This window comes from Eurosta solidaginis, chromosome 1 (genome assembly GCF_040869045.1).
Source record: "Eurosta solidaginis isolate ZX-2024a chromosome 1, ASM4086904v1, whole genome shotgun sequence".
In the NCBI taxonomy this organism is placed as follows: domain Eukaryota; kingdom Metazoa; phylum Arthropoda; class Insecta; order Diptera; family Tephritidae; genus Eurosta; species Eurosta solidaginis.
In genome coordinates, this window is record NC_090319.1 from 65,421,384 (window position 1) to 65,493,472 (window position 72,089).

General features: G+C 36.5%; 1 protein-coding gene across 4 annotated transcripts; it reads right to left on the minus strand.

The window, feature by feature from the left end:
- Window positions 1-21,488: 21,488 nt before the first annotated feature.
- Window positions 21,489-56,876, minus strand: LOC137233963 (serine proteinase stubble-like). Of its 4 annotated transcripts, none has more exons than XM_067757534.1 (6): window positions 56,586-56,876; window positions 55,533-55,711; window positions 26,630-26,722; window positions 25,092-26,550; window positions 24,923-25,033; window positions 21,489-21,662 (listed from the first exon to the last, which is right to left on the minus strand). In XM_067757534.1, the coding sequence occupies exons 2-6, from the start codon at window positions 55,570-55,572 to the stop codon at window positions 21,635-21,637; spliced, it is 1,731 nt and encodes a 576-aa protein (XP_067613635.1). In that variant the 5' UTR covers window positions 55,573-55,711; window positions 56,586-56,876; the 3' UTR covers window positions 21,489-21,634. The 4 variants fall into 4 exon arrangements, with proteins under 4 accessions (XP_067613635.1, XP_067613644.1, XP_067613655.1 ...); XM_067757543.1 differs by having other exon boundaries at window positions 56,786-56,804; XM_067757554.1 differs by lacking the exon at window positions 56,586-56,876 and having other exon boundaries at window positions 25,092-26,554; window positions 55,533-55,574.
- Between the last annotated feature and the right edge of the window lie 15,213 nt (window positions 56,877-72,089).

The following is a 72,089-nucleotide window of genomic DNA, read 5'->3' on the forward strand; positions in this document are numbered from 1 at the left end:
TTCTTCATCCTCACTTTAGTTATCAAGTAATTTGGCCAAGCAAACCTCTCTCTAAGGTATTTTCAAATTATTGTTTTTCCTATCGCGGGATCGAATTGAGCTCAAGGCCTAACAATAATTATTTTGTCATTATTATTGTTGTGATACATTTTTTCTTAATTGAAAAATTATTAAATTAGAATAGAAGAAAGACAAAATTTAGACAACTGCCAAAGCTCGTTGTATAGATCCATTTCGGGAACTGCTAAATTCCTTCATCGGCAACGTTTCGGCGCCGCTGCTATATCCATTCAGCCATCACAGTGGTTTTTTGTTTGTCTTCATTAATCCTACTTCTATTCTGGTTCTTGCCAATTGATATTCACAACACTGCGACATCTGTTGCAGAATGAATGTGAAAATTGTACTTGTTTAATGGCAATGCTGCCATAGTGTCACATTTTATTGACACTTTTTCCCCGTGCTCTGGGATGCATTAACAATTTTTTCTTTCTTCTATTTTAATTTTATAATTTTTCCAATTAAGAAAAGATGTATCATAACAATTATAATGATAAAATAATTATTGTTAGGCCTTGAGCTCGATTCGAACACGCGATCTTACAAATCAGTAGGCCGGTATAACAACAAAAATTATTATTTTTCCTTTGCCGGTTTTCACCGCATTTGTATAAAAATTTCGTACGAGAGCAACGCTGGTAAAATTTTACAGAGTAAAATTTTCTTAATCAATTTAAGACCCTGACCATCTCTAAAACGGCATTCTGCTGGAACCATCCAAGAAGTGATAAACAAAAAAACATTCGCGGCAGAGCTATGGGTATCAAATGAAAAGTGTTAATGAGTATTTTTAAAGGGAGTGGGCCATAGTTCTATTGGTCGACGCCTTTTCGAGATATCGCCATAAAGGTGGACCAGAGGTGACTCTAGAATTTGTTTGTACGATATGGGTATCAAAATAAAGGTATTAATGAGGGTTTTAAAAGGGAGTGGCCCTCAGTTGTATATTTGAAGGCCTTTTCGAGATATGGACCAAAATGTGTCGGGTACCGCTAATTTATTTATGTATGCAATACTACGAACAGTATTCCTGCCAAGATTCCAAGGGCTTTTGATTTCGCTCTGCAAAACTTTTTCATTTTCTTCTACTTAGGTAGGTGTTACACCCATTTTACAAAGTTTTTCCTACAGTTATATTTTGCGTCAACAAACCAATCCAATTACCATGTTTCATCTCTTTTTTCATATCTGGTATAGAATTATGGCATTTGTTTCATTTTTCGTAATTTTCGATATCGAAAAAGTGGGCATGGTCATAGTCGGATTTCGCCCATTTTTAATATCAAGATAAAGTGAGTTCAGATAAGTACGAGAACTAAGTTTAGTAAAGATATATTGATTTTTGCTAAAGTTATCGTGTTATGGGCCGATCGGAAGGACAGACGGTCGACTGTGTATAAAAACAGAGCGTGCCTTCAACTTATTTCGCCCATTTTCACAGCAAACAGTCATCGTCATAGAATCTATGCCCCTACCAAATTTCACAAGGATTGGTTAATTTTTGTTCAACTTATGGGATTAAAAGTATTCTAGACAAATTAAATGAAAAAGGGCGGAGCCACGCCCACTTTGAAATTTTCTTTCATTTTTGCATTTTGTTGCACCATATCAATACTGGAGTTGAATGTTGACATAATTTACTTATATACTGTAAAGACATTAAATTTTTTGTTATAATTTGACTTAAACAATTTTTTTTTAAAAAGTGGGCGTGTTCGTCATTCGATTTTGCTAATTTTTATTTAGCACACATATAGGAATAGAGGTAACGTTCTTGCCAAATTTCATCATGATATCTTCAACGCCTGCCAAATTACGGCTTGCAAAACTTTCAAATTACCTTCCTTCAAAAGTGGGCGGTGCTACGCCAATTGTCCAAAATTTTACTAGTTTTCTATTCTACTTCATAACGTTAACCCACCTACCAAGTTTCATCGCTTTATCCGCCTTTGGTAATGAATTATCGTACTTTTTGGTTTTTTCGAAATTTTCGATATCGAAAAAGTGGGCGTCGTTATAGTCTGATTTCGTTCATTTTAGACAGCGATCTGAGATGAGTGCCCAGGCACCTACATACCAAATTTCATCAAGACACCTAAAAATTTACTCAAGTTATCGTGTTTACGGACGGACGGACGGACATGGCTAAATAAATTTCTTTTTTCGCCCAGATCATTTTGATATAGAGAAGTCGATATCTATCTCGATTAGTTTATGGGATTACCGTTATGCGAACGAGGTTAATATACTCTGTGAGCTCTGCTCAGTTGAGTATAAAAATATCAAGGGTTGGGCTAGCTGTCATTAAATAAGTTTTCGTTTTTTGATTGTACATATGGCTTGGGCTAGCTTAAGTTTAAGCTGCTTTTTAAAAAAACAAGTGTAATAAATTTAGTTAATCCGTATTAAATTAGCATTACATATTATGCAATTTAGTACGGTCTCGTTTTTTGATTGGGCTGAAAAGCTTGGGCTAGCTTAAGAGACCTTCAATATACAAATTGGAAACCATGGGAACAACTCATTTCACAAAATTTTACATGGATAATAAGCGAAAACTTTACCTTCTAGATTTCAAGAATTTGACAATAAAAATACTTCTAAATTTAAGTTAAAGCTACAAAAACTAAATCTTATTATTTAAATCACTCTGCCCGTTATAGCCATGAAATTTTTGAGTGAAATACCGTTGAAAAATGTTAACCCTTTTATGGATAAGCCCCTATATTCATAGAAAATATAACAGGTTTAAAGAGCATTTACAACAGTGACAAGGGATGACGGAAAATCGTTCCAATATACAGCATTTTAACCCTTAGACTAGCGTTGTGGTCTGGCAGACCATTTTCAAAAATTTTAATAAAAATTTTTGGGTTCCCCAACATTTTTCGACAAACTGTCTTATGACTTTATAAAGTACCATGAGGAATTTCTATTCCAGTATAGGACAATATCGTTTGTCTCATTTTTTGTATAAAAAACATCGTTTTGTGTTATATATGGGTTTTCCAGGTTGTGGTCTGTCAGACCACAGCGCAGAAACTGTACCTACCTTATAAATATTGGTTATAAATGACACAACCAGCTGAATTCAAAATCAAATTAGTTATTTCCTTTCAGTCAAATAGTAAGTTTTGCATAAAAAAATTTGAGCGCTCGAAAATGAACTTTACGACTGAATTCTATAATTCAGTCTCATCTCAAGTCTCTAAATTTGCGATTTTCTTTTAGAGAAAATTTTTATGACTCGGGATGATTTCGGTATTCAGTAAACGAAAGTCATGTATGCAGTATGTTGCATTTTGTCAACGTAACGTTGGGTGGTATTGTGGCTGAGCTTGCGAAGACGCCGCTCACAATTTTGTATAGAAAATCCCAAAGTGTGTAGGTTCGAATCTCAGCGGCGCCACATATGATTTCGATTAGATGTTCTTTTTTAAGTATTTTCTGTTTTTAAATTTTTTCTATGCTTATTTTAATTTGAGGAATAAAACAACATATTTAAAGCGTTTTTCGCAAATATTTTTCATACTTTTTCTGAAATTTTCATGTTTGTGATCTGCCCCGGTCAAGCTCATAAATTAGTGATTGCTTTTGTGAGGCTGGACACGCGAGACAGCTTATAGAATGGCAAATTGTCTCAAAAGTGATTTTTACCTCAAATATTCTCTAATAGTGACTAGAGACGGTTTACTGAATTCAGCTGTTAGTGAAAAGGAAAAGGATAAAATGTTAAAAGAATGTCGCCGTAATACCCGATACGGCAATCTTACTGACAGCGCACAAGAGGAATATAACGCCAGAATGGTATCTCTATTTGCTTTGGGTGAAGAAGATAGCGAAGAAGAACCATTTGCAGGAGGTGAAGAACTTGACCCTGATTTTATGCCTATTGGTATGGCTTCGGATGAAGAAAATGCCATAATCGAGGATTGTGTTGAAGAAAGTAATGAAGACGATGAAGAGGAAGATGTAATTTCACCACCGGGAACTGCGATGTCGAGTGCAACGAGTGGTCATTATTTTCTTGTAAAAGATGGGAAGGTTTGGGGCACTACCCCACCCGCCAGAACGGGTTGTAAAACAGCACATAACTGTATAGTAGTTGCTATACCAGGGCCATCAATATCCATCTTTCCCAACCCTATTTCGATTTTCAATCAATTTATAACTCGTGAAATTGTTGATATAGTTGTTCGGGAAACGAATCGAAAGGCTAAAGCAGTTATTGAGAAGTGGAATTCAGCTAATCCGAACAAGACTCAAAATTGGGAACCATTTTCTGAAGTGGAATGTTATGCTTTCAATAGTTTGGTATTGTTTTGCGGCACTTTCATGCTACGTCACAGCTGCTTAAAGCGATTTGGGCACCATATAATCATCAAATTTACAAAGCAACTACATATGTCATTTAATCGTTTTCAAGATATTTTACGGTTCATTCGATTTGACAATGCAAATATGAGGACTATACGACTATAAGCTAGTAAAACTGCTCCAATAGATGATACGTGGATTATGTTACATGCCAACTTAGAGCGTGCTTATGTCCCAAATGCGCAGATAACGGTTGATCAGCAGCTGTTTGCTTATCGTGGAAAAACCAAGTTCACACAGTATATTCCATTGAAGCCTGCAAAGTATGGAATCAAAGTTTAGTGGGCTTGTGACGCAACATTCAATTATCCATTGAAGGGACAAATTTATACTGGTCAACTAAGCGATGTACTTAGGAAAATATGCAAATCAAGGTCAACGGGTTTTGATGGATTTAGTTGAAAAATATTTCCGCACGGGACGAATAATATACGCTGACAACTTTTTTCACATCACTAGAACTAGCTAGCGATCTTATGTCGAAAAACTTGACATTCGTTGGAACTTTTCGTAAAAATAAAAGATTCATTCCACCAGAATTGCTTGCATCTTCTACTCGTATACTGAGCAGCATCATCTTTTGTTTCTACGAAAACGACTTTTCTTTATGATCGTACGTGCCAAAGAAAAACAAGTCTGCCATTCTTATTTCAACCGAACATTACATTTCCGACGTAGCTGGGGAGAATAGCAAGACCCTGCAAATATTAGATTACAAATAAGTAATAAAAATAATTTGCCTATACATGCCCCATCTGCCTCTAACCGGCCTGTTTGCCGTATGTGCTATAAGGAGGATGAAAAAAACAGGAAAACGCGTTTCCATTGCATGAAATGTAAATATCCGGTTTTTTATTCGCACTCAAGTAAAATGTGTTTCAAATGCATTTCTGAAGAAACACCAAGGGACTCCTCGAACTAAGGACATATACGAATCTATTTTCATTCAGACTGGCATATTAATTAAAAACAATTAACATTCATACATTTTTGGAACAATTCTTGACTATACTTTTTAATTAAATAAACACTGTAACACATTCGGGTTGTTCAGTTACTTTTTTTGGGTAGTGGCACGTATACATTACCTTGTGGTCTGTCAGACCACAACAGCGTTAACGACAATTTCAGTCACCAGTAGTCTAAGTGTTAAATTGACATTTTCGTACAAATTTTGAGTTATAAGAGCTTTATAAACCTATTTTCTTTGTTATGACTATGGAGGGAAAAGTACGAAAGGTTTATAAAACTTTTTAAAATGGCGTATCCATTGCAATTCCATATAATAGGAGCTTAACCCATTAACGCCCAACTTTTGTTTTGCTACTTTATCATCTTTTTCTGTTAGTATGGTCCAAAATATAGAGACTAATGCACACAAAATTTTCTTAGTACTTAATGTAATATATTTTATTGCATCTGAAAGGTTTGTTCCCAAATGGGAACATTGGGTACATAAGACTTAAATCATGTTGTGATAGTCTACAAAGCAATGAACATATATACCTCGGTCGCATTCAGTACACATTTTACGAGCATTTTTTCACAGCGCACATCGTTTTTGTTTTCCATTTGGAATAGCGGCTAAAACATGTTTTGTTATGGCTCGGCTCTGCCTGAGTGTACGAACTGGGTGACCAAGCGTTTTCGGATCTGAGAGTCTAGTTTTTATGTGCAAATAGCTTCGCGCTACCATGCGAATGAAGTCAAGATATGGAATTTTGTCATGACTTAAATTATATATAACGAATGCATTACACATACAAATATCCAGACAGTTTGCAAAAAGCCTAAAGTACCATTTTTTTCCTTTAATTTCTACGGGATACTTGTTGATATGCCAGTCTAACTTATCCACACCTCCCATGTATTTGTTATATTGTGATATTACATGCGGCTGAAGAACTTCAACATATTTTTTATGCTTTTTACTGTACCTTTGCACAGACTGCATGGGATTTACACTTTGATGGTTGGTAATAACTTTTACACATCTGTTATCATTCCACGAAAGAACTAATACTTCGTTATTTTTATCAAATCTATAAACAGTAGCGCCACGAGGCTCTTTTTTCATAGCCTCATCTGTTTTTATCGGACACTTAGTTAGACGGTTGGATCTGGAAGTATCAGTAGTATGCACATTTTTTTTTATTAAGAACTGAAACTAGTCTGAAACATGAAAAAAAATTGTCAAAATAAAACTCGTGGTCTTCAGGATACTCTAGAAGTTGAACCATTGAAGTAATAACCTTTTCGCCAACACCAGTCAAGTCTTTCTCAACCGGGTCCCTTTTCCCCTGATAAAGCTCAATGTTGTAACAAAATCCAGCTTCTCCGCAGGCCATGATCCACTGCTTTAAGCCAAACCATATTGGCTTTCCTCTGATAAATTGCTTTAGGAAGTGACCTCCGTAATACCTTACCATCTGCTCATCTATAGACAATTGTTTTGAAAAAACATTAAGCTTTAAAAAAATTTCATTCAGCTTTTCAATCATTGGCTTTATTTTGAAGTCCTTTTCAGGAATACCACCTCGAATGTTTTCATTGTTATTGAAGTGCAAAAATCGTTTGATTTCAAGGTATCTGTTCCTTGGCATGCAGTTTCTTACAATTTCAATGTGAACGTCGTCGTCTGTGCACCAATACATCCTTTCACTGGGTAAACTGTGGTATGATGTAAAAATCAATATGCCAAGAAACTAACGAAAACATTCTGAAGAAAGGCAGAAGTTATGGAAATTACATTGGTGTGCATAGCGCAAACTTTCGTCAACTATGTGTTGAACTAGCGATTTGTCAAAAAAGAATTCAAAAATTTCAAATGCCTCTCTTTGCTGAAAATTCTCTCGAGTTTTAATTATATTATCCTGGCAGCGTTTAGGCGATGGAAAATTGTTACTATAACTTGCATCAGTATGAAGCCATCGCGATGTGCAGGCTGGATTTTCTTCTTCCAGCTTTTGTCTTTTCGAAGTTGTACTTGGCGTGAAGTCGACATCAGTAAAATGAATTTCTACTTCGCCAGGAACATCCTTCCGTTCTGTAACTTCGTCAAGATTGTCTTCATCAATATCTTCACAATCAGTCAGGGTATCAGCATCTGGAGGCAGTTGCACTATATCAATAGCACTTTCGTCATCCAGCTCTGCATCCTCGAGGAGTTCTTTTAAAATTCCTTCAATTTCATGAAGTTTAAGAGCTCTTTGGCTAAACATGCTTTAGATATAAAAATATCAGCCAAAAACTATAACGAAAAATATTTACAAAATTTGTGTACATAGTGCCTAATGCTTCCAATTGGGAACATTGGAAAAACGTTGAAATTGTGCAATTTACGTTAGTTATTTTATTTACTTACATCACAACCTAGCACTGTAAGAAAATACCACTTCAATTTTTAGGTTAAATCAACAAAAGTTTGCAGATAAAATCCTTAAATAAGAAAAACGTGCCACTTCCGAGAATATTTGCTTGCTACTGACCACGTGATCGTGAGAGAGCATCAAGAACAGCTGATTATATGCATAGATATGTGGGAATGTGTAATTCGATATCGATTTTTTGATCAGTGGTTCTTATTCGATAATATCTAAAGATTTGTGCAAGCTCCCAAATGGGAACATTGGGCGCTAATGGGTCACGTCGCTGTTTATACACAAATATTTTTGTTGTTGAAACTTGCTATTTGATGAAGAGTGGGTAACGAGAAAAGCGCGTGCACTGAGTTTCTTGCGCTTGGCGACTTGCTTTGAGCTGTCTATTTTTTATGTTTTCAAATTCTGATTTTTGTAAATTTTTTTTTTGATTGAGGAACTTTTGCCTGATTTTGAATAGAAATTTTTATAAGTTTATTAAATATTTCTTATATTTCACAATAATTTTTCAAATTTTCAATGAATAAAAAAAAGGTTTAGAAAGAATTTATATAAAATGTCAAATTGTTGCTTAGAAAGAGCCGCCGTGTGTAAATCTGATACGCAACTTCAAACGAAGTTGAAGTCGAAGCTAAGCATGGGGCCATATATTCCGTTTGCCCGATATTAGACGAGGATATACTGCTATGGACATATGGCCTGCACACAAGTTGCCCCGAGACCTTGAGTCTTGTTGCGGTGGCTAACGCGATAGTTTTGGCCATTAGATCTGCAGGCGTGATGTGTAGAATGGCAAGCAATGCTACTGTCGGAGTAGTTTTTAGGGCTCCCGTTATGCTAATCTTTGATAATCTACATGCCCCTAAATTTGTTTCGTATTCGTACTTTTTTGTGTGGCTGTCCACCAAACAAGGACCCCATTGTAAAGTATGGGTTTGACAATTGCCGTAACGGAGTTTATGTCAACGTGCATCCTAGCATCCTCTTGCATGCATACGGTGTCGCGTAGGCTTTCTTCGCTCTCTCTTTCACAGACAACTTACTATTTAGGATGACTCCTAGATATTTTGGTGCTATATTTTTCTTCTAGGGTTACACCTCCAAGCTTAGGCTTTGTCCAATTAGGACCTATATTTGCTAGTAAATACGTGAATTTTTCCGCGTTGGTAGTTAACTCGACGCTAGATGCCCAGGCCTGTACATGCCGAAGTGCCTGATCCACCAGAGAGTTTATTGTTGTTAGGCATCTGCCGTTTATTATGACTTTAACGTAATCTGATATGCAGTTTGACTGGTCCTCCGTGGAAACCCCTAAGCAATTGGTTGATAACCAGCGTCCCCACCTTGCAGCGCTTCTATGTTCACTGATTTTATTGCCTCGCATAGACCCCATTGCGACGTGATCACTCCGCAGCTTAACTTCGAGCCGATCCAAGCAAAATAGATGTCAAACTATTGGTCATCCTATATCCTCCGGATGCAGACGTTTTCATTGCCTATTCAATTTTGGCATTTGTCATCAAAGCTGGTACCTCTCCCTCCGTATTAGGAGTGTAGATGTTGTTACATCATCTCCTGATGGGAAGTGTGTTAAGTAGTGCCTCAAGGGACTCTTCACCGACCTTTTTTATCAGTGCCTGGGCCGCATCTCCCTTGGATACGACTTTCCTGTTGTTTTTGTTGTTGTAGCGATAAGCTTACTCCTCGAAGGCTTTGGGGAGTGTTAGCGATGTGAATTGTGTGATTGAATCTGATATTTTAGTCGCCTCTTACGACAAGCATACTTACCGCGGGTATATTCTAACCCCCTAATCCGCTGGGGGATACGACTTTCCTCAGTCTCGCCGTTTCGCTATAGCATTCTATGTTCCCACAGAAAATTTTCCATGAAACCCTCTTCGACCTGTTGATTTCACGTTTAAAGATCCACAACAGATCTCATATTCATCCCAACACTCCTCATTTTCCGCAACATCTGCCAACTAAAGAATCTCTTTTACGTGCCCTCTAAGAAGAATCAACTCCTTACTACACCATGGTGGCTTTACTTTCCCTTTGAATCTTCTCAGAATTGTTGCACTCCTCCAACTCCTCAACAGTGGTAACCTCTTTTGGCTGTTTGGCAGTCCGTTGCCTTAGGGTTTCCCCTTCTCTATGCTGAAACAGAAAGTGTATGGTCTGAGGATGTCCTGTCAAGGACCCTCTATCCATACCCCGATATAATAAAACTCAATGTGTTATCATGTTGCTTGACATATGTACTGCTGTTAGCAACCTGTAGACTACTCTATAGTATATAATAAAAAAGGGACTCATCTCTACCATTAATATCGTCCCCTCCCCATACGCTGTGATGCACATTCGCATTCCCACCTATGACAAGCCGTCCTCTGCACCCTTCTTGATCCACCAGCCTTTTGAACTCTTCTGGTTGGGCTTCCACGTTATGGGCCATGTAGCAGGATGTTTGGATAAGGGACGGTTCTTTTTCCCCCTCTATTGCTACCGTTGCCAGGTCTGCAGTGCTGAAGTTAGATAGAATAAACAAGCATAGGTGTTTTATAACCATGACTTCATCTCTTACCCTGCTGTTCGTCTTTGTATAATAAACGCTGAATCCGTGAGCGCTGAAGCCAGAAACCTTTCCTCCAGATCAGACCCATGGCTCCTGTATCAGCGCCGCATCAAAAAACCCCTCCTAAAGTGTCTGTAAGACTCGCAACGCCATTGAGCTGTTTGTCTCTCTCCAAATTCTCCGCCACTGCACTCAAGCAATACATCTTTTCGATGTTTCCGGGGTTTGTAGGTACGTTTGTCCCTCCTCTGATATAAGCGTATCTGCTACACTCGCAGCTTTATCAGTCTTTTTGCCCAATTCCAACACCTCTGCCTTTCGGTTGACACCAGTCCATTGGGATTGTTGCAGTCTAGCAGTGCCATAGTTAAGGACTGTTTTGCAACTTTGTTCATCCTCTTCTCGGTGAAAACCAGAGCCTCATCATTAGCTCCTTTGAGTTACACCGAATAAGCTGGAATCTGGTCATTACCTCCCTTTGGTTTATTACCATTTACGTTTTTGTTTCTTATTTCCTCTTCCGGTACTACAGCTTTTAGGGTACATGGGTTTCTAGAACTTCTCTCTTCTCTCCGCCTTGCAGAATTTGAGGTCTGGTTGCTGTCATACCGGCTTGCTTCCTGGTTCTGGGACGGGGCGATTTCCCTACGCCTCCTAACTCTTAAAAGCACTCTTGTCAGGTTTAGCTGATCGTTGCCTCTTTACTCTCGGGCACTGTCTCTTTGGCCCATGCCAACCGATCGCTCTCGTTGTTGGTTGGCCTAGCGACGCAATCGCTTTTTACTTCTCATCCTTACTTTAGAAGTTTTTGAGTTCATATCGGTCGTACGACCACCTGTCCAACAAGGCGGGCTCAGCGGTCTAATGTTAAGAGTGGGGATAAAACACGTCCGCTACAACAACGCCCCTTGCTGTGGTAAGTCCATTATTACATCCCGAAGCGATCCGGTATGGGGAAGGGTCCGCTCCGAAAATATCCCCTGGCTGCAATTCATCCAATAGGGACTGTGCCTAGCAGCCTTGATTAGGACGTTGGAAAGATGTCAATTTTACCTTGTTTAATATTATAAAAAGCGATAAGTATTTCAATGAGTTTTAGTAAGTATGTATTTATTTTTTTGTCAACTCAGAATTGGTGAAATTGAAATAAATTTATGAGTTTCATTCAACGAATATAACCAAAACTTTTTATTAAATCGCATTTTCTAGATAATACCATAAGAACATCGCCATTTCGACTACTGAGTGGAATTTCACGCTATCTCAGCCACCATTTCGAAAACGCGCTACCTCTGCCTAAATTTAAAATGTTTTGACGTGAGATGGGGCATTTATACAACAAGTTCTTTAATGAGGCTTTCAGCCGAGATAGGGCGATGTTCCACTCAGCAGTCATATATGTAATACTTCGATATTGCTACAACAATATGTGCGCAATGACTTTTTAATTCACGAAGTATTTTGATTTTGGCAGCTTAAGTTTTACAATAAAAAATTATAATTTAGGTACATCTCCTCATGGAAAAGGAGAAAAGGAAAACATTTTTATTTATTTATTTATTTATTTAATTATTTATACATTTATTTAAGTATTACATACATTTATGTGGGTTTACACAAATAATGTTTTATTCTTCACAATTTTGTCAATTTTGTAACATATTTTATTTCAATTCATTGTTTGTATTACATTTTCACATTTATATATTTATTTTAAAACTAATTATTATTTATTTGAATGTTGTAAAAAGCATATCATATTTTTAATATTTCATATTTTAAATTCTCATATTTTAAATTTACGTTTTCAAGTTCACGAGAAGACGACGACTGTTTATAGAAACTACTACGTTAATTTAATAGTTTTTTCCTGAGCGTGTTGCTTTTTTATCTAAATGCACAGTGTTTCTATGCTCAGTGTTATCCGTTCCTACATTTATGACATCATTTATTAGCCCTTTTGATGGCGGCCCCCTATTTCTTTTTATATATATATGAGGATATTTTCCCTTAGATATATCTGTATATAAAATTGAAGTACGTATATAAGATGCCACAGCACAAAGAGTTCCGTCCACAACGCCCGGTGCTCCACGTTTTATTCCCTTTGCACCTTGTCCACAAATTGTGTTGCAGCGAAATATACGCATTTTCGAATCGAATTCAGCTCGACAATGGTCCTGTTCTGCTATAATTTCGACAGTAGAGCAGATATGATGAGGATTTTTTGAAGACCATCCCTTAACTTCCATTTGCATGCCCGGTTGTAATGGAATTTTGCAAGGTCCTATTGTTCGAACTGTATCTCGGTTAAAGGGAGATTCCACTTGAATTATACCTAATTCCATATCCGTTCCGACGTATCCGACGATTTCATTTATCATAAAAGATTTCCCTTGGCGAACGTGCTCTTGCCCGGCACCAGCTTTAACTGTGATCATTGTCGGTTCTACGTACATGCAATTTACATCTGTAGCCACGCTTTCCAAGGTGATCAATGATCCAGCGCATATATACATGCCGTTATAAAATATTGCCACCACATATAATTCATCCTCTGTAACCACAGGACTGCTAGAACTGCTACCCCCCACGCGAAATTCCGGATTCGTGTGGGTGAAAGGGAAGTTCAGCGCGACCAACAGGACCAAATAATTTCTTAAACTCATTTTAAACTATAACTTTTTGAGATGCTTGTTAAATATTGAGTAAATCAAGATAAGTTTTGTGGGCGCTATTTATACATCAGTGGATTGTGTGAATAACAAATAAGTAGAAACTTCTAGATTCAGTAAATGGGCACAAAGCAAATATTTGGCTGTTTTAAAAAAAAACAAAATTTCATTGTGACTTGTTTATATATTTGCACAGTTTAATTTTGCTATTGAATTAAGAAAGGCCATGTGATATGTTTGTATTTTTAATGAATAAACACAGAAAAGTACAAAGGGTGCACTAATTAGTTGTATCTGTTTCCAAACTGCTACTCTCAGAGAAAAAACGCATTGTAAAACAAGTAAGGAAGTCTAAGTTCTGGTGAAACCGAACGTTACAAACCCAGCTGTACACTTGAAATGCTGCTGTTTTGTGTGCTTAATGGCGTTACAAAGCTGCGCAATAATACATATACATATGGTTCTATTATGAACTAACTTTTCTTCGAGCTATGGCTCACGAAACATAGAAAATTGCTTAGTCATAAAAGGGGCGGTGCCACGCCAATTTTTTAAAATTTGAAGTTTTTCCTATTTATTGTCATAAACCCATTTGGGGAATGAAATACCATTGATATAAAGCTCTTTTTTGCAAAAATATAGCTTATTTTATTCGTCCACGACCCTTTAAAAAATCCTTCATATAAAAGTGGGCGCGGTCCTTAACCGATTTCGTTAATTTTTCTTCAAATCATTCCTTGTAGTAAATGCAACCTCTCTGCCGAATTTTGTTACGATAGGTTTAACGATTTATGATTTATGATTAATAATATTTGTAAAATTGATTTTATCACAAGTGTGCGGTGTCACGCCCATTTTAAAATTTGTTTCCAAATTTTTATCAAGAGCCCCTGTAACAGGCCACACGTCAAATTTCAAAATTCTAGGAGTATTATTTACTAAATAATCAGGTTTTTTGTGTTTTCCAAAATCTATATATATAAAAATGAAATGATGTTCGTTCCTGTCCATGTTTTGGGGCCAATACGAGGCCAATTTTATTCGTTCTTTTTTCATATTATAGGGATCAAATGGGGGAAGGCTTTTAGCAAAAAAAAATTTTTTTTAAATATCTAGGTTCTTGAGATATAGGTCAAAACGTGAACCCGGATAACCCTACGATGTGTTTATATAATATGGATATCAAATGAAAGCTGTTGATGAGTTCTTTAGCAGAGGGCAATTTTCATACATCTGGGTGACTAGGGTCTCAATATATTGGCCAAAACGTGGATCAGAATAACCTTAGGATGTGTTTTTACATTATGGGTATCAATATTGACATATGATAATAATAATTTCACAAATGTGATTTTTTTTAAGCCAGGCGCAGAAACGAATAAAAAATTTAGCGCTGTGAATTATTATTCATATCGATTAATGATTCGTGAAAATGAAGAATCTCACATTCTGAAATCCAGAAGATTGTTCCACCAATTTGTCGTGGATATGTATGCAAAAAGTGAGACCGAGCGCTTAAACTATATCAAATTCAACCAGACTAAGTTACGGTCCGAGGAATACATTCACTTACGGGATGCCGTGAATAACGATGGAATTGTGAATGACATCGGTAGAATGATCATATTACCAGAAACATATACTGGTAGCCCGGAACACATGCATGAATATGCACAGGATGCCATGGCGTATGTTTGTGCTTATGGACGGCCGGATCTGTTTATTACTTTTACATGCAATCCGCAATGGAGTGAAATCAAAGACCATTTGTTTCCTGGCCAATCCCCAATAAATCGACGCGACATAACTGCACGTATTTTCAAACTAAAACTAAAATCACTTATGGACTTTATTGTCAAACATAGAGTGTTTGGAGAGGTGCGTTGTTATATGTATTCCGTTGAATGGCAAAAGCGGGGATTACCGCACGCACACATTTTGATTTGGTTGGTTGATAAAATTACACCGGATCAAATTGATAGTGTGATATCAGCTGAAATACCGGATCAAACGATTGATACAGATTTGTTCGAAGTCGTCACAAAAAATATGATACATGGACCTTGCGGTGCATTGAATGTAAACTAGCCGTGCATGATTGATGGAAAATGTTCGAAGCGATACCCACGAGCATTAATTTCGGATACGTTCACGGGTGACGATGGATATCTGGCATATCGTCGTCGATCCACTGATGACAATGGTAAGTCAACGATAATTAAGATGGGAAATCAAAATTTTGAAGTTGACAAACGTTGGATTGCCCCATATTGTCCATTGTTGTCCAAAACATTCAAAGCACATATTAACGTATAAATAAAGGAAGCGATATGGCTGTATTCGGTGCAGTCCAAAATATCAAATGGGGCGTTATATAAGCAGTAACGAAGCGATATGGCGAATTTTTTCATTCCCAATACACGAAAGACATCCAACAATCCTTCATTTAGCGGTTCACCTTGAAAATGGCCAACGCGTTTATTTTACTCCTGAAAATGCAGCGCTTAGAGAAACAAGCTCACCGTCTACAACTTTGACTGCCTTTTTTCATTTATGTCAATCGGACTATTTTGCAAGGACATTGCTATATGCAGAAGTGCCACAATATTTCGCATTGGATAAATCCAGGAAAGCATTTAAAAGGCGAATACAAGGAAAACCAGTTCAAGGTCATCCTAATGTGTTCTCAATATATTAGGACGCATTTATGCAGTTCATCCAAATAATGCTGAGTGTTTTTACTTGCGATTGTTGTTAATTAATGTTCGTGGCCCAACATCATTCCAAACTTTAAGAACAATTAATGGTGAATTGTGCGCTACATATCGGGAAGCATGTCAACAATTAAATATGTTGGAGGATGATAAGCATTGGGGAGATACCTTTGCCGTTTCAGCTGTAATAGCCAGTCCACGTCAAATACGAACATTATTTTCGATAATAATTGTAATATGCTCCCCAACTAATCCATTGAAACCAAATACGTCGAAATACTGCAAATTATGAGTTGGAATTCACATTGGAAATTTACAATGAAGCATTGATAAGGATTGACGACATTTGTTTGGCTATGTCAAACAAATCGTTAGTACAATTGGGCATGCCAGCAGCAAATCGTCCAATACATGCTCATATGTTCAATCGAGAACTGGGGATCAATTCTCTAACTGTGAAAAACTGAAAAATGTATACTCATTGAAAACTCATTTGCACACACAATTTACACTTTAAATTTTCATGCGATTCTGTAAATTATTGTGCACATTGTTTTGCTGAATGAGCGCTGAATGTAAAAGTTTTATGTCAGTGAGAAAATATTCATCAAACGCCATGAAAACAAAAAAGTCATTCTGCAACAGTGCGTATGAGTTTTGAATGTCACAATAGTGTACACAGGCTGCCAAGGCAACTCACGAAGTTTTTATCAGTGAGTTTTTTTGTTCACAGTTTTGCTTTACGGAATCAGAATTTCAAAGTTTGGATGCTCATGGGGGAACAGGCAAAACCTTTTTGATTTCATTGATATTAGCAACAATTCGATCAGATAATAACGTTGCATTGGCACTCGCTTCTTCCGGCTACATTACTGGAAGGCGGTCGCACAGCACATTCTCCATTAAAGTTGTCTTTGAATATGCAGGTAAATGAAACACCAACATGTAATATTTCAAAAACATCTGGAATGGCAATAGTTCTTAAAGTATGTAAGCTCATCGTATGGGACGAGTATACTATGGCACACAAGAAATTATTGGAAGCACTTGATAGAACTTTGAAAGATCTACGAGAAAGCCAAACAGCGAGGTGCCATGATCCTATTGGCTGGACATTTCAGGCAAACATTACCTGTGATCCCAGAATCCACGGCTGCAGATGAAATCAATGCATGTTTAAAATCATCGTATTTATGGAGACATGTAAACAGGCTTACACTTACTACAAACGTATGTGTTCAACTACAAAACGATCCGTCAGCAGCTGAATTTTAACAGCAATTACTGAAAATCGGAAATGGCCAAATATCTGTCGATCCAAAAGGAATGATTACATTGCCTAACAATTTCTGCACATTTTCACAGTCTAAAGAGGCATTGATGCAGAGTGTATTTCCAAACATATTTCAACATTACATAAACTATGATTGGCTCAGCGAAGGAGCAATTTTAGCTGGGAAAAATAAGGACGTCAATGATATAAATGCAGCTATTCTGTATCAAATACCTGGTCGCATAGTTGCATATATGTCAATGGACACTATTACTGATCAAGATGATGTCATAAATTATCCAACTGAATTCTTAAACTCACTCGATTTGCCAGGCATACCACCTCAAAATTTACGATTAAAAATTGGAGCACCGATTATTATGCTGCGCAACATTAATGTGACACGACTTTGCAACGTTGCCAGACCCGCTGTGAAGAAGCTAATGGGTAACGTTATCGAAGCAACAATTTTGAAAGGGAAGTACAAAGGAGAAGACGTTTTGATAGCCAGAATTCCACTGATTCCGACGGACTTACCATTCGATTTCAAACGCCTTGCCTTCGCTATGACAATCAATAAGGCGCAAGGACAGTCTCTACAAATGTGCGGTATTAATTTAGAATACCCAATTTTTTCTCATGGACAATTGAATGTAGCTTGCTCACGAGTAGGCAAACCATCGTCTTTATTCATTTACGCGAAAGATGGAAAAAGCAAAAACGTTGTCTACCAAAAAGTGTTACAATAAAGTTCGAATGAAATTGTATCAAAGAATTTGCTTTGTTTCGTATTAATTTTATTCTCTTTCAGCAAATCATTGAATTTATTGCCTAGCGAAGCGGGCGAGGGTACACGCTAGTCTATATATATAAAAATGAAATGAGGTTCGTTCCTGTCCATGTTTTGCGACCGATTGGAGGCCAATTTTATTCGTTCTCTTTTCATATTATAGGGATCAAATAGGGGAAGGTTTTTAGCAAAAAAAAAATTTTTTAAATTGTTTAGGGTCTTGAGATATAGGTCAAAACGTGGACCCGGATAACCCTACGATGTGTTTGTATAATATGGGTATCAAATGAAGGTTAATATGGGTTACCTTTCGTACCCCTGGTTGACTAGAGTCTCGAGATATAGGCCAAAAGATAGACCCAGATACCCCTAGAATGTGTTTATACAATATGGATATCAAAGAAAGCTGTTGATGAGTTCTTTAGCATAGGGAAATTTTCATACATCTGGGTGACTAGGGCCTCGAGATATTGCCCAAAACGTGGATGAGAATAACCTTAGGATATATTTTTACATTATGGGTTTCAAATGGAAGATGTTAATGAGTACTTCAATATGGGCACCAAAAGGAAGCTGTGCTGATGAGTGGTAATTTTTCTCTGGGTGACGAGCGTCTCGACATCATTTCACGTGTACAACATTTTTTGAATAAATATACAAATTTTTCGATTTGTGTCGTGCTTCTAAGTTGCAAATTTTTTCGAAAGAGAGTAAACATAAACACCGAGGTTTGTACATTGTTTATGAGAGGGGCTTCGGCACACATACACAAACGTATGTCACATTTCGCTGCTGGCTGAACATTTCTACTGCTTTGTATTTGTTATACAAACTACGCTTGTGTTCCGTTAATTTTTGTGCAGTTCAACTGTGAGCAGTGTTCGGACTTCTACCACTAAAGTGGTAGATCTACCACCTCTTTTCCTGAAATATAAGTTCTACCACTTCTACCACGCAAACGTAAAAATAGGTGGTAGATTTTTATAGAAATTTTCTGAAGAAACCTTATTTTTTCCACAATTATTCGGAAAGAAAATCAATGCAGTGGAACGGTTTTATAAAACTCAAAATAACGTCTGGCTTAGCTCTGATCAACATATTACCTATTTTCCTTCAGGTTTTTAGTACAAAACTGCAATGTAGGTACACCTACCTACATATATGGAAAAAAGTGGCTATTATTCATTATATCAAGATATTTAAAATATAACCAAAATCTAAAATGGGGCGTGGCACCCCCCATACAAATGGAATATATCATACTGCATATCTCTGGATATAGTAATGGAAGGATAATTAAAATTGGTAAGGAGCTATATGACGTTAAGTCCTAACACCTCCATTAAAATGTGAAATTTGGGAAAAAGGGGCGTGGCACCTTCCCTACAAATGGGATTTTTCAGAACTATGGTGCAGTACAAACTTATTATTTTAAGACCTAAAGTTTGACTGCATTGTTCAGTTTGGCTGTTATTCCTTTTGGATGTTGAGTAATCTTCCGCCGTTTAAAAAAATTTGTTAGCTTCAGCCTATCCACATCTACATATCTAAATATATAGGTTCCTTCGATCAAGACGGAGTTTTTTCATATTTCAGAATTAAGAATTTAAAATAAATTTTTTTTTTTGGCTATGTGAACGAGCAATCTTAGGTCCCAAAAATGATCATGTAGACAAAATCAATGATCGGATTCAAAACCAAATTCTTGGTGAAGTGACGAAATATAAATCGATCGACATACCTACAGATGAAGATCAAATTGTGAGTTGTCAAATTGAACTTCTAAACTCTTCAGAACCACCAGGCATTCCAGCCTGCGCATATATCAGCTTTGAAAATTGGCTCACCAATCATGCTTCTTCGGAATTTAGACCCACCAAAATTGTATAATGGAACCAGACTTTGCGTTAAGCAATTAATGCCGAATGTAATCGAAGCAACAATCATCAGCGGTAAAAGCAAAGGTGAAGACGTTCTCATACCACGGATCCCAATGATTCCTACAGATTTTCCATTCAATTTTAAGCTCTTATAGTTTCCTGTATGCCTTGCTTTTGCAATTACAATCAACAAATCAGATGGACAATCGCTTTCTGTTGCAAGATTAAATTTAGAGGGTCCATGCTTTTCTCATGGCCAGCTATATGTCGCTTGCTCCAGAGTTGGAAAATTTGTTTATCTTTGCATCGAACGAAAGAACCAAAAATATTGCGTACCTATATGAATTACAATAAGATGCAATAATAAAAGGATTTAAACGAAAATTCCACCAAATATGCGTACAAAATTCAATTCAATTTATAAAACAATAAACTAAATTATCAACAAACAAAACAGAAAAAATAACGCAACACTCATTCTATCTCGGGCGCTACAACGTACGCCGGGTATAGCTAGTTACTTATCGATTGGGATTCAAGAGGTTGTTGAGCGTAACCCTTTCAAGGGGCTGGCAGCGCAATTTATGACTTCTCCTAAACAATAATCAACCTCACGAATGTGACCCAGGAGGTTCGCCCTGGTCATAGCAAACAGTTCGCGCGACTTAGTACCCATCCGGCAAAGGATCAAAATCTTTAAAACTCCCCAAAACCTTCGTTGAGTCTCCTTTTATCTACATGTAGAAGATTTATTTATTGACATCAAAGTGCTTTTTAACTACCGGCTTTGTAACTGGACCATAATTTTTCGGAACTGGTTCGCCCTTTTACTTCAGAAGTAGCCCAATACTCCAATGAAACTCTAAAATATCCTTTTATACACTGGCTCAGGTTGTATATCGTCGCATTTCCTCAGAGAACTGCCGAAATACCTCTAGGGTGCACTTTCCCATTCAGTCCACAGCACGTGTCCAACAAGTACAATTCTGCTCTCAATTTGGACACCTACCAAACAGCTTTTGACAGTGGTGCTGGTGTGCAACAAGAATGTCAGCACCTACGTTTAGTATCTTATTCTCATCAAATGCAATATGACTTCCGAACTGAGAGAAGCAGTCAAAGAGAATGTGAACTATCAATCTGTGTAACATGTCCATCAACACCGACGCTGTCATTCCTCCAACTCCGCTATGGGGACGTGATTCATCAGCTAACTGCTGCTATTGCTTAACCGCTACTTAACTGTTGCCCCGACTCTACCATACTACCATACTCATTTGCTACTCAACTTTTGCCGTCCCCAAGTTCCACCACTGCTACTACCATTGCCCAGTTAGTATCATACAACCTCTCACCTCTGGCCCCCTTTCCCATACTTTCTGCTTATGCTGCTTACTAGTGCCCTTGACCACCCTAAGTTGTTCAGCTACTTCCGAGTTCGCCTGCCCTGCGATTGCAAGATCAGTCATCTCACCGTAGTAGTAATCAACGACATCGTTCGTTCTCAACTACTCCGATCAGTTCATATTAACAAGCCCAGTGAGTTGCTCTCGCGCTCCCCACTCCCCGGGACTAAACAATTTACGAGCACCCTATAAAAAATCCACTAATACATTTCATTAATTTGAATTAATGATGTCTCATTCATGAATCACTATTGATGGATGACATCAAAAAAATTGTTTCCCACATCAACTAAATGATTTTTGGACTAAGTGCTAAAAATAAAATTAACACAGAGTATTTACTGTTTATACTGTTTTATTGTAACGTAAAAATAAAATTCTCTTTTAACAGCCACATTTTGTTTCAAATAATCTTTTCTAGTTATTTGGTAACATTTTAGTACATTTCTGATAAATATAATGATGATTATAAATTTTAATTATTCAATATAGATGGTTCGGATATCAAAGAGTGGTTTTCTTGCTTTTTTTGCTGCAAAATTTTTTAAATTAATATTAAAATTTGACTGTCTTACCAAAACGGATTCAACACAAACCGTGGCAAGTCCTTAAATTCGCTCTTGAGGTGAACACGATCTATGAAAGCTTTTGATTCTTGCAAGGACGCTGAAAGAATGTTCTGCACTAGCTACAGTGAGAGGTATAGTGCAAAAGATACGTAAAGCAACACAAATGTTGGGGAAAATCGTATACAGATTTTGAACATATGTAGATGACATTTAGCAATTCCAATGGTGACAAACCATTATCAAAATTTGCTTCGTAAATGTGTTTCAAGTGAATTATTTCGCATTCTTAGCTTTGAGAAACGTCCGACTTGTATTTTCCGACAAATTTTGCTGCACTCGCCGGAATAGTAGTTTCATCCATGTCTTCAAATTACCACAAAAAGGAAAACGTCTCGTTTAAATTTCTTATAGCTGCAAATCGTTCAGTAATGCCAGTGATTACCGAATCCACGATCACCAAGAATGTATTGTTTTTAAAATCAGACTCTGTATCATCCTTAATCATCTCATTTCCATTATCTTCAAAATGTTTTTTGGGTTTTCTCTTTCGAATGTCCGGAAACTTTGGCGAGATGTTCAATTGAATAGCAACTGTTTTGCATTCGTTTAAAATTGTTTCAAATCAGCTAATAAGGCATCAAGATGTCTTGGTGCCCCCCATAAATTCAGAAAACAAATATTCAGATTTCAGAAAACATTAATCAGAACCCTTTTTTCAGAAAGACAAAATTCAGAGGTCAAAACTCAGAAGTCAAATCTCAGAAGTCAAATTTCAGAAGTGAAAATTCAGAAGTCAAATTTCAGAAGGCAAACAGAAAAACATTAAATTTTTCTCAAAATTCAGAAACGTTCGTTTATTTGGAAGGAATTATGTATAAAGAAAAAGTATTAAAATCTAAAATTTTAAATTGTGTGCAATAGCAAGCATGTAATTAATTAAATCTTTTCGGGTTTATCTTTTTCAAATGAATTTACAATATTCAAAAAACGAAGTCTTATATTTTATCTTGCGTTTCCGATATGACTCGCCCCAGCTGAAAATTGCTGCAGTTTTGTTTCTGTTATTGCACGTTCGTTTTTTATTTTATTTATAAAATTAAATATATTAGCGCGTGTCCCAAACGCACTTCGAATGACGTTGTACGGACTTCACCCAATTTGGTGATATTATACGTATTCCATAATTCGATTGGATATAACGCCTTCTTCGACGTTGCTGTGTTCCAGGCTGAAAAAAATTTTAGAAGTCAAAATTCAGAAATTAATCAGACAGCAAAAAATTTTATGTTTTTTGCTGTCTGATTACTTTCTGAATTTTGACTTCTGAATATTGATTTCTGAATTTTTGTTTCTGAAAAAAGGGTTCTGACTAATGTTTTCTGAAAAAATGTGTTTCCGAATTTTTGTTTTCTTAATTTATGGGGGGAACCAGATGTCGGACCTCAACATCTATGGTGGCGTCTCTAGCTTGGAGTACGACGTTTCTTTCATTAATGGTAGTCAGTATTTTGAACCAAATTGAGGGCAGCAAGATACATTCGTACTTGTTGATGTACTTGAGAATGCCGGTAATATCTCCGTATGCTTGTGCAGTAAAATAAAGCTTAAGTAATGAGTTTAGTGCTTGTGTTAATCCTGGAACATGGTTTGCGAATGGTCTAATTGCCTCAATTCTAGCCGATCACCTAGTGTCTGAAAGACTGTGAAGAGAGCTTGGTACATTTTTTTTGAGGACGTCCCATTGTTGTGGACTGCTGCTGAAAATAGTAAAACATTTTTGTACAACTCCGAAGAAAGTAATTGCAGCGGTACAACATTCTGCAGCATCAATATCACATAAATTGAGACTGTAGGTTGCACAAAGCGAGTAATCAGCATTCGAGTATGACGTAGTGCTCCGTTGTAAGCTCTTTTCATATTGGCGCCGTTATCTTTTAATGGGATTTCATGTTTGCCTAGAGTATGGCAAATTAGATCAGCGATTTTCTGACCAGTTTTTTGGTTACCATTCACGAAAGCCAAAAACCGTTCTTGAATCGTAAAATTTGTTGCTTTCGAATTGAAATGGAGTTAGCGCAAAATGAACGTATTCTGTTCAACGTGACTAGCATCAGGCGTAGCATTAACGATGATAGCAAAATACTTGGCTTTCTTGCCTTGATCTAATATAGTTTCCCTCACATGCTTTGCACAAATTTCTATAAACTTGTTCTGAATCTCTGGGGAAAGATAGTGAACTTGTAAACGTTTGTGCTGTCGTTGTGAAATCCTAACATTCTCCAAATGATCTCTAAGTATCGGATCATATTGGCTTATGAGATCTTAGATGCACAAAAAATGTCCATCGTTTCGTTCTCCATGATATATATTTTCACCTTTAAACTCTAGACCTCTTTCACCCAAAAATAAAATAGTGGCCAAAATTCTATATAAAATTTCTTTCTACTTTTGAGTTTCAGCGATTAGCTGTTCATTGATAAGTGTATCAATTGTAGCCTCCTTTTGAATTAGATTTTGTAAAGATCGCCATTGAATATAACATTTAATGTGATCTTGAGTATTTTCGTGTGATGGCAGTTTATCGTATAGCTTCTTCCATACCTGGAATTTCGAATATCCGCCAGGACAACAAATTTTAGGTAGATTTAAATAAAATATTGGCGCTTAACAGACGACATGACAGGCAATAAAAAGCATTGCTACTGGCACTCCACACTAACCAGTCACGCTCCTCTTTCTCTCCATTTGGCAAGATTCTGTTTAACAACGCGGTGGGAAATGCCTCGTCATGACAATCACGTGGAAAAATAAAAGGGCACTTTTGATTACCTCGCGGAATTATTTCGTTGACTTCTTCAGATCGCAAAAACTCATTATTAATGGTACCGATATCAAACTCGTTTAAATAATCTGGACTTTGATACAGAGTTGATGGTACATTTTTGTTTGATGTTTTTATTGTCTCCTCCCTGTTCGAAGGCTCAGGCGAAAAATTATTATCAATATTCGTTGCATCGTTCGCATCGTCGGGTGTGAGTCACACCTCTAAAAATAACTACTGTATTCTTACTCAGTTGGAGTTCGTTGTATCCCTTTCCGATCCTGCATTGACTGAATGCTACGTCAGCCCTCGACAAAACCCACTTCCTATCTTTCAGTCGGTGTAACAAAAGTCACAAGTACCTGAATATTTGCCAATTTTAGTTTGTTCTCCACCACTTACCGTTCATGTGCGCGCACTTCCTTCACAGCAAATGTAACTGGTGCAGAAGGTTCAGCATCGGTCGATAAATCGATATCACCCAAACGTACAGTAAATTGTCGCGCTGCAAAACTAAAATATGACACCGACTTCAAAAGTATTCAAATGGGAAAAAATTAAAATAGCTTACGGTTTCTGACGCGAATCTCTCGTACAATGCGCTGCTGTCAAAATATAATTGGAACCAATAAGCGAGCCACCACACCAGAACTCTGTACGTTTGGGACCATGCAAAAATATTGCCGCCATCCATGGCCATTGACCATTCGGTGCTTCAACTCCACCAACAATACGCCCCGAGGAATATTCCTGTTGTCCACACTCTTCTGGATCTACAATATTATTGTTGCCTAGCAGTTCTAACTCATTGCCCAGCGGGTTTGGTGTAGTCGTTGTTGTTGTGGTGGTTGTTGAGGGTTTTAACTGTGGTATTAACACCAAACTAGGTGATGATGCTGGATGTGGTGTAGTTGGACGTTTTGTTGCTATCGCAGTAACTGGCGCTTTTGTGGTCAACTTTAGTGGACGTTGTGTTGTGAGCATAGTTGAAGACTCTGGCAATGGACAACAGACCCCGGGTACAAAAAGGCTTTTGAAACACAATGATTCACGTAAACTGCTTAAGTTCAATAATAAAGCGGGACAGCTACTCAGATCTTCGCAGCGGCCAGGACGCCCGTTGGGTGTTTTGCAATAATTTTCGGCGTCTTTACAGATCACATCTTCAGTAGTCGCTGGCAACTGATCAACACGATCTATTGAGTGTGTGGTTGTCGGGTGGGTAGTCGTGCTTGGTCGCATTGTGGTGGGTAGTTTTTCTAGTTGTTGCGTTTGACTACCCGCACCCGTTGCTGGTTTCTTAACTTTATTCCGATTCTTCTTCTTTTTCTTCTTCTTCTTGTTGGTATCTTTGGTTTCAACGAACATGAGATTCCCTGGCGTTTGTGTTTCTCCCTCGCGCTTAACTAATGTCTTTAAATTGGTCATTTTTTGCTCGTTTACGAGATTACTCTCATGTGACGGTGGCGCAAGTATCTTAGCTGTCGGATTTACGTCACTAAATTTTCTAGATGGCGCTGCCGTCGTTGTACTAGTAGTCGTTATAGCGCTTGTTGTACTCATCCCACTAACAGTACTAGTGGCAATATTCACCTCATTTTCCACACCAGACGCTTGATACGTTTCAGGTTTGGGTTCATGCTGCCCACCGCGCGTTATATCCACCAACAAATGTCCCATTGTATTAAGTGCTCCTAAAGTTTCCGAGATGCGATTGATTGCCGATTGAGAGAGTAGTCGCGGAATATTTTCATCACTACTACTATCTGTGCTACTGCTCTCTTCATCATCGCTATCGTCATAGTACTCATCTTCATCATCATCGTCGTCATCCTCCGAGTCGGCATCTCTACTTTCAGATACCGAATCAGCATCTGATTCTGAATCTAAAGATGATGACTCTCCGCCAGCTTTCAGGCGATTATTTTGTTTTACTTTATTTGTTTCCACACGTCCAACTCGTTTCGAAGTTTTAGCCATCACGTATCCTTTGGAGAATGGTGAGTCCGATTGCGACTGAAAAAAAGACGCTGCCTTAAAAGTAGATGTGAATCCAAACAGTATACTAAACTAAAAGGCTTTAGGCTATTTTACTATCTGTGAACTTACATTGGTCGTTTGTCAAGTGCCTTGGCTCGTCATCATCTGAGTCAACGCTGGCCGCTTGTGTATAATACTGAGAGAGAAATGTGACTGAGAGCACTGCAAATGAGAAAAAAAATTTCATTAGGTCTTGTTCATGTTCATGTTTCGTAAGAGTTACGATAATAATATTAATAGTGCCGGCTGAACTCATGCCAACACCGCGTATACAAGTTGGCGGATAGTGAAAGACTTGTGGTCTGTCAGCTACAAATATCATTACAGGATACAAATAAGCAATAAATAATTAAAAGCGGCGAGAGAGGAGGGCCACGGTGGTACTATCCTCAAAATTGCGTCCCATAAGAATCTGATGACGATGCTCCTTATGGCAAAGTATGCTGACGGTGACGATATTATGCCACCTCAGGGTAACAGCTAGTCGAAATTGCTGTGGTGTTAATATTCCATCATCTCCGCCTTTTTAAAACCATGGAAGCTAAGGCACCTTTAAATTGGCGGTGCAGAGTCGGCTGAGGAAACTCCATATTCAGGCCGAGTTCTGGACTTCCTTAGCGACCTGTAAAATGGCGACAAGGTAGCATTCAAAAAAGCAAAAAAAAATTACTGAGATCGCCATTTCTGATAATAATAGGAAAGCGAGTGTATCCTGCGGTTGCTCCATCACAACCGGTAAGCTTTAATGGTGAAAATCAGGGGCTGTATTCAGTAATTGTTAGTTTTTAAATGTACATTTTTCTTTTCAACCAAATTATGTGAATAAAAAGTGTACATTTTAAAACTCACACATACTAATACAGCCCCAGGACCAATATGGCAAATTTTGTAGACTTGTAGAAGTGCATAGACTCTTTGACAGCCAACAACGGAAAATGCCTCTACGTGCCAGGCACCAACTCAAAGGTGGCTAGGAGGCCGAAAAGAAACGTTACGATGGACCCAAAAACCCTTGCCATAGGATACTTGGTTTATCTGTGCGCGTTGGAAGCCAATGAGTCCAAGAATATGACCCAATAATTTACAGAAGTAGCTTCTCTTTAAGTGCCAAGAATAAAAAAAAGATCACCTAAATGAGGGCTCGAAGAAAACGCTAGGCGCCGATTCGAAGCTAGTTCTGGCTTGATATTGCCTTCAGTTGGAGAGCTGTCGCGACACAAGAGCTATCTAAATGGAGAAAGTGGGACATATCCCATCTCCCTGGGCTGGCTTATTGGTTCTGAAGCCGAACAGGTTTCCGAAATGAGCAGCTCCTACTACCTTTCTTATCTGAATACCTGAGGGGAGGGGGCAAATTGTGATATCGAACTCTTAAAAAAGGACTTTTTTGCCTGGGTCGAGTCCCATTTAGCATCAAGCAACGGACGGATATAAAACGTTAATGCAGCGGCTTTGGATATAGACATTCAAAGGAGGATTTCAAAAGCCACAACAGGATTTGTGTTTGCTAGAAGGATGGGAAAAATTATCACGTAATTTCAGCATGTACTGACAAGCCAAAATGCTGCATGCGTGAGTCACAGAAACTCAACCATCCTCCAGGGACTGAAGCACGCGCCATACTGTAGTGCCAGTGATCACCTCCGTCGAAGTCAACTTAAATAGTGCTTAGCTGATAAGCAGCTAGACTAAATGATCCTTGAACACAGTGCCATCAGCGAACCTGAAAAGATAAGAAATTAATCGTAATTTTGACGATACTGTTGTTGCTGAGATTTGGATTGTGAACGATGTGTAACTGTGAACAGTTGCTACTTGACTTTAAATTTAGCCAATAAAGAAGTTCCAGGACTATATGGTACTGTTTGGGAATGACTAGCTAGGCGTAACGGACAATGTGAATGACTGTTTTTTTAGTCCTCCTCGATGTAACTCCTTCCCGTTGTCCTCAATGCTTCCGTAACCAGGAACTCCTGTCAGCGCCATGCTTGAGGCTTCATCTTGCATTTACTTACTACCCTGACCGATGCAATGGGAAATTAAGCTGCCGAATCAGGAAGACGGGCTGAAATAGATACCTAAACTGATCAAGGAAGCAAACTCAGCGAGGATGTACAAATTAATGTCGGAGTCATGTCAGAAAGTCTGCTGAGGTTACCACTTCGACCACATTATCTTGAGCTCTAACAGGCAGACTAACGAGGTCTTACTGCAAAACAGTCGGTTGTTTCACATATGTTAAAGTCCAAAGGTAACTGGTTAAGGAATATGTTCGCTTAGTGCGTCTTCTTGAACGACCTAATATACATAACTGTTACCTCGCTGAAAGCTGCTCGCTATACTTTATTCAGCTGTTTAACATTGTACATTGCATTGTTTTTCCAAGCCGTTCGATATGAATTTTGCAGCTAAGCTAACTGTCGAAAGGCGTGGGTCCAAGCGCTGGGCTATAAACCTTAGACTACCAAAGTTGCATTGAAAAAAGAAGGACTGTAGACTCATGACGGGTATTCTGACTGGACACTGCCTTCAGGCGTCAAATGCCTTTAAATTAGGCTTGGTCACTGACAGCAGATGTAAAAAGCTCACGATGCAGCTGTCAGATCTAGAAGAAGCAAGTGGCATAGGTCCTAGAAGTCTTTTATTTTTTGCCAAGAGGACGGAGTTATTTTATTACATAGGTCCTCGTTTTTGATAGAATTTTCAGTTTGGTCATTAAATAAACTTCTGGTAACACTACGGACTCATTCAGTCTATGTGAGGTCCTCATGTACCGACCAGTTCACCCTAACCTAACCTAACACTTAAACTTTTCCTCCACAGAAACAGAAAGAGAACTCCTTCTTGCTGCAATGTTGCGATGGGTAGTTGTTACCGAAGCTTGTAAGTTTATGTTATCTTTTTTTTAGCATTGCTTGCGACTATTTGCAGACATGGTTGTATATAACAGCTCGCTCTCTTCCAGAAAGGTTGACAGAGGCTATTTTTAGTAATGTATGGACCTTTCTACCTATTAGTTCTTGAATGACAGTTGATGTTGATCTGTCCTTCACGTACGAGACAGAATCAGTTTTGAACCATTTGGGGCTGCCCTTCTGTGGATATCCAAACGAAAAATGACACTGAAGATGCACATCGCAGAAACAAGGGATAACGGTTCCAATATAAATGAATTATGTACTTTGTAGAAAAGTTAACAGAACAAAATCATATCCAAAAGGCTTTCAAAGACTTTCATCCTTAAGGAGTTAAGGCCTATGGATCTGTTGTCGCTAGCATTTTCGTGAAACATGTATGAAGATGACTCCAACTCTTCTCCAGATTTGAGTACAATGGGTTAGTGTGATTCCCGCTCTATGAACTTTTCACTTTCTACGGTACTCTACAGTAATCTCAGGTACATAATCTATGGTAAACGGAGTTTTTAATTTGTTGCAGCAAATTTTCATGAAAACGAAAGTGGAAGTGGGAATAATAAACAACATTTAATTTACAACAAACATTTCAGTGTCACATTTACTTCCGAAATCAGAGACGTCACCTTACCATTGCTTTAACTGGCACTAAGATGCTATAAAATACCATTGCTGTAATCATTTCACGCTTGCCGCATGCAGTCTAGCCAACTACATATATACATACCATATTCATCAGCGGTCTCATTGCGGTTGGAAAAACTCGTTCATAAGAGATCTTGCAAGTTAACATAAGGCCCAGTTTTTCAGAACAAGTTCAACCCAGTTTGTCATTTAAACTACGCTTAAACTTATTCTGCAGTTTTTCAGTCTACTTTAACTGAAGTTTAAGCTGAGCTTAAGCGGCCGATCTGGCAGGGATAAACTCTAATTAACCTATAGGTCATTTGCGGTCGTTCGTAATGGCGTGGAATATACATAACAAGTATTTGGGCTTGAGTACCATTAGAGCTCATGATGATAACTAGCTTACTTCTAAAATCTCAAGAGTTGTTACGAAAAAGTGGCTAAACTTCAAAATCATAGTTTACTCAGCAAAAGACGGAATTTTTTATAAAGCGAAAAATGTTATTACTTAAGTTGAAAAAATTATCGTTCTCAAGTTGTGTTTCTTTGACTTGTCTCAAGTGTAAGATTCCAATACTACAGTATTTTCACGAAAATCAAATAAATATTTATAATTTATTTTTGATAAATTACGCTTCATTACTTCTATCAATTAGGTGTTTATTTATCACAATAAATAGATGTTGGCTTTGGTGGTACCACCTTGGAGATTTTTTTGTCAACTTAACCTGAACTCGATATCCAATGTAGGATATATACTGGAGAAACATGTCCAATATTCATTTGAGAACTGTACATTTCTGAAAATCTCTCAAAGCACACTTGTCGGTCTTATATGGAGTTGGTGGCCAAAAATACTTCCAGTAGAGATATAAACATGAAACTTTGGTCACAGCTTTATAAATATGTGAGAGTTAATTTTTCATAAAATTGGTGCAGTTGATACCTTCATACCGACCCACAACCTCCCTATTTCACCGCATGTATACAAAAAGTAAGTAGATGTGGTAAGATGTGACTATCGCAAGTACAATGTTTAATAGGATTAAATAAAGAAATTAAAGTTATTAAAATATCTTGCATACATAACAATAACAAAACAACAAACACACACAAAAGTTTACATTTGCATATCGTCGACTGGATAAAATAATGTCGTATATTAACATAGTTAGTGGCAGAAAGTGGCAGATGATATTAACACTTTGGAATCTCAAAATTTTGACTAATAATAAAATATAAGTCCCAACGTGAGAACGGTGAGGAACCCAACTAAACCTTTAGCTAAAATTTTAAATTTAAATATTTGTGCAAATAAACACTAATAAAGGCACTGGTGAAATTTTAAATAACAAAAAAAAAAAAAAAAAAAAACACAACAAGCTAAAGACCCTCAAATTACTTCAAAATGAAGTAAATACATTTGACTTCAATATTCATTTTTATTTATTTCAATACAATAATGTTTTATGTATTTTTAAATAGCTTGAACTTGCACTTTATTTTTGACTTGCTCACGCTGCAAAAACCAACCAATACCATAGCCTCACTTTTGAAGCTATTCTTAAAGAGTAAAGTTCGAATACAACAAAAACAAATATACCTTTTAAAAGGCTGTTATATGGATTTGGATATCAATATCAGAACTATCTGGTTTAAGAATAATTAAATAATGATGTTGGATATCACCTCCGGAACTAGATATATAATTCGCTGGAGACACATCTTTTAAATGTTTGTTGGGTAAACAAAATCCAGTTATCGTATCTACAAATTATATAGATAATAAAATACCAATGTTGCCGTATAAAAAAGGCTACCCCAAAGGCTGCATTAAACTGTGACTGAAAAACTACTCAGTTGTTTAACTGGAGTTTAAATTTGACTAGAGTTTAAGCAAACCTAGTTTAAGCTTAGCTTAACCAACTAATGATAAACTGGGCCTAATTCACTCTTTGTGAGCATTTAGTTGTAGCAGATGCTTGAATGGTTTCTGGTTTTTTGCTATTTGTTGTAATAATTACATAATATGGGGATTTACCTACCATTGCAGCAATCATCCGGGCAATTAAACATGCTGATACAACTGAGGGAACAGGGACCGTAAGAGTAACAACTTTAATAACAAAACTTACATTTTTTCGCACATAGATTTTCTTCTTTAGAGGACGAAGAGCTAAGTAGTGGAAACACGATTCGTGAGATGTTAATATTTATTTATTTATTTATTTACTTGTATGTCTAATATACAGCAGACACTTAAGAATATAGTAAAACTAATGTAAATTAAGTATTACTTAAAATATAGGTTTTTAGTTTGAACTGTATAACCGATTTGGTACACCTTAAATCTAAATCCAGAAAATTTGAGAAATAGTTGTAATGAGACATAATTCTATTCAAGGGAGCGTTGGCGCCATAGACTGTTCTGTTAAGTCCAACACGAAAAACAACAAAATTCCGTAAATTTCTGCCGGGCACATTACAGATAACTAGCTGAAGTAAGGAAGGACAATCTATGCTGCCAGAGACAAGATCAATAATAAATGTAACCGATAACAGCGTTCTCCTATCGGATAACGATACCAAACTAATTAATCGACAACGAGCAACGTACGACGGAATCAGTTCAGTAAAGTTAAGAGAGCGTAAGGCAAAACGAACAAAGCACTTTTGGACTTTCTCCAGCCGATTTATATGGACTAAATGGTATGATCTCCAAATGACAGCTGCGTATTCCAGTTTGGAACGGACAAAGGCCGAGTACAAAAGCTTATAGGTATATGGGTCTGAAAAATTAGAAGAGCGGCGTTTCACAAAGGCAAGTATTTTAAAAGAATTTGTAATTATATAGTTTAAATGAGTAGTAAAATTAATTTACTATCAAAATACGCGAGTCCACCAACCAATAGCAAGTATCCAAAGGCTTGACCATTTTAGAGTCAGTTACTTTGAAATGCTTGTTAATATTTATATAAAGCCTGTTCATAGCGCAATAATCTAAGAATTTCACTTTGAAGCGCCGATGAATCACGCGAGTCTTTTATTTCAGAATATATTTTAAGATCATCGGCATATAAGAGAAATCTAGACGAGTTGAAACAAAAAGAAACATCATTAATAAACAAGATGAATAATAAAGGACCTAATATGCTACCTTGTGGCACGCCAGATGTAGCAATGAATGGATCCGAGAATACCCCATCTATAGCAACCATGCAACTCCTGTTATGTAAATAAGATTTTATCCATTTGAGGATACTAGAATGAAAACACAGGAATGCAAGTTTCTCAATGAGGATTAAGTGAGAAATTTTGTCAAACGCCTTAGAAAAATCAGTATAAATCGTATCAAGCTGAAGACCATTCCGAAAGCACGAATGGCAATCCTCTGTAAAGACTAAAAGATTCGTAACTGTCGAGCGTGCTGCCACAAATCCATGCTGGTGTGCGTAAATTAGATGTTTCACATGAAAATAAAGTGTCTCTTTTACAATGCATTCAAATAGCTTGGCAACAGACGACAACTTGGATATAGGCCTATAATTTAAAATATCCTTTTTATTGCCACTTTTAAAAATAGGGTTAATAGAAGTGCTTTTCCAATCATCTGTGAAAACCCCTGAAGCTAGGGACAGATTAAAAATAAGCATGAGAGGTTTTACCAGCGAGGTACAATTTTTCAAAAGTTTCAAGGAAAGCCCGTCAACATCAGTCTGAGAAGAGTCTTTGACACTCTTTAAATCTTCGATGACATCCACTGCAGATAATACCAAAGATCCAAAATCTATAGAAGTACACGGTTTATCGTTGAGGCTAACAATTAACGCATCTAGGTCGTTTACAGTCAAGTCCTCATCTGATACAAAGTTCGATAAAAAGAAGTTCGCAAATAGATGGCCAGCCTCACTGATTGATGAAGCTGAGACATTGTTGTAGTACACTGTTTTGGGAATACTCGATACATTTTTTTTAGATTTAACATAAGTCCAGAACTTTTTAGGATTATTCTTAATATTTTTCACACAGTTATTAATATAATTGTCATATAAAAGTTTATTCATAGGTACCCCACAAGGAGACATTCTACCTACGCTATTTTGTGTGATGAGTGTTACCCAGCGCAACTCACAGAGGTTTAGGGTATAAAAACCTTTCGGATGCATTTAGTGCTGTTATGTAAGGAAAACTTCCTCAAACTCTCCTTTGCCATTGGAGAAGCCATATTTACAACATTGTGCAGTTGGGCTAGAAAATGGCAAAGTCGAATTCCTAGAAGGCGTTCAGAACCAAAAGTTACTCAAAGCACAACACACGAGCATTAACATGGAGCTGCACAGCATTCCAAATATCCGTGTTCCTCGGAGGGTAGATACTTGTGGCTTCACTCTGAGGGAAGCACTCATAACTATGTTGCATTTACCACCACTACACTTCTCTACATAAAAAAGTGAAGCTAAGCTTCTCTGTCGTATAGGGGCACACATCTGTAAGCACCAGCTGTTTGATCTGAAGAAACATGAAGAGACAATCAGCTTTATTCGCATTGAGCCGGTAGACTCCAAAGCTCAATCACTCATGGTGAACCATGTTTTCAGAGTCAAATTCCAAATTTTGTTTTGGCCCAACTCCATTCTCAACACTGGACCAGGTTGCATTGAACTCTTTCATATCCAGAAGAAAAGACTGCATGCGCTATGTCCTTACATGTTATAACAAAATTTTCATTTGTCAGAGTGTATAGTTAGAGTGTAGGCAATCCCTAGAAACAATCGGTATAGGGAGAAGTATACATCTATGTTTGGTCCCTGGGAATAATGGAATAGATGGTAATGAAAAAGCGGATGAGCTGGCTAAAAAGGGCCATCCCTCTAGGCATATACAATCCCAATCGCATCGCGCGAGAATAAAAGAAGCCGAGAGGTGCCCATAATCGACCAAGTGCCGGGCTTAACACCGAAGACTAACAAAATTACTCTTATCACTAAAAATAGAGAGTTGTACGCTCATGATAGGCCATCTGATTGAACACTGACTTCTGGCATTACATACTGTCAAATTGCACGTCGGCAGTGGTAGAATTTTAGGAAGTGCGGGTAGTGCACTAGTAGCTGGAGCTTTGACCACGCGAGCGCAGGACACGAATAAAAGACGTGGTCAACCGTTTCGTCCAGCAGCTCGCATTTCCTTCAGCTGCTATTACTGACGAAGCCTCACTTTACATGTAACGCCAGATGGCAGTGTGCAGTTAGTATGCCCATCCCTTTTTGAAGATATGAGCAGCTTTGTGAGCCTAATGTCGAAAAATTTGCACATGCTCTCATAAATTTTGCACCTGCGCGCTTCTATCCACGCTTTTCCTGCTTGATGAATCAATGGATGGATGTCTCCTTTTGATTTCTCCTAACCGGATTACGCCGTCTTCCCTCGATTCAGCGAGTGCTGCACCCTCCTTTCTCAACTCATCGGTATTTTCGTTACCTTCTATCCCTTTTTGACCGGGAACCCAGTATAGATGTATGGTCCGCCTCGAAGTCTCTCCAATGCTTCTCTGCATTCCAAGCCCTTCTTGATGAGGTACTATGTGAGTTTATTGCCTTAATCATCGCTTGACTATCAATGTACATATATATTTCACAGCTACAAATGAAATAGTCTTAGCCATAAGAGGCTATCAAATAAAATCCAAGCCTTACTTGTAACATTAAGGAGTACACATTGACTCTAAATTAACTTTTGAGGGCCACTTCAAGGCGGTGGAAGAGACAATTTTCAAAGTTGGTGGAACCACAATGCGAATAATGCCCAACATCGGCGCCCAGGCGAAACTACATTACGCGATTGCAGCTGAAGCATGTTTTGTCCAGAATCTCTGCTGTCTTCTTCACGCCTACAATTTCTGCCTAAAAGACACTACAGTGTGCTGTAGGATAGTCTGTAGGATCTACTTATTTCTAGATCGACACAGTGAACATCGGAAATGAGCCCTGCCGTTAATATGAAGGCATCGGTATCATGTGTATCCTGTAATTTTCGCTTCCTTGCCCTAACCCTCCAACTCTATGGCAGTCCCAACGTCTCTTTCGAAGCTCAGGCAAGGAGCCATGTAGTCTGCTCGCCCTACAGTAGATGAAGCTATATTGGTATGGCCATATGGCTATGCTGCCTGCAGGCGGGGTATGCAGAATGACATGCCATGCCACTATGCTAATCACTGATAATCTGCAAAACCCCTCTTGTCCTTTGACATAAGTACTTTTTTGTGTGTCTGCTCACCAAACAAGGACCCCATAGTAGATTATGGGAGAAAAGGTACATGCATACAGGGTCCCGGAGGCTTTCCTCACTCTTTCTCCTATATAGTATAGTTCCTAGATGTTTTGTGCTGTACCTTACTGTAGGCTAAACCCTCCCAAATCAGGCCTAACACAATTGAGAGCCTTATATTTCCTAGTAATTAATACAAGATACAGATAATACAGACTCCTAATGTCCAGGCATGTACATCCCGAAGCGCCTGGTGTATCAGTAAACTTTAAAGAGCTAAATGTAAGAAGTTTCTTTAAAGAAAATTGTATTCCAATACGTTCAGTAGTGTCCGAGATAACTTCTTTTCAGTGACTTGCAATTGGGTATTAAATTACAAAACAGCAATTAACAAAATTGTATAGCTGCAAAAGTTGAATACCACAAATACATGCGATATTTATGTTTAAATTGTAAGCAGAGTAAAAAATAAAGGTGTTGCAAGCAACTACGCCTCTTTGCGCATGCGTAAACTTTCAGTACCAAATTTTATGTGTAAGAGATGTATGCGATATGATCTGTTGCTCAAGCAAACCGACTACCATAAAATTTACATGGAAAATGCGGAACTAAAAAGGAGTTTGAGTGTAACAACAACAAGTTGCAAAATATTAACAACAGAAAATTATTGAAAGTATTTTTTCGGTGATTAAGTAATAAAATGCGTAACTAGGCAGCCATGTAATTGCATACCACTTACAGAGTAAACGGTGTAAAAGGTGCTGCTGGCGTTATGTCACGATACGTTTGCTTACGGGCGGATAATGGGGGAATGCCAATTTCATGCATTTATGATTTGGTTAAAATGACGTCACAAGGCCAACACACAAATATGTAGTTTGGGATTGATGTAATAGGGAAATGTATTAACACAGTTTGTTTCTCTTCTTCTTGCTCAACATGTATAGAAAGAATCCACAAAATTTCAAAAGTCCTCTCCAGCGATATGATATACACTTCCACTTTCTTCATCTATAACATGGAATGTCTTAAGAAAATCTCTAACTCTCATTAAGTATTTTTCGAAACATGGATACTTAACACTCGTGAAGTTCGATGTGTAAACGTACATACGTCTAAAAACTGAAATTTTTAAGTTTACTAGCGCTCGCTCAAAGAATGAAGTTAAACCACAATAGAGATAGCCTTAGGTTAGGTTAGGTTGAACTGGCCTGTCCATGAGGACCTCACATAGACTCAATGAGTCCGTAGTGCTCCCAGATGTTTATATAACGACCAAACTGCAAAACCCTATCAAAACCCAGGACCTATGTTATCAAAATTCTGTGTTCTCTTGGCAAAAGCCAGAAGCCTTCTAAGACCTTTGCCACTTGCTTCTTCTAGTTCTAACAGCTGTATCACTCCTAATTGCTGGAGTATAATTTGAAGGCATATGACGCCAGAACGTAGTGTCCAGTTAGAATACCCGTCATGAGTCTACAGTTCTCTCTTTTTAATGATAGAAGCATTTTTGTTAGGCTAAGGCTGTAAGACCTACACATAATCTTCGACACTTTACAGCCCCGCGCTTGAACCCACGCCGCTTGGTCGCGCCTTCTCTTAATCTCGCCAAATCTGATTGGGACGTCTACGGAGCATGCTTCAAGGGATGCGCCCTTTTTAGCTAGTTCATCCACTCTTTCATTGACATATATTCCCTAGCACACAGTATAGATGTATGCTTTTCTCCGTCCCGATTCTTTCCAGGCATTGTTTACACTCTAACACACTTTTAGAGAGGTAGCCTTACCAGAAACAAAAAATGTCGGACCTTTCGAAAAGACCTTATCAGAATTAGCGATACCGACAAGTTATCGTTTAAATATCGACTTATTATCGATGGTGAACTGTTGTCGTCGAGTTACCGGTTTTTATCGGTTTATTATCGCCGAATCATCGGCTTTTTTATTCTTATCGGCTTAATATCGACGTATTACAAATGTGCCGTCGAGTTCATACTGAAGTTTTATCGGTACATATTTCATCAACCGTAATTCATCTACAGCGAATCGATAACATGCCGACAGCAAACTGGTAGATAACAATTCTACAAGAAATTGATTACTCTTCGATATCAAATCCATAACTTTTTGATAACTTTTCGATAACAAACCGACAACTTTCCAATAACAAATTGATGACACGCTATCGAAACTCCAATAAAAAATCAATAACATTCCTATAACAAATCGGAAGATATTGTTCTATTATAGGCTTATGATCGATATAAATTATTATCGTCGAGTTACCAGTTTGTTATCGGCTTTCTATCGCCGAGTCATCGGCTTTTTTTTCAGTATCTGTTTTATAACATGTTTTATTCAACTATAACAAATCGATAACTTGCCAATAAGAAACTGGTAACCATCCGATAAAAATCGATTACTTTCCGATATCAAATCCATACCTATTTGATAACTCTTCGATAATGAGTTTTTCGATAACAAATTGGTTGCACGAGTTAACACCTTTAGACCCTAAGTAGATATATATATATACATATATACATACTAAACACACACACATAATTATTGTTTACGAATTAAAATATCTGTAAGCAATAACAATAACAGTAACAATAACCTTTTTCCCTTTAACAAATAATGAAGAACAAACAAAGAAACATAATCTTGTTTGTCTCATAAGTAACAAAGCATTTTGATAACATTATACTTAACATGTAAACATCTTTCGAATAACAATCTTGTCAATGAACAAACAATATTTAGAATTAGTATAAATAGAAGTAAACACAAAAATGTAGTCAGTTCTGAAAATAAACGAAGATTGAAAGAAGCTTCTGCTTATATTTTTATTTCAACTTCCAACACGGACTCATAACTGGGGGCTCAACCGAACCTTAAGCCTTTTTTCTATTGAAAAAATCAATCCACGGGAAGAAAGACTTCCAAAACTCGTTTATTGAAAAAGGTGGATAAATAAAAATAAAAAAAAAAATCTGAAAAATTGAGACAAAAAAGTGAAGTGAAAATCTGGATACTTTACGGAGACTTCGGAGCGGAAAAAAGCAAAAATCCTACGATGAACACAGAAACATAAATAAGTGTACAATGGAACAACAACTGGCCCAACTAAATGCCCAATTCACCGTACGGACGAACCAGATGCAGCAACAAAAAACGGAATTCATGGAGAAAATTGCCTCACTAGAACAACGAAACGCTCCGGAAGCATTGGTTTTGTACGAAGAGGTAAAACTAAATATTACTGACGCCAAGGATATCGACCTTGAGCTTTTCAAATCCCTACCAAAATTTGACGGGGATATGGAGCAATACCGATCATGGAGATCGCAAATGTGGACATTCATGGAAGCTATAAAGACCTTCCAAGACCACTCCAAATATTACAGTGCTCTGGGAATAATGCGCACAAAAATTACTGGACCCGCTGCTAACGTTCTGACGAACCACAACACCCAATTGAATTTTTATTCAATCATTAATAGATTGGATTATACATATGCAGACCAACGCCCACTATATGTGCTTCTGGATGAAATGAAGCGAATCACATAAGGTAGAAAAACCCTTGCAGAATTCCACAGCGATGTTTCTGAGGCACTTAATTTAGCCCTATCAAAAAATGAGATGTCCAATGATCACAAGGGAATGATAGCATACGCTAATCAGGAGGCAATAAGGACGTTTATTCTTGGGTTAAACTCCAAATATACAAGCGGTACATTGTACAGCCATAACCCAGAAAATTTGGAATCGACATATGCGATAGCTTCTACCATTTTTCACGAAAATGAGAATGCGGAATTCGAGACACGGCCCAGACTAGAAAGTAACAGCAGACGGCATCAACACAGCACAAACCGAAACACCTACTCACAACATAAAGAGGAAAGATATTACAAGCCAAACGTAAGGATGCAGAATCACAACTACCAGGCAAGTAGTTTTAATCAACAACACCAACAACAACACCACCACAGCGACAACAACAACCCACACCTACTCCAATGGACATAGACCAATCCAGACAATTCATGCAGACAACCAAGTACAATAATGCCGTAAGTCAAAATCCTTTTAAATCAAACCATGTATATAAAACAGATAGGGCATCTAGCTACAATAACGCCACTTCTCCGCCAGATAGGAAGTTCAAAAGAATTAACCAATTAAATAGAGAAGATCTAGAGTCAGTGGACGTACCTAATTATGAAGAACAATTTGAAACAGCCAGTACTTTTTTAGGCGAATAAACGGGTTGCATTGCTTACAAACAAAATGCGGCCTAACCGGCACACCCGTTACCTTATTAATTGACACAGGCTCCACTAACAATTACATTAATATAAATTGTAATATAGGAAAATCTATTAAATTAAAACCATTTAAAACCAAAACCTTACATGGTTACTCAATTGTAAATTCTAAAAAAGTTATAACGATGTACGGGCATCATTTAACGTTCTATGAAATAAGGGAATTAAACGACTTTGACATGATACTCGGAGAACAGGGATTACATCAAATGAAGGCAGAAGTTAGGTTATTTGACTATAGCTTGAAGTATCAGAAGAAGATCCTGGCAGCAGAACCAAGGATTAATTATACAATAAATAATGAACAATTTAAAGATCAGGTGGAAGAGCTACTGAATAGAAATAATAATACAAATGGTAAATTGCCTTTTACAACCACAATACAAGCAGCTATCAAGACCGAATCGGAAGACCCTATATGGACAAAACAATACCCATATCCCATGTACGATCATGACTTTGTCAAGAAAGAAATTGAGAAACTCTTAAACGACGGTATAATACAACCAAGCAAAAGCCCATATAATTCACCTATATGGACTGTACCAAAAAAGGGCACCGATGACCAAGGCAAGCCCAAACGGAGAATGGTTGTTGACTTCCAAAAGATAAATTCTCATACGATTACTGACAAATATCCAATTCCAGATATTAATATGACAATACAAAACCTCGGAAAAGCCAAGATTTTTTCCACAATAGATTTAGAATCAGGGTTTTACCAGATTTTAATTAAAGAACCTGATCGAGAAAAGACAGCATTCTCTGTCAACGGCGCAAAGTATGAATTTATCAGAATGCCATTTGGGTTACAGAATGCTCCCTCCATATTTCAACGATGCGTTGACGACATCCTTAGAGAGTATATCGGGAAGTTCGCGTATGTCAACACACTCCACAACAGGATATAAACCCGAAGAAGTTTTTTACAACCGAGACAAATATCCTAATATCAAGGACATACTTGTGGATAAACAAGAGAAACTCCTCAGGCACCATAATAAAAAAAGGAAAACAATTATATATAAACCAGGTGATACAATTTATAGCCGAACAGATCGGCGTAATAAACTTGCAACAAAGTACAATAAACACAAAGTAAAAGAAGATCGTGGGGACACAATCCTAACAGCGAGGGGAAAAATCATTCACAAGGACAGTATAAGGAAAACTAGCACACCATGCAACGAATAGGCTTCCTAATTTTAATAATAGCTACCTACGGATTTTGCGATAAGATCACAGACTTGTCTGGTAAGAAATATGTTCTTACAGAGTTAGATAGTGTATATATCTACGAGAGTTCATCCTACCTTTACCATATATCGAACTTATCTATAATATTAGAACCGTATGAAAAAATTGTGCTAACTAGTTATGACTCAACTCAAAACGAAGAAAAAAATATATAAATTGAAAAAATATAACTTTGAAGTCACAGTTAAAACCATCCGAGTATCGTGCCAAACGTGCCATAAATTTTTTAGGATCAGTATTAAAATTCGTAACAGGAATACCAGATCACGATGATCTTGTAGAAATTAAAACAGGACTTAACCAGCTTATTGAAAATAATAATCAGCAAAGGAAAATAAATTCCAGGTTTGAAAAAATTTTAGCAACACTAAATCCAGAATAAATTTTTGATCAGTCAGTACTTACAGAAATATATAACGAATTATTAACTATTACAAATACCATTAACTTTGCGAAAACAGGAAATTTCTTCTCTGGTACACTTAATTTTAGAGATATACAGCAAGTAATAAAAAACGAAATATATGATATTCCCATAATAAATGTACTAGAATATTCCGACATACACGTATGTACCTTTAATGATGCTATTATTACAATTTACAAATATCCTGTAATAACCGAAAAATGTAAAATGTATAATCTTATTCCATTAGCCTTTAAATATGGAAAATATCAGATTTATAATAGAATTGCTTTATGTAATAATAAATTCACCAACTTATCAAAATGTAAAAATTATGTAGGGACTTATATTTGTAAAAAAGAACCAAATGAAAAATGTACCATTCCTTTATTATTAAAACAAAAAGCACATTGTAATATAATTCAAGAAAATAATATTCCCTTACGAGTAATAGACGACGGTAACATTATTATCGACTATGAACACACATGGAACGGACTTAAAATAAATGGTCCACATTTAATCCAATTTAATTTTAATACAACAATTGATAATAAAACTTATGTTAATCACAAACAAGAAATAAAAAAAGCAATACATGCTCACCAGAATGAAATGGTCAATGTACTAAGAATTCTAAACTCCGAAACAGATTATAAGTTTACTAGCATACAAAAAATGTATAAATTATTAATGCCAATTGAAGAACATCCTTGGAAATTTACTTTATATATGACCATAGCAATATTTATATTAATTTTAATTACGTACTCAATTATAAAATTTTATGCTTATCGGCAATTGCAATTAAATATTAACCGCCAAAGAAACTTCGAATAAGCTTATCTAACCGAATTACAACGAATACAAAACCTAAGCTGTTGAAATGAGGACATTTCATTTTCAACACAGGGGAGAGTTAACACCTTTAGACCCTAAGTAGATAGATATATACATATATACATATATACATACCAAACACACACATAATTATTGTTTACGAATTAAAATATCTGTAAGCAATAACAATAACAATAACCTTTTTCCCTTCAAGAGATAATGAAGAACAAACAAAGAAACATAATCTTGTTTGTCTCATAAGTAACAAAGCATTTTGATAACATTATACTTAACATGTAAACATCTTTCGAATAACAACCTTGTCAATGAACAAACAATATTTAGAATTAGTATAAATAGAAGTAAACACAAAAATGTAGTCAGTTCTGAAAATAAACGAAGATTGAAAGAAGCTTCTGCTTATATTTTTATTTCAACTTCCAACACGGACTCATAACTCACGCCGGCAACATTTCGATAACAAACCACTAGCTTTTCGGTAGCAAATCGATAACTTCGTTTTGATAACAAATCGATAAATTTTGGAAAACACGTCTATAACAAATTGATAACAGATCGATAACGAATTTCGCAACACTCCGATAACAAAGAGGTAGCTTTTCGATCAGTTTTCGTTGATAAACGATAGTAAATTGATATCTTTCCGGTAACAATTCGGTAACTCGTCGATGAAAACGGTTAACACCTCACCGTCCACTCAATTTTTGACTTCTAATCTTTCCTTTGCTCCCCCCTCCTTTTCTTTTTCAATTTCTTCCCGTCCTTTCCCTTACTTCTTTTTTCCTTACTTTTCCTTGACACCACTTCCTTTCCTTTCCTTTCTCTTGCTTGCCTTGCACATCTAAACCTGAAAGGTTACGAACAAGCGTACCCTTTATGACCACTATTGGATGTTTTTCCCAACAAAGTGCGCATCAGATCAGCCCCTCCATTACATAAACCCCAAAAAACCTAAATTTTACAGTCTAATATCAAAATCTTCACATTTCGGTGACTCTTCGGAAGGCTGACAAGCCTGGAAAATATATATAGGTACTGTATCACACTAGCATCAGAGCTAGAGTAGGTTTAAAATAATTTTCCTTGACAATGTCAAAGATCTCAAACCTATAGATACCGATGGGTGCAAAGTGTTCTACGACGTGCGAGCTGAAGCTTCCTTTCTGACTCGGCTACTATTATCCAAGGGAAAGTTCTGGCTATACAGTGGGCTTATTGTTTCTTGTCGGAAAACAAAGTAAGAGGGTGCGAGGTACACACAAGCACTCAGACAGTCAATTCTGCATCGTCCAGGGCTATCAGTGGCTCTAACAAATTGCTTTAAGCTGAAATGAACTGATTTCATTTGAATTTGTGTTCACTGTAACATTGAGGGCAACGAGAAAGCAACCGAATTTGCTGATCACTACCCTCCAAGCTCAAACTAGAGGTTGGTGACTTGCAGAGCCTCTTCGAAGCAAATGCAAGAAACCATTTCGAATTATCTTCTTCTTCTTACTGTAGTGGTAAGTAGACTCCAGCAAGGTTTTATTGGTGCTGATGATCCTTACTGTATATTTATCAGGTATGTTCCTGAAAATTGCACCATTTAGGTACTAGCCCGGCCATCTGAGGAACGATTTGATATGACCTCGTTGGACTGTTTAGGTCATTGTACCCCATCCTAGGATTCGCCATAGTAGGTGAGGTTGAAAAAAGAGTTTGATTAGCTATAAATTACGCTGCCAACCCCTTGAGTGAGTTCGCCGTAACAAAGATGACACTATACTGTTGAAACCATATGTCGTACACTCAAACAATCGCGGTTAATTTAGACTAGTTCCAGGGTTTAATGATATGTTGTTGCTGCTATACTAATTACTTTACACGATATACATCCAGGAATATTCTAAGGCCGAGATTTGTCATTTTTTATCTTCAAATTGGTAGACCTCCAGGTTTTATGACAACTTTGAACGGCGCATGCTTAGGCAGATTCATTTTCTGCGAAGCTTCTCATCGTAAAAACCACAGCCGAATGGCGACCTTTTTTTAGAAAAAAATGCCTAAAATATTTTGATGATTTCTGTCCTGTCCCTAGAGTCGGCGACTATTGGTTAGTTATACGTCTGTTTATCAAACTAGAACCCCATAAAATAGGATTGGCCTCACAAGTGCAGTCAAAATTGAAAGTAACAAAGCTAGCGACAAACGGACAGACCAAAAAACAAATTAAATAAAAAAAAAACTCTTTAAATTTGTAAACCTGCAAAAAATAATGCGACTAATCCCTAAAGAGAGCGGTATCCGATTGATCTCTTTTGTCTACATTGGGGCATAATTGATCCCCTCTAGTCCCTTTTGGGTAATGTTGGGATTAGTCATGTTGAAATATATATAACCCATTTTAAGAAACATAAAAAAGGGGCAACGAAGTGTTTTTTTAGTGATTTGAAATTCATATGGCTAGCTCAAAAAGCATTAAAACGCCAATTTTCCTTCTTATTTAGTATTTATTGTCTTTGATTATTTAATTTGTGTGTGTATCTGTCATCTACTTCAAATGCTTCACTGGTGTAGAGATACTACACACGGGAAATTTTAATCCCATTATTAATGTTGGGAACAGTTATATGTTCCGTTATCCTTCGATGGCGTCATGTAGTGTCATGATATAATAGCTCCGTTATATTCAGTAGCTTGTTATTCCGTTATTTTACGTATAATTGTTAATTTTACTTTAAGTTTTGTTCAATTAGGTATGTATTTTTTTTTTTTTTTTTTTGTGTGGCACCACGCTAGTTATTAATTAGTTTAATTCACTTTCGAGAATTTTACTAAGGCCAGAACCATGTGCGTAGGGTTCTGCGTAATCGAGGTTATTATATATTTAGATATTTTCTGGTTTAAATGATTTACTCCAAGTATGATACGTTTTTCATTTTTAAATTTAATTCTTTTAATTTCGATTCCCGCACTATCCGCCATTTTACTCTCAACCACATGAATAGCGTCCTTTTATAGCACGCGGTTGAGTTGTGGGGAAAAACGAACTTAACGCGACGATGAACAGTGTTTCGTGTAGAACAAGCTAGCTGGACAAAAACAAAGTTCTTATTCCAAGAAAAGTGTAATGAGAAATGAAAGAAAACAAACAAAATAACGGGATTTTTGCTTTTTTTGATATTTTTGCTCATATATATTGAATAATTGAAGTAAGAAGGCAGGAGTGGCCGTAAAATGCGTTGATTAATTTGCAAAATTCTTGTTGAATATTAAGATTCATATTTCTTTTAAGTGAACATTTTTACATAATTTTTTTGATGGATTCTAAGCTAGAAGGTAAGTAAAATTTTTTAATAGTAATTCTTTCGCAATAAGAGTATTTTCAATATATTTAACATTCCGTCATTAAGAAGAAAAGGTATTTTTTCTCTATATTTTTAACTTTAGGAACAAAAAAGTTACATACATCCGCGGACATCCGGGCTAAATTTTACATATGTTATAGTCGCAAGTATTCTCTAATAGTCGAAAGAAAAAACCATTGCGAATTCTTTGCACATCTATTTTTAATTTTTTTTTTTTGTAGATTTAGTTATCTCTACATATCAAATAGGATGTATGTACGTACCAACTCCGACAAGATATTTGAACCTTTAAAGCTGATCTACAAACGGCATAACCAATTCCCTGGTACAGGAAACAAACACGTAGCCATAAAACATACAAAAATAAACGCACAAGGTCAACAAGATCACACCAAAAGCAAAAAGGGGAAGATCATTGACATCAACCTGCCACAACCTACCGCACCAGTCACCAAGGCATAAAAACAGGTACATACAATGGATTGATGAAGATAAACCAAAACCAGGTTTCGGCAATACCAATGACGGCAACACTGCTCGTAGGTTTTTCGAAAATTCTGAGGCTAGTGCTGAGATTACGGGATTGGATGTAACGCTCATCAAAACATTCGACACTATCCTTCGCGCATTAGCATCTGTGTACAATATAAATATCAAAAAACTTGAAAAATTTGCGGTCGAGACTAAAAAACTATACATAGATCTCTATCCATGGTTTAATATGGCTGTTACAGTTCATAAATTCTTAGTGCATAGTACTGATATTACAAAATCAGCAATTTTACCTATTGGTCAACTTTCCGAGGAAGCATAGGAAGCCCGTAACAAAGATTTGAGACGATTCAGGGCTGATAACACACAAAAGCAGTCGCATGAAGCCACGAATAGAGATCTTATGAATATGTTGTTTATAACATCGGATCCTTTAGTTAACAGTTTTAGGGAGATACCTAAGAAAAAATTTAAAAGCCTGACTTCAGAATTCTTAAATTTACTGTCCCCCGATAATGTTGAGGAGTCAATAAATACCCCAGTTGTTTCAAGCTTTCACAGTAGTGTTGCTGATGTTCATGAATATTCCACAAGTGACTCATCCAATGAAAGTGATGATAGCGAATAATAACATAATTATAAAAGATAACTTACCCTATAACTTTTTGTTGGATCAGGTTTTATTCAATTTAAATCTATTGTCTTTTCTACTTTGTATGACACTTTACTTTTAAGTTTTTGTAATAAGTAATTTTCACATAATTATTTACATTGTTATTATTGTTATTGTAATTCACTTTTACATTCCTGACTGGTACTATAAAATAATTCTGTAAAAATTGTAGTGCCAGGATAAATACTCAAATAAATACAAAATATGTATGTACATATGTACAGTCACTCACATAAATAAGTAGACACCCCTTTTTGGATAATTCTTACAATTTTCGCTTTCGCAAATTTATTTTAACTAATTTCCCATAAGAAAATTTGTCACGATCTATAACAAAAACTAAATTATATTTAAAAAATTCGACGAATTTTATAAAAAATTTAAATTTTTTTTTCCGAATTTTTAGAATTTTTTGGAGTATTGAGATTTGTATTCCATTCAATTTAAGTACAATAAAGTAATATTCTTTAGTCCTTTAAATTTTTTTGGATCTATGTCACTTATTCACATGAGTTACTGTATATGAAATAAGCAAATATATGCATATGAAGTAAAATTTTGGAAAAAAATTAAAAAAAAGAACATATGGCTGAAAAAAATGACGTAGTTGTAATAAATGACGGCATATGAAACGGAAAATCTCATAAAATAATTTTGTCCAGCTAGCTTGTTCTACACGAAACACTGTGCGACGTTACAAAACGAAGTGAACGAAGTGAGTTAAAGATAAGTTTTCTCCCATATGGTACAAAGGAGATTGGTCCTATCGTTCCAATTCTGGTATACATGAGTACAATTAGTCTATTCATAGGACACATAGTACAGGTCTACAAGTAGGATATGTAGCAGCACCAACATACACAGCCACACTCACATGATAAAATGCTTGTTCTTGTTCGTTTTTGTTTTTTTTTTTTTTGTGGATGCGATTTGGCACTGTTGTACTTCTTAGGTACAAGAAAAGTGTAGTAGCTGCTAACGAAAACTGCGTAAAATTTTTATCGTAAAATTACAAAGAAATACCCTTATTTACTTTCAAACGAGCACTTAATTACATCTCTCTTTAAAATCCATATGTTTTGGACAATTTTAATTAACAAATTGTGATATTTTATTACCGGGGACGATTGCTAAAGCACGACCAAAACCGTTGGGGGAGGTATTAATAGACGCGTTTTTGCCTCGCTTCCAATAATTCGAATAATTTTTCGCCTTTGGACTACTGATAACAGGATAAAGCGCATCTTTTAATTTCTTTTTCCACTTTTTTGGAAGGGTTATTGCAGTCGACCTCGGTTTCAAACTGTTTTTCGCGGAGAACTTTTGAACGGGTAGAAAAACTTAGCACCCGTGTTTGTATTCTTAATACTGGAATAACTACGCGTCCTCAGATACCCCAATCCAAGACTTTTGTATAATTTTCTATAGGCCCCATATAGGTGCACCACATTTTCATACTAAATTCGTTCAAAAAAATTTAACATCACAGCAACCCACATCTGATATTCCGCTCCTTTTTTGTTTCCCTGCGTCGCTTTCCACGACAGCAACCCCGGTAATTTTGACACTTCGTTTAGTGTCAAACGCATTTTCCACGCAGGTTCCACTGAGTTCTAAAATAGTTTCACACTGACCAAATTGTCAAACGGCAGTGCGTTAGAAAGAAAAAGGAATTGCTCCCTTCTCATACATATCATACTTGTAAACCTGTACTATGATAGGACACGCTCAAACAAAAGGGAACAGTTCAACAAATACAAAAAGACAAAACTGGCATTAGCCGCATATTCCTTTGCGACTCATCCCGGACTCAACCTAGACTAATTGCATTTTTGCTGCTATATTTTCATTCACAGGTGTAGGTATGTATGTGCATATATTCAGAAGTACCTAAATACATACATGAAGTACCTAAATAGTACATGCATATATAACTTTCGCATTTGCGAAATATTTGCTAAAATAACTCCGATTCTGTTACTCATTAACCAAGCAATAATTGTCCATGATTTATTAACAAAACAAAACGCTTTTCAGTATATTCTCGCATTCATCTACTTACATACGTATCTGCTTATTCATATCGGTAAGAGGGCACACTAAATGGGCAAAGAGGCAAATAAACGGAAGAAATCACCGAAACTGGTTCCGTGACTAAGGAAAAGAAAGTGAAAACTATGTGGCGTGTAGAGCTGAAAGACTATGCAATCGTAATGTATTTGTCGGTATTTTTTTTTTGTTGTTGTTGTTATTTCTTTGATTTGCTGCTTGTTTTTTGTAGTTCGAATTTGTAGGCACCGTATGCCATTATTGTTTTTATTACAACCAATATTATTGCTGTTGGATTGTTGTGCATGGTTTTTGTTTTTTATCGTGATCGTTTATGAGGTTTTTGTTCAAATTTTTTGTTTTACAAAAAAAAAATTGTGGAATGCTGATGCACTTACATTGTTGTGTTTTCTTGTGAAGTCTGAATTTGGGTTCAATCTAGAGCTTATAGGGATGTATTAACTATGATTGAGCAACACCAAAGACCCCATCAGAGTTGGGTATCACTTGTCCAAACCTTTTGAAGTCAAAGAAGGCTTCATAAAAGGCATCTCCTTATCGTGCGACTTCTTTAATTCGAAAATTCCAGCAGTAGAATTATTTTTGGCGTATTATAATCATATCGATTGGCCTTAAAAACCGCGCCGTCTGTGCTACCTTCCGTGGCTGGATAAAATGAGAAAAAGTTGAGTGACTTATTATTGTTGATTTTCCGACAGCGTGAATAAATGATGTATATTGGAATGATTTTCCAGCATCCCTTATCAAATTTGGTTTCGAGACAAACCGATTTCGGCGTTGTGCCAACATCAGTGTCCATTTTCGTTCTGATCTGTTGTTGTCGTTTGTCTTGTATTTATAGTTCCTCGGTACACGAGCAAATATTGTCAAAATGGATGTTTGTGTATATTTATATGTATGTGCTGTGTGTTCGTTCAGAACCGAGGGTGATTTTTCTATCGCTTTGCGTGGCTGACTTCGGAAGGTAAAAGTCAGTAATTCTAGTCATTTGACCTTCTTTATGGGTGTGTTGCTTTGGTGCGTTTATTGTTTTGTGTTTATTTGTTGTTGTGTGTTTGTCTGTTGTAGCTATGATTACTTTGTTTCTTGTAAACAAGTATTAAAGGCTCAAATATTGTACATTATCTAGTTAAGTCTTCTAAAATATACCATATCTTAATTACTTACTAACTTAATTGGCGCTTAACCGTTTAAACGGCTATGGCCGTCCAACAAGGCGCGCAATCCGCTTCTTTGCTCTGCCAACTGACGCCAATTGGTCCCACCAAGGGAGTTTAAATCATTTTCCACCCGGTCCGGTGGTGGCCGCCCTCTACCTCTGCTTCCATAGACGGGTTCCGATAGAAACACTTTCTTGGCCGGAGCGTCAACTTTCATTCGCATAACATGACCTAGCCAGCGTAACTTCTGCGTTTTAATTCGCTGGACTATGTTGATGTCTGTGTAAAGCTCGTACAGCTCATCATTAAATCTTCTTCGGTACTCGCCAACGCGTACAGGTCCATAAATCTTTCGAAGAACTCTTCTCTCGAACACTCCCAGAGCCGCTTCATCTGATATTGTCATGGTCCATGCTTCTGCACCATATAGCAGAAGCATGATACCATATCTTAAAATATTGTAAAAAATGTAGCCCAATATAATAGTTTTTAAATAATTAACTATTACCCGGTGCGTTGCAGCCACAGATAAACATATTTCAGAAACCAGACTTTCTATTTTATTTAGTTATAGCCCGTGGCTTAATGCTATCGTACTTTTTTTTCTCCCACTTCCTCTCTTTCTACCTTTTCCTCCTTTTTATTTGTACCCCCTTCTCTAAACTTCCCTCTTTCCCTACGTCCTCTCATCAACCTCCCGCTGCCTTTTTTTCTATACTTCTATGCTTTCTATGCTTATAGAAGTACACAATTTCGAGCAAATCGCGTCATACATATTTTGGAGTAGGTCGGTCCACTTTCCGAATGGAAACTTAGGTTAACTATGATTCGAGTCAAAAATTCCAGAAAATAGTAAAAAACATTAAAAAAGAAATAGCGATCATAGAACACAAGGTCAAGAATATCTCTTATATATTTTGGTTCCAGTTGGGGGCGGTTAAGGAGTAAAATATAAGAGTAAAAATAAAGATCTGTCTATAGAAAAATATTTTTGCGCGATTTACCTCCGAGGAGATTAAAGTCGAGCTTCTCTTCCAATTTGCCTACTCCTTTTAATTTTACTTTTAAATTGGCTGATCGGAATCTACATCCTTTACACCTTTACGAAATACACTCAGAGTCTTTGTCAAATCATATATGAACACATTTAACATTCCAGGCCATACAACCCCAGATCTACATATATCCGGAAAAGTAGCATCAACACCGATAACACTCTCCAAAACCTTCGGGGAATGTGTTCATCGTTCATACAACAAAAACAGCAGAAATTTATATATGATATCGTCTACTATAACTCTGCAGCTAGTTTCCTTAGTTTCGTACTAGCGCAGAGTTATTAATATAAGAAATGGTAATAGCTCTAGTTTTGTCCCCTCGCAGTGCTTTCAATTGACGCCTTTACCATTGTGATCTCCCACGAAATTGCATTTTCTTTTTTTGCAGACCTTTCGAAAGCATTCTTAACTGGTTTAGTCGTAGGTGGTTCTAAAAAAGTCTGTGCCTTCGCTTAATTAATTTAAATTCATATAGCTCTGTTTGAAAATTTTTTAGAAGTGTTACTTGGCAATCCTACAAACATATTAACAGTTGGCAACCACTAAAGAGATACTACCGTTTTGTCCACGAAGCGAGTTTTATTCGAGTCGTCAGAGAAGCAAGATATACGAACATGCAGAATTATCGAATTAAATATTAAATTCATGTATACTCAAAGAAGATATTGCGTTATTATATTTCCAACCATTTGACTTTCAATTAAATGTCATTTGCCTTCCATGCCGTCCATTGACAGAATGATATTTGGTATTTTATCTAAATCTGATTACAGTTTCCTTATCAAAACGCAAATAAGTCTAAGGGGTCATTAGGAATAATGAAAAATATTGCGGTTTGTTCTTTGGCCCTCTTTTCTGTGCTAAATTTTGATTAGTTCACCAAATGCTAATTTTGTTCTTAAAGCCTCTTTGAAGCGGTCTTTAACCTGTGAATGAATGAGATTGTCATGTTTGTTCTGTTTTGAGAAGTGGATTAGGTAAGTATTTTTTTCTGAGTGCAAAAAGGAGAAATTGATAATGAGACCTGATGTTATGATCAATCACAGCACCGTAGGTCTTGCAAGTAATCTAGGCCAAGCAGCTCGACAGCATTGACCTCTCAAATAAATCAATTATCAAACAAGCTGTCTGTTTTTGAGAGTCTGATACGCTGGTTGGTTACTGGGCTGCCGGTATACGAGCCCAAGTAACACACGAGAATGTAAAGTTAAAATCAGTTTAGCTCTTCACACTGATTATTTTAAAAGTAGCTGTAGACATAGCTAAAGTCGTTAACTGGTGCTAATTGACAAAATAAAGGGCTATCACATGGTTCCTCCCTTGGTCCTCCCAACGTAGTAGGATAATTAGTGTATTCGATACTCAAATATCATACTTTCTGCGTTTTTTTGTTTTCAAATTTATTTGTAGTAGAGAACCCGACCTTAATTTGCAGTTTTTGTTAAGTTATTCCAATTGGTTCTTTGGACTGTTCGAGAAAAAAGTCCTGTCGACGATTTATGGTCATACCAACCGCTACGTCATGTTATGTCAATGCACGAAAAGGAAAGTATTCCTATCGACACCCATATTTGGAAACAGCTGAAAGGGGAGACGTCTGCCAAGAAGACTTGGCATCTCTTTGTGTTCGTAATTGGTATCAGCTATGTTTTGAAATAGGGATAGTTAGCCTGATATTTTGCGCATCTTCAAAATCTTCTAGACGTTTACGCGCCAATTGATTATGACGACAACATTTCTTCATCTTTCTCCTTTCAATCCAAAAAAAGCCACCAACATAATGGCGCACAGTCGTAGTTTATGGCTCTAAATTAAGTCGAGCTTTTTGGAAATTGCAAAACTCTTTTATTTAAGTGTGAATATGCGCCAATAAAGCTAACTTTATAAAAAAAATTCCAATAAATTTATTTTATGGAAGAGTTTCAGTCCGCTGTTTACTGTGTTGATCCAGAAATAAGTAGATCCTACAGTGAAGAAAGCAGCAGAAATGCTGGACGAATCGTGCTTAAGCTGCAGTCGCGTCAATATATATATTGATAGTCAGGCTGCGATTAAGGCAATAACCTCACACAGTACTTCATCGAGAAGAGCTTTGGAATGAAAAGAAGCTTTGGAAAAACTTCGCTCCATACGTCTTTACCCAGGTTTCCGGTTATAAAGGGATAGCAGGTAACGAAAAGGCCGATGAGTTGGCAAAGGAGGGTACAACACTCGCTGAGTCGACGCTAGAGATCCCAATCCGTTTAGGAGAAATCAAAAGGAGACAGGAGTTGCATATGATCCATCAAACAGGAAAGGCGTTGACAAAAGCGCGAGGCCGCAAAATTTCTAAGATCATGTGCAAAGCAAAAGTGGCTCATATCTCTGAAGAGAGAAAACTTATACGCATACTGACTGGACACTGCCTTCTGGCGTCACATGCTTATAAGTTAGGCCTTGTCAATAACAGCAACTGTAGGAAGTGTGAGCTGCAGTAAGAAACGGTTGAGCACGTTCTGTGTTCGTGTACTGCTCTCGCCAGATGAAGGCTGCAGCTATTAGAGGCAGCAGAATTGCCAGATATCGAGGCAGCAATTAAGCTGGATCCTAGAAGTTTGCTAGTATTTGCCAAGAGGACGGAGTTATTCTATAACATATATCCTGGCACCTGATTATGGCCCTTCCGTTTGCTCGTCAAACAAATTCTGGTAAAACCATGGACACATTCAGTCAATGTCAGGTCTTTATTGTTCGACCTAAACTAACTCACGGTTATCGTACGATGATCAAATATTCGGAGGCTAAAAAGAACGAACGATTTTAAAAAAATCACATCCAGTTCAAGTTCTTGTACTCATAGCGATTAATTAAGGTACTTCCCGTAGGTTTCGGGAAATGTTACAGAACTAACCCAACAAGGGGAACAAATTATATGACCACCATGAATATGGAGCAAATGACTGGAAGACGAAAAAGGAGAGCGGAAGAGCGGAGGAAGAAGAGTATGAGATAAAAACTTCTTAAAATGCATGCAGATATACCAAAGTTATTGTGGAACAACGTCTGCACGTATTGCCTCAGTGAAATAAACCTGCAGGTTCGTTGCTTAAGTCTTTTGTAATGAAGTGAAAAGCTAAATGGTAGTTGTTGACGTTTTGAAACATTTGGCCTTGAAACTGCTTCTGCTATTGGGTAAGGAATATTTTTTGACAAATAAAGACTATTAGCTCCAATATTTTATTTATTTAGTAGCTCAAAAATATTGAAAACGACTAGACCGGGCGCTTAAACGCACTCAAAAGTATATGCGAGTGTGACTGAAATGTGGGTGTAAAGCGAAATATGTAAATTTTGCCTTTTATTAACTTTCGAGGTTTCTTTAGTAATAAAAAATTATGTAAGCCAAGTGTTACGCCTGAGTCAACAATTTGTGGCCCTGTTGCATTTAAGGCAGTTAGTAAGAGTAGGAGTGAAGCAAACAAATACGAAAAGTAAATATGTCTGGAGAAGCTACTTACCAACACATATGAATAGTAAATTTGTTGTGACAAAGCGCATTTAGTCTGAAGCTTCAGCTGGTTTTTAAAAGATGCCGTTTTGTGCAATTTTAACAGTTGTTTGGCGCTCCTACAAGTTGTTCAACTTTTTTGATGGTATTTTTTTTTTTTTTTTTTTGTTTTTTTTTTTAATATTTTCGCTGTTACTCAATAGTAAATGGAGTTAGAGTATTAAGCGATAAATGAAAATGTTGTTTTGCAGGAAGAGATTTGTGAGATGATTGCACTTTTTTTTTGCTTTGAAAAGCCACAACACTAAATTAGGCAGCTGTTGTTGGGTCTTCCAAGCAGCAAGTTTTTTTTTTTTTTTTTGCAAACCATCTGACCAATAAAGCAAAATTCAATGTGGTAGTTTTAGAAAAAAGCTTAACTGCTTAGTTGGTAGTTTGTTGATTTCTTAAGCCGGTCATGTGCATATGTGTGTGTAATGAATCTACGAGCTCTTCATTTTGGCCTTCATTGGATGCGCTTTTGAGTCAATTTGTTTGTTGTTGACAATGAAAATGAAAGTGATTTGCTGCTAAATTTAACTTGGTTGATTATTTTAAGCACTTAAACTCTGATTTCTATTATTTGTGTTTTTTTCGAATTTGGTATAATTTATAACGAGCTTGTTTGCTTAATAATTTTGCAGCTTTTTTGTTTGTTCACTTATTATACTTTGTTTATTTATTTGATGCAATAATTTATGGAGCAACCAATGTTGTTGCTATTTTCGTTGCAATGAGCCAATTTAAAAGTCAAATAAACTTTTAAGTTTATTATAATTTCGCGCTTAGTTTTTAGTTTTACTTGTTGTTGTAAAAACGCAAACAAAAAAAATCATAAAAAATTTAACGCACTTGTATAAGCAACTATTATTTTCACCAGCTTTATATTACCATAAAGCAAGAATAATAATCACAACAACTAAAATTCCTTTTTTTTTTAACTACAACGTCAACAACTTTTATAATTTGGCCGCATATTTGACGTTATATTTTTTGTTGTTGTAAATTCCAAGATATATTTTACCATTCAAATAAACAAACACTATGCAGTTTATCGAAATTAAAATTTTTTTATTTGCATACACAATCTAAAAAACAAAATATTAAACGTGCTGTATCTCTTTTAAATATTTATCTTTAATTTTTTTTAGAAATTTTTTGTTTCAATTTCATATTCAGCGCACCATACTCGAACCCCTTCCGTTGTCGCCTGTTGCACATTACCAACTGAATTTTACGGCAAAATTATTTTGAATTTTGTCGTTGCCGCTTTGTTGGTTGCGATCTATGTATTCACTGTTGTTATTGTATAAGCTCAGCTTGCGCATGTGCACATGTGACGCTGACTTATGGCGTTAAGCTTTTGCGCAGGCGCAATGGTTAGCTTCGCCTTTTTGCTGTTTCCAACTGTTTATAAGCTTCGAAGTAACTGCTAACGCCACCATTCGGTTATTTATTGTTTCTGGTAAAAATTTGACTGCGTTTATGACTTTAAATTGGGTTTTATGCTTTTACAGCTTACAGTGAAGCATTATTCGTTAAACTTAGGGTCACGAAGTGTTCGAGAAATCAATCAAATGCATTTCTCGTTTTACGCGAATTTTGGCATTCTTGTATTTACAGATTTTCCACACTTCCATCTCTTATTCGTTCCTCGCATTCTTTTCCACCATCTCTCACCCAGTCTCCTTTTCCATCACCTTTTTTCCACCATTATCACTTACATATCTGCTTTCGCTCTACCCTCTCTCATTGCCAATAACACTACTACCATCATTCCAGTACCAATACCATTCTCAGAACTTCCGCCACTACCTCTACAATCTTCTCTTACAAGTATTGCTATTACTACCACTACCATTATCACAACACTAACACTACCACCACCACTGCCCCTACCATACTCACTGTCTCTACCACGACCTATACTATCCCCACTAACTACTATTACTGCTACTACCACTACTGTTTCCACCGCTACTGCTAAAACCACCATCACCACCACACACATTGTCACTACCTCTACCACAACCACCGCCACTATGACTGCCTTTACCTTTCACCGCTACCCTTGCCACTACCAGTTCCACTACCACTATCACTACAACTTCTACTACCACTGTGACTGCCACTACCATTACTACCGCCACTACCACAACTACTACCACTACCTCTACCTCTACCATTAGCACAACGCAACCACTACCGTTGCCCCCGCCATTGCTACCAGCATTACCACTGCCGGTAGCGTTTCCACTATCACTACCTTACCACTACCAGAGCCACTATCACCACAATAGAAAAGCGGTGAAAGAAAGCGGTGAAAAATATGCGCATATTCTAAAATCTTTTTAAATTAGTTATACGCACTAAATATTTGTGAAAAATATACATAAAAACTCTAAAATTCAACTACAATTAGCGGACATAAATGTTCTGCCGTTATTTGATGCAAGAACATTGTAAACTACTTTTATAATAAATTTTGTATATGTGTAAAGAAGAATGGAGAAAAAATTTGACAAATGCAAAAGTAATATACGAGGAGAAGCGTCAAAAATTCGGTGTGAAGGGGTGTGTGGTAAATATTACCACCTAACAACAAAATGCTCAGGCTTGGAATCAATACAGCGTCACCAAACTTGAAGAATGTGAGATGCTTAGGTTTATGTGTACTGACTGTGTGCAGTATGTACATAACGTTGATGACATCCTTAAAGATATGCAAATGGTGGTAAAGCAGAATGGACAACAATTAGCAGAGTATAGAAGTGAGTTTGATAATTCACTAAAGAAAAATGAGCGAGAGATTAAACAAGTACTTAAAGCAGTGGAAGTTGCATTTAGTGAAAGAATCAAAGCAATGCAAAAAGCTCAAGAGTCTTGCGAAAGAAGTGTGAAAGAAGTAAACAAAATCCGTGAAATAGCAGAAGGGTTCAAGCGAAGCAGTGAGCAAGTATGCGAAGAGTTAAAAGGCAATAAAAATGACAATAAGAAAATGATTGAAACAATTAGTAATGAAAATAAAAAAATATGCACAGAAATAAAGAGAAACGGCAATGTTGAAGCCAAGGCATCGTATGCAGCTGTAACAAAAGCGTTGCCAGAGATTAGAAAAGTTGTTCCCTTAATAGTTAAGCCAAATACAAAGCAAGGTGCTGAAAAAACCAAAAATGATCTAAACTTGAATGTCGATCCAAAGGAGCTACAAATTACAAATATAGTAGCAAGACAAAGCGGTGTAGTGATTGTAGAGAGTGCAAATGACCATGATCGTGAGAAAATAAAAAATGCTATTGAGAACAGCCTCGGAAATAACTACAATGTGAAGATTCCTATGAAAGTGAAACCAACCGTTATTGTAACTGGTATAAATTTCAAGTATGATAATGATGAGCTTACCCAGAGAATTAAACGTCAGAATAATTGTCTATCCGAAACAGATATAAAAATTGTCAAGCAGTATGAAGTTAAAAAAAATGAGAAAATTTACTATAATGCCGTAATTGAAGTGGAGGTTGAAGCTTTTATGAATATACTAGCCGGAGAAAGGCTCAATGTAGGCTGGGAGCGGTGCAGAGTATATGATGCAGTGCAAGTACTATGTTGTTTCAAATGCAAAGGCTTCAATCACAAAGCCAGTGACTGCAAAGAAAAAGAAGTATGCACAAAATGCTTGGGTGAGCATAAATATGTGGTATGCAATAAAGAAGCAATAAATAAATGCATCAACTGCATCAGGGCAAATAAAGAATTAAATTTGGGACTGGACGAAAATCACGATTCCATGGACAGAATGTGTCCTGTGTATCAACAAAAGCTCATAGCAAGGAAGAGGAAGATTGGCTATTAGCAACCAACGAGGGAATCTGTAACCACAAAGCACAAGTCAAAAACTAAAACAAACCTGCGTAACAAAGAGCTTAACTTGGACTGTATATATCTTAATATTAATAGTATTACAGCAAATAAGCTAGAGCTGGAACATCTTATAGAAATAAAAAAACCCAGCATTGTTTTATGCGCGGAAACATGTACAACAGATAAAATCATGGATTCTGAGCTATGCATTTCCACATATAAATTCATCCGCTGCGATTCCCACAGTAGACATACAGGTGGTGTTCTAATGTATGTACATGAAAATTTACAATATAGCATAGTGTGTAATAAAGCTATTGACAGGAATGTGTGGTGCATTGTCATAAAACTTAAAAAATATGCGTTAAAATGGCAAATTGGTGTACTCTATCACTCACCAAATAGCAGTGATGCTGACTTCATGACATACTTAAACAATGTCATCAATGAACACCTCAGGGAATCTGACAACATTATAATAGTTGGAGATTTTAACATTAATATGAATATATCATCAACATACTCAAACCAGCTTATAAGTTTATTTGCACAAATGGCTATGGTACAAAGAAAAAATTTCAACACAAGAATAACTGAGCACTCCTCTACGAAAATAGACTTACTCTTCAGCAATAATGAGCAAGTTAAAACTGAACATGTAAGTGGATATAAAATTTCCGATCATGAAACAATTCATTTCAAAGTACCAACAGCTAAATATTGCAAAATGAGAAAAGTTGCTACTGTCACCAACTGGGAGTACTATAGCGCAGAAAATCTTTTAAATCTGCTGCGAACGTGCGACTTTAGCTCTGTGTCTCATGTAGGCATAGAACGTAGAACTGAGATCCTGAACAATATTTTAACTGAAGCTATTCAAGCATTGACGTATGAGAAGAGGATCCAAATACAACTGAGGAATAAGTGGTATGACCGTGAGCTAAAGGAACTGCACAAAAGAAAATTTGAATTCTATAATACTGCTAGAAATACTGGCAACTGGGTGGATTATAATGGCATAAAAAAATATATAAAAAAACTGTTATGTATAAAAAGAAGAAATATATGGAAGATAAAGTGCTCGATAGTGCAGGAGACATGAAGCGGATGTTGAAGTCTTTAAAACATCTTGCTGAGCTCACCGATGACAGAAAGGTCGTTAGCAAAATAGTAATTAACGGTGAATGCCTTGAGAAGGAATACGATATAGCCAATGCCCTAAATACATTTTTTGTACAGAGCATAGCTGAAATTAATGATAGCATTGAAATAATTCCAATTGCGGCAGAAACAAGTGTAAATAATGCAATTGAAACTTTTCAATTCACCGACGTAGAGTTAGATGATATAATGAACATTACTAAATCTTTTAGAAACAAATATGGTGGAAAAAAGCTTTTGTCGGAGGGGGTATTTAAAGATGCCATGATTTACATTGCTCACTTCTACAAAGATATAATAAATGAATCAATAAACAGTAGCATTGTTCCAAATTGCTGGAAAGTATCAACTATAGTACCTGCGGAAAAAGTCAAAAATACAGTAAGGCCAGAGGAACTGCGCCCAATTAATACGCTACCCGCAGATGAAAAAATTATGGAAACGGTGGTTAAAAATCAATTAGTGGCATATCTAGATAAATACCAAATTATTATACCTGAACAATCTGGGTTTAGGAAAAGCCATTCTTGCGAAACCGCACTGAATATGGTTATTGCGGAATGGAAAGAGGATATAACTGATAAGAAAGTTGTGATCTCAGTCTTTTTAGACTTAAAACGTGCTTTTGAAACTGTGGATAGAGAGGAACTGCTGAATGTTATGTTTAATAATGGGATAAGAGGAAAATCCTTGGAATGGTTCAGAAGCTATTTGAGTAATAGAAAACAGAAGACGATAATTGGAAGTGCAGTTTCACCGGTTGCTGATGTACATATTGGGCTACCGCAAGGTTCATTATTGGCACCGCTATTGTTTACAATATATATTAACGATATTAAAGAATGCTTGAAATATTGCAATATTCGACTATTTGCGGATGATGCATTGATAACCATTAGTGAAAGAAGTGCGGGCTTTGCGGTATCGAAAATGCAAGAAGACTTAGACTCCCTCTACAAATGGCTATGCCATAGAAAGTTGAAAGTGAACGTGGATAAAACCAAAAGTATGATATTTTGCAAAAATCAAAGCATTATGGGTGCCAATAACCTTAGCAATATTACTCTGAAGATAAGAAATGTTGAAATTCAGCAAGTAGACAAGATCAAATACCTAGGAGTCTGGATCGACAAAAACCTTAGATTTGGAGAACACATAAGTTATTTAGAAAACAAAATTGCAAAAAAAATTGGTTTTATGTACAGAACTTGTAAATATATTAGTCAACGACACAAATTATTAGTGTATCGATCAATTATTGAACCGCACTTTATCTATTGTCCAACAATCCTGCTATTAGCAAATGACACACAAATAAAAAAACTGCAGATACAACAAAACAAGGCAATGCGATTAATTTTAAAATGTTCGCTTAGAACACCAAAAACTACAATGCTAAATATGTTAAACTGGCTCAGTGTAAAACAGTCGATATATTATTTCACATTGAAATTTATACATCATATGAAATTAGGAATAACACCGAATTATCTCAACGGGAGAATACATTTTAATCATGAAATACATAACTATGGAACTAGAAACAGCGGAAATATAAGACTGCCTAGAGTAAGAACGGAGTTCGCGAAGAAGACTTTAGAATATATAGGTTATAAAATGTACAATGAATTACCAAATGCGATAAAAGACTGTGAAAATATTAATAAGTTTAAAGCAAAATTATTTTTATACTGTAAGTCATTAAGCATGTAATGTATACAATTTATTTATATATATATATTTTTTTTTTTACCTTGAACTAGGTCTTAAAGACCGTAAATAAATAAATTATTATTATTATAATTGCCATTACCATACCCATTGTCACTACCACCACCACTACCACTTCCACTACTACCATTAACAGCACAACTACCACTTAATGACTTAAGTATTTCACGCATGATATAATCATTTCTATAGAACTTCAAAGTGGACTCCATTTAAGTGAATGGCCCCAAGCTGAGATATATATTGAAAGTGAACAAATTTGCCTTCGTTGGCATATTGTTACAAGGGATTTTTTTGAGGCCCTAGAAATTTTGTGTAATGTTTTATCAGAATAGGGGCGTGGCACCGCCCATAAAAAAAGAAATGTCTCCCGATTTCCTCTTACAATAAAACTTAGTAAGTGAAATATCATTGATACAAAACTTTTTTTTTGGTAAGGTATAGCTTATAAGCCTACTCTACGACCCTATTGAACATCTTTTTTATAACCGTGGAGGTGGTCTTTAACCAATCCCGTCCAGTTTAACTAGAAATATTTCCTGCTATAAGGAAAATATATTGTAACGAATTTGGGGAAATCCTGGTTATTATTGCACCTTCTGCTAAGGTTCGAATCGCCAAACTGTTGAATAAATCACTCCAATATTCAGCATTGAAAATTGGTATTTATATAGATTACTTTGGGAGTACTTCACAATTAGACTTCACTCCATAACTAATAGCATGCTTAAATCAAAACTGATTAGTCATTCGTCAGCTTGCGCTGCTTTTATACCCTCTGTTACCTGATCTGCATATTTCTCCAAAGGTCTAGACGTTGCACCTTCTAAAATTGTTGTATCTTCTGCTTGGTAATTTTAGTTATATGCGTGTGTATGCACGCTCAGCACGCTGAGTATATAAGAAACCCAAGACATATTATTGTTTTTGTGCTAACAGTGCTTCGCCCCATTCAATGGGCACGACCACTCACAAATTGTCATCAAAGCCCTCTAACGGGAGTCCAAGGAAACTGGCTGTTTCAACAGGGGCGGACCATAGGGAGATTGGTGTTAGAGCCGTAGGTTACACATTACAAATGAAAGGATGGTTGGTGTCATCGCATGCAGGAAATACATTACGTATGTCGTGGTTGATTGTGAACAAGTATGAGTTTAACCTGTTACAGTATCCAGAACGAAGTTGGGTCAGGGGGACTCGTGTCTCCCTTGGTAGTGCTGCTTTCTTCTTCTGCAAGGGTAGGATATTGCATATTAATGACAGGGTTCGCCGTGCGCGTCCTGGCAAAAGCGTTAAGCGGTTCTGTGTAAATTTTGCTTAGGGCCTGCTTATGCTTGTCTGGATCAAACGGCTGTGTTGGCAGGTGCCGGATCTCGTCATAGTGCTTAAGTAGATGTTCCCTTAATCCCCGTGGAGGCGGTGCTAGATCAAGCAGTTGTTTGCTATGATGTACTGGTTTAAGACAATTTAGTAAAAACTGCATGTTCAGCATTTCGATGCGCTCTTTAATGTTGAACTCTTTGGCCTCACTATGTAGGTGGTGTTCAGGGGTCATAAGGAGACATCCATTGGCAGCTTTGATAGCTGCATTTTGAGAGGCCTGCAGCCTTTTCCAGTATGTATTTTTAAGACCAGGTGATCAAACTAGTGACGTGGTTAGCAACGTTTATTTATCTTTTCTAAAGGTGCTGCCGGCAAGTGACTTGATGATTTTGGTGCGGCCTTGTACTTTAGATACGATTTCGGTGGCATGCGCCTTGAAGGTCAGAATATTATCGAACTTTACCCCTAAGATCTTTGGGTGACTGACAGTCGGTAGTATGACACCATCGACGTGAAGGTCCAACATTTGCGTCATCTGTGTCTTCGACGTCGTAAACAGGATGGCTGTGGATTTTGTCGCTGATAATGCCAGGTTGTGCGAGTGAAGAAACTAGAGAGATCACGGAGATAGCTGTTTATTTCAGAAACTTATTCATCAGTTGAAGGGCCAGGTCCTGTTGCCATAATCGTGCAGTCCTTGGCATAGGAAATGATATATTACACGAGGTGCCGGTCTAAATCTTCTTAAAGGTATATCGCGCAAAATTTTTTGTTTTCCTGTACGCCCCAAAAATCTAATTCTCTGCACAGAAAGTGAGAGTAATTTTTATACACGAGCTGATAAATTGCCAAAAGGCAGTCATTGTGTTTCACGTGCTATTATGTGTTTCATATTTTGTATGTATATAAGGGTGGGTCGATTTGTATGGACGAAAGTTAACCGATATCGCGCCATAGATTTTTCGATAGAATTTGGGCTCAGGAAAAAAAGTTCTACTACGCATACCCAAAAAATAATTTTTGAGCCTGCGTAATTTAATTTTTTTGACTTTTTTTCGACTTCGATTTTTAAGGTTTTTTCATGACGTACTAAACAAATTTTCATATGCATACCCTGTCCGACCCAAAAATGTCCGTTAAAAACGTTGGCGATGACAGTTTTTTTTCAAAAAACTGTTATCGCCAACGTTTTTAGCGGACATTTTTTTTTTCATTTTTTCTTTCAAAAAACTGTTATCGCCAACGTTTTTAGCGGACATTTTTTTCATTCTTATTTTTTTTTTTTTCAAAAAACTGTTATCGCCAACGTTTTTAGCGGACATTTTTGGGTCGGACAGGGTATACATGAAAATTTTACAATCAAATAAATTTTTTTTTAGTAGGTCATGATGAGAACCTTAAAAATCAAAGTTTTTTTTGGGTATGCGTAGTGGAACTTTTTTTCCTGAGCCCAAATCCTATCGAAAAATCGATGTCGCGGTATCGGTTAATAAATCGACGCAGTCTAATGCACATGCATTAACTCATGAAGTCAATATATGTACATCTTAATATATAAAAATCACGTACTATCACTGTGTTTAACCGCGATGGACTCCTAAACTACTTAACTGATTTTCAATTTGTTTTACACCCCGTGTGTAGTTCGATCTAACTTGAAATGAATAGGACAAATTTTTTTATTTGATTATACGTAATAATAAAATGTTACGTATACGCACCGGCACTCACATTTTCAGGTGGTGGGGATATACTTCCGTGTAATTGGTTGGTGTTTAATTAAACAAAGTGCTTATCAATAAAAAATATTATAGCGAATGATATCAAGTATAGCACATCACCAGGCCCACCGATAAGGTGGGGGGTTAGCCCCGGGCCCGGAGTATCTGAGGGGGCCCGCGATTTAGAGGTACTATGACATTTTTTAATTCAGGAGAGTCTTTAGTTGTTCCATGTGCAATTTTTAAGCCGAATTTCACAAGCAACGAAAATCTGCTTTTCGTTTTAATATTATAGTGAAGTGTGAAAAATAAAAATCTATATATATAAAAAGAAAGGCTAAAATGTGTGTTAGTTGGTCGCCGGTGTTTGAAGAGATGCGTTGGTTGATTTTGTTCAAACTTTCACACAAGTTGCGTAAATCTCACGCGGTGGTTACTACATAGGTTTGGTTGCGATCGACGTACAGGGTCTCAAGATATAGGCCGAAACGTGGATCCGAGTACCCCTAGAACGTGTTTATAGATTATGGATAACAAATGAAAGATGTTGATGAGTGCTTTAGTAGAGGGTAATTCTCATACCCCTGGGTGACTAGGGTCTCGAGATATAGGCCAAAACGTGGGCCAGTGAATGCCTAGACAGTGTTTATACAATATGGATATCAAATGAAAGCTGTTGATGAGTGCTTTAATACAGAGTAATATATTATCCAGAGACGGACTGGGACTGGGATTAGGACTAGGACTGGGACTGAGACTCGGAGTGGGACTGGGACTGGGACTGGAACAAAATACATACCACCCAATGGGACAGGCAATAAGGGATGCAGAGAATGAGAAGAAATTGAGAGAAGAGAAAACAGAGAAGGAGATTGAGAAAAGGATAGAATGAGACGAAGATGGAGATAGATGAAGCGAAAAAGACGGAGGGAGGAGTGAATAAAAGGATTAGGAAAAAGTGAAGAGGGGGGAGGCAGAGTCAGACGGAAAAAGCTTATTAAAATGTATGCAGATAGGCCAAATTTAGGGCAGAACAACGTCTGCCGGGTCTTCTAGTTTTATTTATAAATTTTTCTTCACTAAAGTTCATTGCATAAGACTTTTGTTCCCTTCATGTAAACAATTTGCACGGTTGCCACAGCAAAACTTGTGCTGGCTTGAGCTTGTGCTGATGCTCTGTTTGACAACATCATGCGCGTATTAGCTTTGTTCACGGCAAGCTCCCATTTTGCACCCCCACCCCCTCCTACCCCCTTTTAAACACAACAGACATCGATGCAAACGCGAAACACAGAAGCGTCTGGGGCGAACAGCCAAACCCGTCTACTTTGTTAAACGCCATTTAAGTAATGCTGTAAAGTGGCATTTCGATGCCACTTATTTTTGGGCTTGCAGCCACACGCACACACACACAGCAAAACACTATTTTAATACATTTTAGTTTCTTTTATTTAAAAATATACTTTTTGGTTTGTTCATACAAATATATATATATATTGTTTTAAGTTCTTATTTTTATAATTTAGTTTTTCTGTCTTTCTAATTTGGTTCACTTTAGTTTTACTTAATTTTTAGCGTTTTGTTCTCACGCGGCGGCCGGCTCAATTCTAACTACAAACTGTAGAAAAATGCTGACGCTTCAAAGCGGCCCTGCCGCTATGCCAAAAGTGCATAGCGGTAAAATCGCATGATGCAGTGGCGTGATAGAGTCGAGTAACGGAAGATTCAGCCAATCAGAATTCTCTCCGTCATTCGACTCTTTCACCCAGTAACGCCAAGTGCATACATGCATGGTTGCATGTGGCGGTGATGCCAGCTATTTTAGTTTTTAGTTTTATTTTTAGTTTTTAGTTGGCTGGCACAACATGACGCTACATCATCCCCCTTTGGAAAAGAAGAATTTGGCAAGGTGATCAGTCTTGCCACATTCTTCTTTAGGCTATATCAAAAAGAGTTAAAATTGAAATTTGCAAAAAGAAAAAAGGAAAAGTTAATTTTTAGATTTTGATAATTTAGTTTAGTTTGAAGTGAGCCGATATTTTATCTTGTATGGTAAGCTTATTGTATAAGCTACTACTATTACTACTACTTAACGTAAGTAAGTTGCTATCTTTTTATATTATTTAGGTGACATATATTTAGTAAATTAGCTCGTATCGAAATTAACATAAAAAAAAAATTTTTTTTTTTTGTTACATTCCTTGGCGCATTCTTAAAATATATTCATATTTAAAGATTAATTAGTAAAATTTCAAAGTACTATAAATTTTAATAAAATGTTTGGATACGGTTTTTATGTACAGTTTTTTCAATTTAGGCCGTATTAAAAATTAACATTAACAGGTTGTTTAGTTTGGCCTTCATTGGCATGTTCTTAAAGTAGGTTTATATGCAAAGATTATTTTCGGCTATCAATTTAATTAATTTTTTGTATACGATTTTTGTGTACAGTTTTTTCAATTTTATTAATTTCATCAAAAATGTTTACATTTGGTCCATCGATATTCTTTATTATGTAGGGACCCTGATATATATTTCTATGTTTATTTCTCGGTTCTGTTTCTACTAAAACCCTATCATTAATTTTAATTTCTAAAGGCTTAGCGGTTTTATCGTATAATTCTTTATACTGTTACCAGGTATTTAGAAAAGTCACAAATCATAGTAACAGCGAACTTGTTACCATAGTTTGATTCTGGAAGTGGACCTATTGTATCGATAATCATTATATCAAATGGTTTACAGGGAGTTGGATTGAGGACAAGATTTTATTTTGTTTTTGGTCTCACTTTATTTAAAAGACATTTATTGCAATTTTTCACAAATTTCGCTATATCACGTGTCATGTTTTTCCAGTAATATTTAGTTCTTAATTTGGCATATAACCTTTTTGTTCCGCAATGACCTCCTAACAGTGTGTCTTCGTGATAAATTGTCATAAGTTTTTGTTTCTGTTCATTGTCTGTTATGGTCTCTACAGGGTCCGTCAATATATTTGTAATGATTTTAAAATTTCATTCCCGCGGATTTTAAAATTCGTAATTGAAAAATTATTGAAAAATATATCATTTTTTGGCCATTCTTATTGTTTAATATTGTGATTGTCGGCTGCTTTTTCCAGCCTGGAAAGTAACTCATTTAAATTCGTTATTTCGTTAGCAGTCACGATATTAAGTAAATTATATTTTTTATGTTTTAAATGCGCATAAATTTGTAAATTGGAGATCTCCTTATGTTTATTATATTGTATTGTTGATTTTACTCGCGGTATCTTTTTTGAAAAATCGTATGAAAATTTATCATAAACTTGTACTTTATTATCGTTAGAGGTCGTATCATTTAAACTTATTTTTTCATTTTGTAATTCTTGTTGTTTAGTTTGTGATCGCCTTTTAATGGCTAAAACGTGTTTTGTCGAATCTTTAATCTCGTCTATACTTATACGCGAAAGAGCATCAGCCACAACATTCGATTTTCCTTTAATATATTCAATTGTAAAATTGTATTCTGAAAAAGTTAATCTGATTCTAGAGAGTTTCGAGGAAGGATCTTTCATATTGAATAGATAAACTAATGGTCTATGGTCTGATTTTACCGTGAAATGTGTACCGTAAACATACGGCCGAAAATGTTTTATAGCAAAATGTATTGCTAAAAGTTCTAATTCTATGATTGCCTTTTTCTGTTCGGCTTTATTGAAAGATTTTGATGCAAAGCAAATCGGTAAGTCATTATCTCCATGCTTTTGGCTTAATATAGCGCCACAACCACTCTTAGATGCATCTACAGTGATAATAAATTCTTTTGAAAAATCAGGGTTTTGTAATAATTGAGGAGAAATTAATGATAATCTTAATTTTTCGAAAGCATTTTCGCAAGCATCATCCCAAACAAATTCAACTTTTTTCCGATTTAGACGATTTAAAGGGGCTGCCAGTGACGCAAAGTTAGGTATAAAACGCCTATAATAATTTGCAAATGCAACGAATCGCCTAACAGCGTCCTTGTCTTTAGGCTTAGTGTATTTTTTAATTGCGTCTATTTTTGAGTCATCTGGCAGCAGGCCTTTGAAGGTGCATTTGTGGCCTAAAAAAGTTACTTCAGAACGAAGGAAATTGCATTTGTTGGGATTTAACTTTAAATTGAATTTTCTACAAGTTTCGAAAACTTTTTCTAAATTTTTGAGGTGATGTGTCTCGCTACATCCGTTGACGATAACATCGTCAATGTACATGAAAGCTTGATTTGGCGAAATGCCTGAAAATGCTAATGACATCATACGTGAAAAAGAGTTTGGTGCTATATTTAAACCGAAAGGTAAAACTTTCCAACGAAAAGCTCCTCGATCTGTACTGAAAGATGTAACGTCTCTAGAATTAACATGAAGTGGTATTTGGTGAAAACCAGAAAAAAGATCTAAAGTTGAAAAATATTTGGCTCTGCCAAGATTGTCGAGTATGTCGTCTACGCGTGCCAACGGAAATTTGTCTGCGATAAGCTTTTTGTTGACTGCTCTGAAATCACCGCACATACGATAAGACTTTTGGCCTGAAGGATCTATTTTCGGTACCAAAATTAAAGGACTGTTATAATTAGAAAAGCTGGGTTCTATTAAATCATTTCGCATTAAATTTTCGACTTGTTTATTAATTTCTTCACGTTGTGTATATGGTAAACGATAATTTTTTATATAGACTGGATTTTTATCAGTTAAACGTAGCTTTTGTTCGTAAAAATTATTTAAAGTCATACGATCAATTTTTAAAGCGAATACATCGGCATATTTTAAGCATAAATCTAGTAATTGTTTTTGAGCATAACCCGGCATTTGATTTTTCAAAATTTTCGTTAATTCCTCTAATCGTTTTTGATCTTTTGAAGTTTCATTGATTTTGTAGACATTGTAGTTGGTGATATCTTCCGTTACGATATTGCAATTGTTGACATGTTTTACTTCGTCAGTAATATTTAAAATTTTTATAACTGGATTATTTGTGTCAACAATGCACTTTGCCGTAAAAACACCACTACAGATCACTTGTGAGTCTACAAAAACGGGATTGTCGCATTCTGGTAATTTAAATAACCGATAAACTTCACATCTCGGAGGAATAACTAAAGAATCAGTGCTTGTGCCGTGTAAAATTGGTATATTTGCGTTATCTAATCCGGTATTAATAGTTATGCTATCGCTTGCATAATTAATAATGCATTTATTTAATTTTAAAAAGTCTTTGCCGAGTATTCCGTCTGAAGGTATATTGAAATCGTCGTTAACTACATGTAAAGTATGCGGTATTAAAAATTTATATGCAATTAATTTGGTTTTTACTAAAGTTGAAATTGTTTCTGCTGTTACGCCTGTTATATTAATAATTTCATTACTATTAAAGTTACAATTTTGAGATAAACTTGAAATTTTGATTAAAGAAATATCTGCTTGAGAATCTACTAGAAAAGTACACGGTTTGTAGGAATCGCTACATTGGAGTTCAATAAAATCTGAATAATTAAGGTTCAAGCAGTAGACGGATTTTAATATTTTTGAAGAAGATTCGGTTAATTGTCTAAATCGTGATCCTGATCCCCCAGTGTTCGCTCCTGAGGGTCGTTCACGTTTAAAGCGCGTACATTGGCATTACTTCGCGAATTTGAACGTCTATTATTATTATTAGCATTATTGTTACTACTACTAGGCTGATTGTTTCTATTAGTGCTATATCTGTCATTATTACCTCTATTAGAATTATTGTACCCATAATTATTATTGTTGTAGTTATTTCTATTGTTATTGTTGAATCTTGCATTTGGATTTTTGTACCTACTATTGAAATTATTACCTCTATAATTTCCTCGAAAGCTACTTTGCCAATTACCACGAGTACGGAATGCTAGTACTTGTCTTTCCTTAACTTCATTATTACGTTCAACAATCATTTTTGCAACTACGTCTTTTGAATCACTGAAGGTAGTTGAAGCCAGGATGGATTTGACCAATTCTGAACGAGTGTTCAACCTGCACACATTCACTGTTTGCTCTACGGCCATTTCATGTGCCTTGTCTTGTGTCATACCTTCAATAATCAAAGAACGTTCCAATGCGTCGGATAGTTCTTCAACGCGCTTAGCAAAGTCTGAGTAGTTATTATTGATGACATGTAAAGACGCGATTTTACCAGAAACAACTTTCGAGTTGTCGGGTTTTATTCTATTTCTCAAGGCAGTCTTTATGTCATCGACTGAATTTATTACGGTTGGTAATGCTTCGCGTGCTTTTCCAAGTTTGGATTTCAAAAATGCAATAAAAGTGCTATTTAAATTTTCATCTGAGAAGACTTCAATTAATTTTATTTTGTCGATAAAAGATTCTAATGCCAGTGGATCGCCGCTGTAGTTGTCCCTAATAATTGAGGCGCAACTGATAATGAATACCTTTTTCTGTTCTGAGGTTACCATGATTGAAATATTGTTATTCGATTGTAAATCTGAAGAAGTATTTGTTGAAGGCAAAGTAGAAGAATTTAAAGTAGAGTGAAAATTGGAAAAGTCAGCTCCTGAATGAAAATTGGAAGTGCTAGTTAGTAGGTTGTCTGAATTATTAGACGGATTTGCTGAAGGCTGAGTGTGTATAATATTAGTTACTGACTGAAAATTTGAATTATTACTTTCTGCGATATCTGAGTCATTAAATCCTCAAAAATCTTCTTGACGAGCTAATGAACACCTTCCTT

Excerpts from the sequence above, each read along its gene's own strand:
- LOC137233963 (XM_067757534.1), bottom strand. The coding sequence starts at position 55,572 with ATGCGCTTTGTCACAACAAATTTACTATTCATATGTGTTG. Across the intron at positions 26,723-55,532 it reads TTTACTATTCATATGTGTTG|TGCTCTCAGTCACATTTCTC; the intron begins GTAAGTAGCTTC and ends TCTCATTTGCAG. Across the intron at positions 26,551-26,629 it reads GCACTTGACAAACGACCAAT|CGTCTTTTTTTCAGTCGCAA; the intron begins GTAAGTTCACAG and ends CTTTTAAGGCAG.